The sequence below is a fragment of the Thermobia domestica genome, chromosome 14 (assembly GCF_964235325.1).
Source record: "Thermobia domestica chromosome 14, izTheDome1.hap1.1, whole genome shotgun sequence".
In the NCBI taxonomy this organism is placed as follows: domain Eukaryota; kingdom Metazoa; phylum Arthropoda; class Insecta; order Zygentoma; family Lepismatidae; genus Thermobia; species Thermobia domestica.
The window spans coordinates 29,079,759-29,151,847 of NC_137467.1; the positions used below are offsets into that span (position 1 = coordinate 29,079,759).

At 35.8% G+C, this 72,089-nt stretch overlaps 3 protein-coding genes across 4 annotated transcripts in view; 1 reads left to right on the plus strand and 2 right to left on the minus strand.

The window, feature by feature from the left end:
• The first annotated feature begins 290 nt into the window (after positions 1–290).
• LOC145669603 (WD repeat domain phosphoinositide-interacting protein 4-like) lies at positions 291–29,631 on the plus strand. The gene is made up of 8 exons (XM_081737827.1): positions 291–539; positions 4,464–4,538; positions 9,579–9,771; positions 14,421–14,601; positions 15,065–15,273; positions 19,266–19,367; positions 24,159–24,277; positions 28,882–29,631. The coding sequence occupies exons 1-8, from the start codon at positions 473–475 to the stop codon at positions 28,989–28,991; spliced, it is 1,056 nt and encodes a 351-aa protein (XP_081593953.1). The 5' UTR covers positions 291–472; the 3' UTR covers positions 28,992–29,631.
• A 5,074-nt stretch (positions 29,632–34,705) lies between these two features.
• LOC145669604 (small integral membrane protein 20) lies at positions 34,706–57,200 on the minus strand. Of its 2 annotated transcripts, none has more exons than XM_081737828.1 (3): positions 56,906–57,195; positions 44,306–44,362; positions 34,706–34,849 (listed from the first exon to the last, which is right to left on the minus strand). In XM_081737828.1, exons 1-3 carry the CDS (start codon positions 57,018–57,020, stop codon positions 34,809–34,811), a joined length of 213 nt encoding a protein of 70 aa, XP_081593954.1. In that variant the 5' UTR covers positions 57,021–57,195; the 3' UTR covers positions 34,706–34,808. The 2 variants fall into 2 exon arrangements, with proteins under 2 accessions (XP_081593954.1, XP_081593955.1); XM_081737829.1 differs by lacking the exon at positions 34,706–34,849 and adding an exon at positions 34,881–35,249 and having other exon boundaries at positions 56,906–57,200.
• Positions 57,201–70,329: 13,129 nt separating this feature from the next.
• Positions 70,330–72,089, minus strand: part of rdgA (retinal degeneration A) — a gene marked incomplete in the record, with an annotated part of 666,123 nt that continues 664,363 nt past the window's right edge. Inside the window, 1 exon segment of the mRNA XM_081737830.1 lies at positions 70,330–72,089. This exon segment is cut by the window's right edge and continues 20,840 nt beyond it.

The following is a 72,089-nucleotide window of genomic DNA, read 5'->3' on the forward strand; positions in this document are numbered from 1 at the left end:
ACTACGTCAAGAGTATGTAATGCATTGTCTTGTAAATTAAGATAAGATTTTTTTTTTTTAACTCTTTTAGTTTTGGTTCCATTGACTTCGTGATCACTTCGCAATACGCAATGCGTAATAATTATATGGGCTTTGTTTATTGAAATGACAGATGCAAGTCACTTCTAAGTTATTTTATATATTGCGTAGATTTGTTTAAAAAAATAATTTATTACACAAATGGGCTGTTAAAAACTATCTAAATTTAGCAGTTGAAATAATTGTTATGTTGTCTATCACTACTAATGCTTGTGAGTTGGTTTCTGAATTGATTCGGGTAGTGATCAGCTGTTACTTCTGCACGTCTGATTCGAGACTGAAGGTACTATTTACATTTTCGCAGTGTGTGTGAGAAAAAAGAATTAAGATGCCAGATGTACAACAAACCCAACTGCAAAAGGTAAAAATGATTAGCTAAAATACAGAAAAACTAATGAAGTCCCCTGAAGCGATGGCCAGCGGGAGAGGAGTGATTAGTTTGAGATTTAATCAAGACCAAGGTAAGTTGTATTTGGAAGTTGTGAACATTCGTTTAAACAAAGAACAGCGATGTTTTGAAATCATCACGTGTGTAAATAAAGTCAATCTAATACCTAAGCAATTTATACTGTACTGCAAGTAAATCGAAATGTTATTTGTTGAGGGAATTACGAAATTATTCTTTTCATGGATGTACTGTTATTTATGTCTGAAAAATGATGTTTATTAAACGTGTGATAGCATTCAAACTGACAAAAGATACATACGCAGTTTCTGGCCTTCAATAATATTATTTCGTTGCAAAATAAGTAAACAGGACATTCTGTTAGCTACGAGTGTTTTTATTCTGATGAAATTTAATTTCACTAATCATCAATGATGAATTTCAAACTAATAATACTTTCTAATATAGGATTTTTTTTTTTTTTAATGAGTGTTGGAAGAAAGTGTATCAGTACTAAAACATCTAAGCATGGCAGAGTATTCCTGAAAAATTTGTTATTTCCATCTATAACACTTCATGAACGTCTTATTGCATTGTAGTGATTGTTCTGCATCTGTGCGATTTTTTTTTCTTACATGATTCAAATTCTGGTTTTGCATTTTTACTTACGCGTCTCCGTATTTACAAAATTTAGCACTAATATGGTGATCAGATAGAGCAATTAAAAATATAGTACTACGATTATAGGTAGGTTGTTCCAGCAATTGGGCACATGTTTTAATTTCTTTAACATCTTTACTTGTTAATTTCTTTAACAAGTACAAAGGTGATTTTAAAACTTGCACTTCCAGTGTGTTGTAAGTTCAGACTGAGAATGGTGTCCTGCACGAAAAGTGAAACCTTGTGGTTGAAGTGTAATAGGAGCATATAAGTTCGATATTCTTGAAGTCTATAATTATACCTAAGAGTATATTAGGAACATAAATATAAAAAGGGCAATTAAGTAATCACCCATATTGGAGCAGTTACGTATATTACATACTACAACACGGTTCGTAATCTTTATTATTGTTTCGGGTCCTTTCTGAGTGACAGCTGATCGCAGACAGTACCATGAGAGTTATTTCCTTGTGCAAACATATCTAGTAAAAAAGAATGAATAAATACAACTTCTTACGATAATAGAAACTCTTTCTGCAGAAGAGTACGTATCATATGTAACTATAATATAAGCCCTGGACATATTTCGCACTTAATTAGTTAAACTTATCAATTATTGAGTCCTGTTGTAATTTTCGTAAAGGGTTTCGGCAGATTCCCGTACTATCCTGAGTAAGTTGGAGTCCTTTACTGGAAAATCTCTTCAATTAAATATAATTGTGGAATTTTTTATGTATAGAATTGAAGAAGGGTGAGGTTGCAAACCACAATATTCAGGCTTCTTCAAGTTCTTAGTTGGTCTTAGATTTAGCTGGTATTTTACAACACATCAGTTTTTGAAACATTTCATTCTTTGTGCAGATGGTTTGATTTTACAGCAGAATTTCTAAGATTTCCATGAAGTTGCTGTAGTTTGTAAACAACTGATATATATGTTTTAGCTAAGACTTCGTGCATTATTTAGTTTCTCCTCCAAATCACCTGGTAGTGATAATGGTTCGTTATTTGTACCTGTGATTAGTATAAATACAGTGTGGACATATGTCATAAAAACTGCTAGTGCATAAAACACGAACCAGCTTGTGCTAGGTGGCCACTAAAAAGTACGAATGTTTTCTGAGTCAGGGCACGAATGGAGCAAGGGGATCCGAGCGGTAGGGAGTGTGTGCGTCCATCGGGAGCAGACGCGTCAGCGATGGTGTGTATGCGCATAAACGAGGTCATTTTCAACGGCTCACTGTAAGTTACAGTACCGACTCCGCAGCCGTTGGTGGATTTGGAGGAGATACTAAATGCCATCCAAGACTTCTAACCTTACTTTTCTCCAGTCCTGTGTATACAAGTGTGCAAAGTAACATTTCGACATGGAAGATTATTTTCCAGTAAAGGACCTCAAACTACTGCGGGAAGCGCGAAGTCGTTTAGTAAAATCAGGGCACACTAAAGTTCATTAGTTCAACTAATTATTATTATCAACATGCATCGATTTTTATTGTTGCATGCACTTAATCTAATACACGACAAAAATACAGAACCAAGATCTCTTTTAAACTAAGCGTAATTTACACTCTTTATTTTTGTCCTATACTTTAGCAGTGCAAATTACCATAATAGGTCATTCAAAGAGCAGATTATTTGTTATTAGCCTTAATATATATATACCATTCTCGTCAAGGTACCCACAAGTGGGTTGTAGGGAGCAGGTTGCACCCATGAGACTATTTGGGAAACATAATTTTTCATTCAAAATTGTACAATAAAAGTGCAGAGTGGTAAATTTTGGGAGAGAATGGTAAATTTTCGAAGGAACATTGGTAAAATTAAGGTCAATACAAAATTACTTTTTTTAAAAAAAAGAGAACTTATTGAAATGCGACTTATGCAGTCAGTATCTATTCGTTCGTAAAAGTAAAATTTCCTGAAAGTTCCTATTTGAACCAACGTTAAAATGTATATTTAATCGGAATATTCTGTATTATTATTATTATTTAATGTTTCAGTAATAAGTAGCTGTCATGTGAACTCCACGTGTTGGAGTTTGGTTTGTATGGCGTGATGCTTTCTTAAATTGCTATTGAAACCGGAAGTGGTAATAAATTTCAACTACTTCCGGTTTTAGTAGAGAGATTAAGAGTGAAGGTGGAATATATTCTTGATCATTTAATTGATTATAGAGAATTTCTTCTCGTTGCCGGTATCTATAGCTGTTAGTCTATGTCGATTAACGTTAAAACCAGAAGTGGCTTGAATTGAGAGTTAAAGAGAGAAGAGCAAAGAAGGTACGTACTCTTAGAGCTCAAAATCTATTCCTAAAAACCGCTTCACCCTTTTCTTTTGTTGTTTGTGTTCTACGTAGATCAATATTATTGTAATGGAGTTCTCTTTCTTCCGGTTTTAATCGAGAGTTAAAAATAAAGTTAAAGGGCCTTATGCAGAGTCGTTCTGACGCGTAATTAGTGCCATATTAAAAGAGTTCCACTAATATATGTTTCCTGCAGTAGTCAGGCCTTTAGTATGACGCTAATTATACGTCAAAACAACTCTGCATAAGGGCTGATATGTTTTCCTGGGACACTTAATCGATTGCAGTAAATCGCTTCTCGCTATCTGTTACCATTGTTGCTTTTTAATTGATCAACGTAAAAACTGAGAATGGTTTATTTCTAGCACTTCTGGCATTAATATAACCTCTATCGGTCAGTTCTATTCCTAACTTTCGACCCTACGTCCTGACCGAAATTTATAAATTAGTTCTTGAGGTTACTAGTCTTTCGGGCGAAACACGGAAGAAATTTTGGTAAACCAAATCCCAAAGAATTTATCTTTCCAGCATAGATTAGTTTTTTTTTTTTTTTTTTTTTTTTTTAAATTCGAGAGTTATGTGGCTTGTGTAACAGCGATCGTTAATAGTGAATCGTGAAGCTAGAGTATATTAGGCACGGTAGCTCGGTAGTAGAGCTCTTAGCTCTCGTGGTGCGATGTGTGTCTGTTTCGAAGAGAAGCCGTGTGAGTTTCTGGTGGACAGCATCGTGTTCTTGAGTTTTCTGTAGGTTCCCCCGTTTCCTCCCACATTATCATCCACTTGCTTCTTTCATAATAATTTACTTCTTCCTTTAGCCTACAGGGTATAGCGATGGGATGTAAAACTGGAATATCTCATGCTCATGATACTAAAGAGTGGAAAATTCCGTTTCGTACGCTTTTTATTCAGTTTAGCCTATCAAAACCTTCAGTTTTGTGTGTTGTTTATGATGATAATTACGGGTAATAATCGTAACTGTATGCTATTTTCTGAACTTCTAATTTGGTGAAATCTAAATAATTGATTTTTTGTTTACAGGATGCTTCGCGTGTTGCATGGAAAGTGGTCTGCGGATATACAACTTGGACCCGTTGGTTGAAAAGGCCCATTATGGTAAGTAGTCTCATAACTTAGAGGTAAGTAATGTTGTGCATTGTTGAAATTTCGTAACAAGATTTCTTCAAAAATAAGACATAAAGGTAGAATGAAACTGTTGTCATAAACGGTAAGCTTAAACTTCATTGAGAACAACACATTTAGATCTATGTATAGTATATGTCTGCCGATGAAGAGTGAAGATTGTACTTGAAGATCTTATTTCAAGGAGAACATAAACCAAAATTTTCTTGTAACGAAATGGAATTCAATTCACTGTATTATAGAAAGAATGGAAATTGAAAACATGCCATTTATTCTGTGGACCGAGGTTTGTGTGACAGAACCAGAAAACATATAAGGTTTGTTCTTCAGGCAGTTTGCATTCAGTAAAGACAAATAAAACTAAGGCCTGCCTTACACTATAGGATAGATCCTGGGAAATCTCTTACGATTTGTCCTAGGGTCAAAATCTCAATGTGTATGGCATCAGATCACATGTCATTTCCTATGTTCTGAACAATCCTATTAGATTTGTGTAGAGCAGGCTCTATTTCGGAAAGAAAATTCGTAAGATTTTGATTTAAGCAATACTAGGTGAGAGAAAGTGGAAACAAATTTGTTTTTTCCCGCCAGCAAAGATGCAATTTACGCAATTATTAGTGCATACGAGGAACATACATTTTTTATATAATACAAAGTCAACGCTCTACCACAACTCCACAACAGACATGCAAGGCAGAAGGTACTGGAAAACATTGCTGGCCGAATATGCGTTGTGAGACCTGGCACCTCTTCGGAGGATGTGAAACAGAAAAAAATTTCACGTGTATAGTACAAAAGGGTAAGATTTTGTACGAGATATGTCGTAACATTTTTCGTTAAGATAAATCCTGGATTTGTCTCATAGTGTATAGCAGGCCTAACAGTAGTAACATTTTAGAATTAGTATTTAATTGCTAGTAATTTCGAGGGCTATTTTACTCTGGCTTCTTTTTAGGGGCACCTAATAAGAATGGGTTTTTAGGGAATTTTATGTGCTATATATGGGAGTAAGTATATATTTATTAAAAACTAAGTTCTGAACTGTAAACCTAATTGATGTCAAGTCTATATTAGGCCTTGTTTTTTTTTTTTTTCATTCAATTTTTTCCTAGTGTTGTGACATTATAAAGCTTTGAGCACTACTGTTGTTAAATTCAATTTTTTTCTTTCTCAAATGTTGGAACAATGTGAAGAGTTGCCAATCACGAATAATTTCAGACGCTGTATATAGGTCCTTCTTCCGTGTATGTAAGTATGTATGAAGCTTTTAGAGGACACTATTTTCCTACTTCATGAAATCATGGTCAGGTTTCCCACTTTTTGAAGTATTGACGTTTGTTGGAATTAATGTTCTTTTTCAATAGATGCCAACGGTGGCTCAGTCGTAGAACGCTCACCTCTGGTAAGATGAGTCCGTGGTTTAATCCCATGCCATGTGAGTTTGTGATGGACAGTTTTATTTCGTAGGTTTACTTGGATTCTCCCACATTCTCATTCGCCAGTTCTTTTATAAAATCATTCACTTTAACCGTCTGTCTCCTTTAGCCCACAGCGCATAACTGTGGGGCATAATATATGCACCATCCGGAAATTACGTAATAAAACTGATTTTATTGTGACCGAACATTTAAAGTACATCCATCCTGAGTCAATACAGCGAGTGACACGATCACGCAAGTAGTAGAACGACGTCTGCAACTCAAGTTTTTGGTACGTTCCCTAAGCCATCGTCACAGCTACTTGGATGTGTTTAACATTATCAAGAAATCGTCCTCTTAATGATAACTTCAGTTTAGGGAACAGAAAATAGCTGTAGGGGGACATATCTGAAGAATAGCGGGGGTCCTGCAGCACATATAATTGTTTTTGGTCAAATATTCCTGAACAAGTACTGCCTGGTGAGTGGTGCATTATCATGGATAAGGAACCAGCTTCCTGGGGCTTCGTATTCACGCCGAACACGACGAATTCTCTTCATGAAACGCTCCAAAATACTTAAACAAACCTGGGCATGTATCGTTTGAACTTTCTGGTACAAATGCATGATGAATGATACCCTTACTGTTGTAGAAACATAGTTTCTTCGTAGCCCCACATCCCCATACACTCTCCGCATCAGATCAACAATCCCTGTGCCACTTTTACCCAGTTTAATACAGAATTTGCTATTCGCTTTCTGCTCCATGTTGCTAGCGTGACGAGAACCTCTCAGTGACTGTTGGTAACGGCGTTATATTTCCCGTCATACTTCGCGTGCGACAATGCGGTGTTGCCAGATTGTGGAGGAGAGAGTATTCTTTCGAACGCACATATTAGTTTACGGATTGCATTCACTGTTTCGTTACAATAAAATTCGTCTCATTAGTTAATTGTCGGACGGAGTATTTAATTTTTCTCCTACAACAAAGGACTAATACTACTTATGAATAATGTAGTGTATCATAGAAAACTATTAAAATGGTTATTTTTCAACAATAACACAGGGATTTAAATTGTAAGAAATGTTTAATGTAAAATGTGTAATGTAATTTGGAAAGTGAGAAAGCTAGTCATTTCTTCAAGATGTAGGAATAATTTCAATGCCTGATAATTTCAATTGCACACCCAGAGAAGAAGACACAAATGTTCAGCTTTCCGAAGTTATTGGTGATTGATAAATATCAACATACTTGATTGAAAATTGGTTTCACTCATATAATTTGTAAAAGTTTGACAGCTGACTGCGTCAGATGCACTTTAATTGCGCTAAACTAGTTGAAACAGTTTAATGCAGTGAAGTCCCCCCCCCAACACACACATTAAAAATTTGTAATTTATTTATTTTTATTCAATTCCAAGCTGAACGGGAAGAGTGAAGCCGGGCATTATGATATACCTAAACCGTAATTTGACTTCTAGCTGTCAAAATATTTTCTTCAACTTTTTGGTTACCAAGCCTAGTCTAGAATGTGAAGCCGTAAATACTGGGCCGATTTTTAGGTAGTTTGGTTTACCAAAAAAAACTACTTTATCCGTGTACTCTGTCACGATCAGTTTCGACCAGGATGGAGAGGGTTAAAAGGTAGAAATAAAATTCGTTGATGCAGGTATTGTTCAAACTGCAAAGGGAAGAAATAATCTATTTCCGGTTTTAACATTGATCACTATAGAGCATGGTAATAGATAGCGAGAAATGATTTCCTGTAGTCGATTAAGCGTCCAAAAGGCACACGTCGTGTTCATCTTTAATTTCCCATTTCAATTGATCTACATAGTGCAAAAGCGAGAAGCGTTGTTTTCTTTAAATGATTTAGCGTTCGAAGAATAGACACTAGCTTCTCTCTTAACGCTATATTCAAACCGGAAGTCGCAGATATCCACTACTTCCTGTTGTAGCGTTCGCTGTAGAGTGAAAACAGTAATAGATAATGAGCAGCTGTTTTCTGCAACCAATAAAATGTCTCAAGAATGTATTCTATTTCCACCTGAATCTCTCTGTTAGAAGCGAAAGTGAAGAATCTACTACCACTTGTGATTTGAATATTAATTGAGAAATGTCACCCCATATAAACCGAATTCCTTCACGTAATATGCACGTGACATAGCTGCGTGTTATTATTTCGTTTTGATGGATGCCAGTGTGCATCTGCTGACCATTTAAGTCTACTAGTGTGCCGTAGCCCTTACCTTTGAGGACTGTGATGTCAAACAATTTAGTTTAGTCAAGTTCCCATGCTTTCTCATGGTGAGTGCGCGTAGAACCTCTTTCCTTATAGGTGGCGTAGAATTTTCAGTGTTATTCCATAATTAAAAATAATTCGACATGGGTATATATTGGGGCCGCGGTGGCTCAGTGGTAGAGCGTTCACCTCTGGTGCTTGGGGTCCCGGGTTCGATTCCAGCCCCCGCCAAGTGAACTTTGTGGTGGACAAACACCGTGTGCGTGGGTTTTCTCGGGGTTCTCCCGTTTCCTCCCACTTTCTTTATCCCATCATTTCATTCATTACTCATCATTACCGTCTCCTTTAGCCTAACCGGCATAACAGTGGGACGTAAAACTCAAAGATTTCATTTCATTTCATGGGTATATATTTTCAAACCTTTATAAAGCACAAAGAAAAGCAGGCAATATTTTATTTAAATATTAATCTATATTTTAACCAATCAGTGTTACGAGTGTCTTATTTGAGAAGCAACGATCCAGAAGACAAAGTATGACTTTGTCTTTCCATTGTACAGTAAGGTAATGCACAAAAGACATATGCGCTAGCCACTAGACACTTAGACTGCACGAGAAATTGGATTATAAAAATGTTTTTCTATTACAAAATAAGCCATCTGTTCTCCAGGAAGGAATCGACAAATTTGAAAGACGTAATTGTTCAACAGATCGCATAGTCGCACCAAAGTGTAAATTATAAATATGGATCTTCCATAGTGTCTGGTGAATCCAAGTCGTTTTGGAGAAACTGTCACAAGGTATTAGATCTGTAATAATGAATTGGTTTGCTTTGTTCAACGATTAGTTTATTTTTAATTATAATATATAATAAGCAAAGCTAGTCTAATTGAGGTTATTATTCAAGCATCACGAGGCAGTTTGTGTAGCCACTTGAATTAACAGTGTGGAATATCTGGCATTTCCCCCCTCTATTTATTCATATATACTTAATATATATGTCAATAAATTATTTTTGGCGAGCCCAAATTGTAGAGATGTATGAAGTTCGCAGCTCACAAAAAGTTACATGTTTTTCTTCATAGTCTCAATTTTGGTGATTCAAGAATGTGCCCCAGGTAAATTAATTATCAAGAATAAATATTTCAGCGGGAGAAAAGTTACTGATGAAGACCTTAGAGAAGGTAGAAATCATTTAATGATAAAAATATTCTTTTGGGATACAAAGTTAGTACTCAACTTTAATTAAGCATTTTTTATATCTCTCAACAGTTTTTGCGGTCGATGATGATAGCCAGAATCATTGTCGTGATTAGAAACTACCTTCTTGTTTATAATGTATGTTTGCTTTGTAGACCTGGATCAAATGGGGAGCGTTGGTTTGTGTGAAATGTTACATCGAACGAATCTGTTAGCGATAGTAGCAGGAGGATCACGGCCTAAGTTCGCAGAAAATACTGTTTTGGTGTATGATGACATCACAAAGAAATTCGTTCTGGAGTTCACATTTCCATTGCCAGTGAAAGCTGTTAGACTACGGCGAGATAAGTAAGTACAGAAGAATTATGATTTTACATTAGTGCCTGCTTACTTCTGTGAAATAGTGCTATAAAGTTGTTGTTTTTAAAATACGTAATAAAATAATACAGAATGTTTGAAAATGAATGTCGGGATTTTAAGGCTTTGTAGTTTTTATTACAATTAACTTAAATTTATAAATAATACATCAAATGAAAGAGCAACTCAAACAGTTTTGTATGCACGAATGTGCATGCACTGTTTCCTCAGTCTGCCGTTAGAAAGCGTTAGTACCAAAGATGGCGACTAGTGAGGAGAAAGGTTTTCGTGTTTACATTTCGCAAAGACTGAATCTGTAGTTACAATGCAACGTGCTTTCCGTATAAAGTTCAATTGTAATCCACCAAGTGGTAAGAACATCCGTAGATGGTATCATCAGTTTAAAAACCCGGGCTGTCTGTGCAAAGGGAAGAGTATGGAGCGACCAAGAGTGACTGAAGAATGTGTTGAACGAGTGAGAGTGTCTTGTACGCGCAGCCCCAAGAAATCAATTCGGAAGGCTAGTTGTGAATTAGAATTCCAGTGACATTTGTATGGAGAATTTTAAGTAGATTGAGGAATTTAAGAAAGAGGGTTGAAATAGTTGTTGCAACAATTACTCCAAACACACTGATCACAGTTTGGGAAGGACCCACCGCCTATCGACTCGATGTGTGTCGTGTGACGAATGATATTCACATTGAACACTTGTAACAAAAACTGTTTGAGTTGCTCTTTCATTTGATGTGTTAATTATAATTGTAGCTTAAATGTAATAAATACTACAAAACCTTCAAACCCCGAAGTTCATTTTGAAACACCCTGTATATGTGTTAAAGCGTATATTATCTACTGTCATTCTTTATTTGATGTCTCTTTTAAAAAATAGTACACGGCTAGTATATCCTATGCACGATCGACGGAATATCATCGTATGTTGACCAAATTGGCATGGAATAGACCGTGTCGAGGTTAGTGCACATATGAAATATTATGACGTACTGACCTTTGGTTCTTGAGTTATTGGCCATCTAAACTTCAGTGAAATGGAAAAGTTCCATGAAAATACAATTGACGAAATCCAGATTTTGATCAAAATTGGCTTAGAGGTAGGCTTGACGAGATTAATATGCATATGCAATATTATTGGTGTGCAGTCTTTAACTCCCGAGGTATTCGTCCATAAAACTTTAGGTTTGCACTTATAACTTGACTAAATCCAAATCTAGATCTCCTTCATGGCTGAGCGGTTAGCGTACGCGCCTTTTGAGTGAGAGATCTGGGTTCGATTTCCGGCGAGAACTTATGTAGTTCGGATTCTACGTTAATCAGTAGGTCCACGTCTCATATAGTCTCGCTGCAAAAGGGACGCTAACCTCAACTCAACAGCAACAACATAAATTCAGACTTGAAGGGGCCATGGTGGCTCAATAGTAGAGCGCTTAACTCTTCTCCGTGGGTCGCTGGTTCGATACCCGGCCAAGTAAGTTTGTGGTGGACAACATCGTGTCCGTGAGTTTTCTCGGGGTACTCCCGTTTCCTCCTACTTTTTATTCCACTAACTCTTCATCATTCACTTGCTTTAATCATCGTCTCCATTAGCCGAAAGGGCATTAAGTGTGGGGCGTTAAACTGAAAGATAAATCCAAACCTTAACTTCGATAGCCAATAAGTCCGGAATTGGAAACCTGCAAAACATATTCCATATGGTCACTATGTTCATTAAAAAGGTCTACCACCATTTCAGATATGGTCAGGTGGAGACCTGTAATTCTCGAGCTCGCTCTCTCCCTGTTGGTCCAATGACTAGACTAGCGCGTGCACCTGTAGTGCACGTGGTTCTGGGGTCGAGTCCCGGAGAGAGAGCACAAAAAATTACACAGTCATTCTCTTTCATTAATCATTCGTTTCCCTTAGCCACAAAGCAGATAACTGTGAGACGTTAAACTAAAAATTTAATTTCATTTTCAATTCTCGAGTTATTGGCATCAAAGTTAAGGTTTGGACTAGTCTTCTTATTCTGGAGGGACCGGGGGGTGGGGGGTAATTGGATACGATTGATGCAACTCGTTCAATATTGATTAAATATTCACACAACCTGAGTACGTATATGAAATATTGTGGTGTACAGATATTTGATTCCCGATTTATTTAGCATCAAATTTGGGATTAAGTGAAGTAAGTGCGGTGGGTACTTACAATCAGGCGTGCACCCAGAAATTTTTGTTGGGATGGCTCCAAGTTCTTTTTTTTTTTTGGGGGGGGGGAGAGGGTGCAGTACTACAAGTCTCTACAAGTACTATTAGTCTGCATTCGAAAACACAATCAGTAATTGTAAAATACTCCCACTTTATATTTTCAGAGGAAAATAATAGAACCAGCTTATTTTCGTAAGGGAAAGAGTACATATGAAGTGTAAGATCAAATTTTCAAGCTACATCAATCATTTCCCTGTTAAAACAAGTATAGTTTTATTGACAAAGTGTACAAATATATGTTGAGTTAGCAAGTGTTTTATATTTTGGGGGGAGGGGAGATCGTGGAGCCCCCTCCTTGGATGCTCCCCTGCTTACAATAAGAATTTTCTAAAAATCAATGAAGAAATATTTCCGTCCACTATAGGGAAACTTGTTTCTTCTTATTATTTATGATTATTAATATTTGCTTACATGGTTATACTGAATATTACAATTTTGAATTTGTGTACAATTGAGACTGGAGGGCATGAAAGTTATAGTAATGTGATAAATATTTGCACGTCCTTAAGTTTCAAAGCCTAAACTTAACCTGATCCAGAGGTTTACTTTCAGCATTTCACTAAAGCTTGACAGATAAGTATACACGCAAAGAAGGACAGGTTGCAAGAAATCTATCATCTTATAGCTCAGTTAGTATTTATTTCACAGTACAGGAACTAAGTATGATGATGATGGTGATGATGAAAGAAAAACACGACTGGACCGAGAATCGAATATGGGTCTGCGTCTTACCATGCCGATGAGCGTTGATCACTACGCTACCTAGACTGTCACTCTTGAGGTCGGTACTTAGTCACTCAGACCTCATGGACTGTACCACAACTCCTGCTATGCTTGTACTAGGTATAACTGTCGGTTGAATATTATATATTATGAGGGAAAGTTTAAAAAAATTGTAAGCAATTTCGCCATTTCTCTCTTTAGCTTGTGCGCATGCATATTGTAAGGTTGTACTGTTCTGATAATGCTACGAAAGTTTTATCTTAGTTGCTCCATTTTTCTTTCTTCTATTGCAACGAGAAGTTGGCCGCTGCGCTAACAGTGTGCACCAATGAAGAATAGGACAGTAATCATACGACAAGAATACTAGCTTGACAATAGATTTCGCCGTTAGGGCAAATTTGCTGGTTTCAGATTGTTGGGAAACAAATCACCGTTAACTTTGCACTCCTTTTCTAAGTAGTTTTCCAATATAGGCCCTTTTCAGTTACCAATACATGTTTAATGTCATATTTCCCGCAGAACTTTCAGCTTTGAAATTCTTTTCCGTTATTGATCCTGGGTATTTCCACTCTGTACATTCTCTCTGAATTCTGACTTATAATGAGAGATGCACATTTCATTCCCCGTAACTAGTCTGCTCAAAACTTCGTCATGTTGATTGTTGTAGCGGTCGCGTAAGTGGTGAAGATTGAATGTCCTGCTCTTTCTTCATGTGTCACGCTTGTCCGATCACTTTTAAACATTTCTGTTCACACGTACATCCACTACGGTCGTGTTGAGAATCTGCGATGAACTTCAGTCTTTGACACACCTTCAGACCAAATAAATCGGGTCATTGTCTTCTGTTGTTCCTTGGTGCACAATGCCAGTCGAGCGGCCGTGTTTTTTCCACAATAGAAGAAAGATAAATGGAACAATAAAGATTAAAGTTTCGTAGCATTATCACAACAGTATAACTTTATAACACTCGAGCGCTAAAAAAGTAAAATATATATGAGGTGCCTAGTATAAAAATCCGCCATATCCATTTCGCTTAGTTTCGAGTAATCTCGCAAAACGTGCAGTCAAGCTCCATATACACGCGTACAAAGTCCCATATTTGAACTAGTTTTTTTAGTATGAAATATTAAGCTTTTAAACAAAATTCTGTTTCCATGGAATTCCTTTAGATCAAACATATAACAGGCGATATATAACTCAATATCGGTTTAAAAAAAATAGCGGCTTTTGATACTAGTCGTCTCATATATACTTTTCCTTTGTATATGATAAGTTTAGGAAATAACCGGTTTTATCTCTTAGGGATTTCTCTGTAAATGCTAATTCAATGATACAGAAATAGTTTTAATAAAAATCAATGACTGGAACATAAATCGAATCGAATCCGGTCTTCGAGAACAATAGAATGGGGGAAGAGTTGAACGTTATCCTAGTCTTTCTTTCAAACCCTTTTATGGAGTGTGATATCTCTTCAGAGATTTCCATTTCCTTCAGAATACATTTTCCTAAACTTTAATTTATTCACGAAATTTTTATTTGCCGCCTTAAGAAATTTTTTGCTGCAGACAGAATTGTTGACTGCAACCCTAGAAATTAGCTTAATAAAATTGTTAGTACTTAGCTGTGTAATTGATTCATGTATGTTTCATTGCTTTACAGGCTAGTTGTGGCGTTGAGCCATCAAATTCATGTATTTTCGTTTCCAAGTCCAGCTCAACGGTTGTTTACCTTAGAAACCAGAGATAACCCTCTTGGTCTGTGTGAAGTTAGTCCTATTGCAACGTCAGAACGCCAGCTGCTTGTATTTCCTGGACACAAAATAGGAAGCATCCAGTTAGTGGTAAGTTTTGTAAATAAATAATCAATCTATTTAATAGGAAAACAGTGTTCCCCTGCCGACGATTGCATGGTACAAAATTTCAACGACTTTTGTCCATTAGTTTAAAAGTTACTAGGACGTATCAAGGTAAATGGTCCACCATGTATATATAAACGAAATAAATAATAAAAGAGAGGTGAAAGGAGGCTACGAAAATAATCATAAATTAGATAAATGAATTAGATAAATAATTCGTAGGTTTGCAATATAGAGCATAACCATATAAACAATGGAGAAAGCTTACAGTACACTTGAAATATACGTTGTTTACCATGAGTTATACTAAGAAGAATGATAGTGACAAAGTCAAGGAAAACCATAATTTAGTTACGGACTTCGGGTTCAAGGATCTTGTTACGGCTCTGAATGTAATGTATTAATTTGGCTATAAAAATGTATTATAACAATGTGCTTGTTTCTGTAGGATTTAGCGAATACGGAAGCAGGGATGTCGAGTGCTCCTGTAACAATCAATGCACATCAAGGAGAACTTGCATGTCTTGCCGTCAACCAGCAAGGAACGATGGTAGCCACAGCGTCAAGCAAAGGAACGCTTATACGTGTATGGGATACAAATAAAAGAGTGTTGCTTGTTGAATTGAGAAGAGGATCGGATCCGGCAACTCTATATTGGTAAAAATATTTAATTTAATTTAATTTAATTTGTATGTTTTAGGGTATGTCTATCTCTAAAAAATAAAATTTAATCCTTATTAGTTTAATTCTTAATAAAGGGACTAAGCAGAATTTGCAAGGACTAGGCTATTTAAACAGACGAGTGAGTTCGAAGCATTTACTTTTATTGCGTCACGAGAAGTTAATACTGAACTGTTTCGGTAGTTCTTGCTACTATCATTGTCAACAGTCTTCGGTTATCCACGGGCTTCTAATCACTTTTTTGTAAAATTTAATTATTTATTTTCCCTCGTACTTTCCTGACAGTCATAGAGTTACAGTTATAGACTTTAGTGCAAGACCGTGAAACACCTCATCGAGTGCAGTGTAAGGGTAAAGATATACCAATGATACCTCGCGATTGAGGTCGAGGTTTAAGTCGCGGTCGCTACCTCGATGTCTAGGTCTAGATGGGTGAAAGGTTTCGAGGTGGAAGGGGTATTAACTTCACCAAATGAAGTTTCGTCATTGCAATTCCATTATTAGATGTTGCATCCTTATGGATACGTGCCTGTCTTTACAGGTATTTCTGTACCTTATATCAGTAACGAATTTCCGTTTTAATTTCGGAATTGGGAGGGGGAGGGGGCGTGAAGTTTTTAAGCATAGATATGACGAACACTAGCTTCTTTTTTCTTTAGAAATTCCGGAATTTAGGGACTTTAGCCCGAAAGCCCCCTCCCTGTAACCACCACTGCCTTTATATAATAATAAGCTACAGTATAATTCTCAAATAAATATCCCATTTGAGTTGCTATTTTCTTCCAATCTCTATTTAAAACGTGCCTATTATGATGTTTGTGCCTCTTATCCGATATTGTTGGAACGTTCCTCGTTAGTTCTACTAATATATCTGTCATATTTAAATTTAAATGCGGCGAAACCTCTTGAGAACAGATACACAGAATCCTCTGCAGACGAAATTCTGAACAAATGAAGATTTTATTCCGTACAGCGCTTCAGGGAGAACCATTGAGAACACGAGCCACAGCGATGCTTCCACTGAACATCGATATAAAAACAAATTCGGTTGTTTATAATCGCGACCACTAATTCACCATCGCTGTCGACCTCTAGGTCGCGGTCGTACATCTTCGGCATGCGCTTATCCATTTGAATCTGTGTGTTTGTGCCAGTATCGAGGTAGCGACGGCGACTTAAACCTCGACCTCGACCGCGAGGTATCTTTGGTATGTCTTTACTCTAAGAACTGTAATTAACCGACTTCAACGTGTGCATGTTCATGCATCTTGGACATAGGTGCACCGCTCTTATATGTTTCCTGCAGTAGAAATTTTCTTTATGAAGCACTAGAAATAAACTTCTTAGGCCGGCCTATGTTGACCAGAGAACAGGACAGCCAAGCCGAGGTTTAGTACTGTGAGCAGTGTAACAAAGCCTCGTACCGCATACACGTATACAGTCGAGCACGTGCTACACAAAGGATTCTCCAACGTTGTGACTAAGACACACAGTCAATGCTCTTATACTTGTCTCCGCATGTCTAAGTTCCTCTGGTCAGTTCAATATTCGGCCGGCCTTATGTTGAGGAAATACATCTTGACATCAGCTTCTGGTATCCGATATAATTTTCTAATGCCCCACTTATTCTTGTATTATTGAACTTTGATGCAAATATTTTAAAATGTTATATATATTCCCCAAGATAGGGTAGAGTGAGGACAACTGGGACAATTTTCCGTTCATTTTTTTAACCTCTACAATCTTGCTTCAATCGAGAAACCAAAGGTGGCATATGAAAGCTTGATCCTTTGGGAACAGTCCACATTTTTTGGAGGTCAATAGAAAAATATTCCATTAAAAATTTGTTGTAGTTACTTCGTCAGTGCATGTGTCCCATTTGTCCACATTGGCAGGTCAACTGAGACACTTATTGGGGTCAACTGGGACAAAGTAATATATATGTAAATAATGGGGAGTTTGCATTAAATGATCAACATTACACGGCAAACGAGTATCAGTTTTAAATATATGACTATATAAACAAGAAATATTATACTCTGGACCTATTTTAATTGCTACTCTTAGTGGTCAAAATTGTAAAAGTAACCTTTAGACCTATGAGCAAAAATTACGAGAAAAATGTTGAGAATGCTTCTAACTTTTATTGTTATTAGTTCTAATTTGAACACTGTGAACATGAAGTATCTAATAAGTAGTAAGTAGGTTGATGAAACTACTCACAAGACGATGAACATAAAGCATGGTAATGTGAAGTAGATTATTAATGGAAAACAATGCCTATAATAGAGTCCTTACGATTAACTGCCATTAGGTTTACAAAAAACAGAATATATATTAAGCTATTTACACTATTAGAAACACTACATACAAAAAATATATCCAGTGGGGACAACCGGGACATTCGGTCCCAGTTGACCCCATTCGAAAATTCCAGTTGACTACACACGACCGTTGACTCGCACTCCATCTCCTTATTCAAACCCGCTTATCCTAACGCATGGAATCGGCTTTCTGTGTTGGAGCTCTAAAGAACGTGTTGAACATAGATATTCGCCTTAAGAATACGTAAGTGTTGTAAGGGGGAAATTGCATTCATAATACGATACAAAGAATTTACTTTTAGCTGTCAAAAATGTTCTTGTTGCTTTCTTCTTCTTTGTGCTTGTTAGATTGTATGACTCTCACGCCATAAACAACAACCGTTTAACGCGCCATAGACGCACGCACTTGCATGGCCAACATGTATGAAAGTTTTCTTTCATCATGCATCTTGAAAGAATTTTTTGCCCACACACGTACCAACATGCTGTCCAACTTACTGAAAGTAGTTTGAGAAATGTGGAGGACTAGGTAACGCGTGCTTTTTCTTTCTGCAACTGCACGACCTTGGCATGCGACGGAGGAGAGAGTCACGTGATTTCTTCCGCTGTCGTGATTGGCGGACCTAAATATAAAACAGCCACCTTACATGAACGAGCCCATACACGGTAAACATGCATGCAGAACGGCAAAAACATCAAGCATGTTTTCAGAAGATTTTGAAAACTTTCAACATGAATGAACGAGGCCATACACGATCAACTTGTCTGTGGTTTTATCATTTTTCATGCAAGTCGGGCTGTTTCTTCAGGCATGTGTTTAGTGTATGGGCCCCATTTGACACTGCATCCACAGTACTACAAAGTTTTCGTTACTCCCAACAGATGGTACCAGCAATCAATGTCTCAGTTGATCTGCCGTCCCAGTTGTCCCCACTATACCCTATGTGCACTTTGTACATTATTGGCATAATGAGTAGTTCAGTTTGACGTGTAAATTTTATTTGTGGTTGTATAAATCGCTCAGTCAGTGTGAATTGTATGTGGTTCTAACATTGTAATATGAATGTATTTACTGAGATTCGCATCTTTCTCATAATTGAACTTTTCTTTTATCAATTCAATATAATTTTAATGTACAGGGTGTTAAAAAGGGGACTGTTCAAAAATGCTAAGAGAATAATTCGGTATTTTCAAAGTCAGTCAATAGATGGCACCATATACTTTGGATCAACGGTTTAATCGTCGGACAGTACTAAAAATGCCACAACAGCCTGGTCATGGTATTGATCATGTTTTGTGTTGTTTCCTGTTTGGAAAAAATGCTCAGCGAACTGTTTCCGGTTTGTTGGTTCAATTATCGTACTGTTGGATGATGAAAATTCGTTGCTTCAAAGTATATGGCGCCACTTATTAGTTTACTTCGAGAATGTCGGCATGCACGGCTGAAATTTAATACTTGATACGGCTGACCATGAAATTTGGTGCCTTTACCTGCAAAGTGAAGAGAAATATAAGGCTTTGGTTTTGGATAGTGTTGTAATAACACCATGTAGAACATAATTAAAGTAATCCTTTTGTACTCATGAAACCATTTGTTTTCCTGTCTTTGAAGAAGGCTGATGTTCGCTTATTTCCTTTTTACAGCATAAACTTTAGCAGGGATTCGGAGTTCCTGTGTTGTTCTAGTGATAAAGGGACAATTCACATTTTTGCCCTGAAAGATACCCATTTAAATCGTAGATCTACGTAAGTATCAATTATTATATCCATTTCGTCGTATATATATATATATATATATATATATATATATATATATATACCCTCCATTCCAAAAGAAACCGAACTTTTGAAAACAAATAGTACCACTAGTGCCATCTGTTGTAATATTTTACCGGTAGATGGCATAGTCCCTCATTGACAACTGGTATAAATGTCATGACATTTGGATGCACGGCAACAAAGTTATTGCGTTTCAACTGTCAGTGTGTTGTGTACATCGGTCGGAAAATGAGTTTCAAACAACGAGCTGCAATTGAGTTTTGTGTTAAACTGGGTAAAACTTATAGTGAAACGCACCAAATGCTACAAAATGCATATGGTGATGAGTGTCTATCCCGTACGCAAGTTTACGAGTGGTTCAGGCGATTCAAATCGGGTAGAGAGACGCTGGATGATGACGAAAGATCAGGCCGTCCCAGAACCGGATTATCGGAAGAAAACATCGAGAAAGTGCGTGAATTCATCAAACATAACAAAAAATCGTCGGTGAAAGTTATTGAAATGGAATTAGGCATTCCTCAAACAACCGCATACCGCATTTTGACCGAAGTTTTGGGCCTTAAGAAGGTTAATTCGCGGTTTGTACCACACAAACTCACCGAAGACCAAAAAGTTGATCGATTTGCGCATTGCAAAGACATCGTTAAAAGTGCTCGGCAGGATCGAAACTTCTTGAAATCGATTGTAACTGGTGACGAGACGTGGTGTTTTGAATATGAGCCCGAAACAAAGCGGCAAAGTGCTGAATGGAGAGCGCCGGATGAAGGAATACCCAAAAAAAGTCGCTTGGTGAAGTCAGAAGTTAAGGTGATGCTGATTTGTTTTTACGATTCAAAAGGAATTATCCACAAAGAATTTGTTCAGCCCGGCCAGACAGTCACTGGAGAGTTTTACTTGGGCGTCATGAAGCGTTTGCTGGCAAGAATTCGTCGTATTCGGCCCGAATATCGCGAAATCGGCAGTTGGACTCTTTTGGACGATAATGCACCATCACATCGTTCGCGACTTGTAACTGAATTTTTGGTCAAAAATCACATTATTCGGTTGCATCATCCGCCCTATTCACCAGATCTCGCTCCGTGCGATTTCTATCTGTTCCCGAAACTGCATTTGGCGATGAAAGGAAAGTGGCACGCATCGATTGATGCCATTGAGAAGGCGACGACCGCCGTCCTAAAGACCATTCCAATAAAGGACATGGAGAAGTCGTTTGACAACTTGTTGGAGCGTGCAAATATGTGTATCGATGCAGAAGGGGAATACATTGATTAATAAAAATGATTTGTTCCAAAATGTACATTGCTTTTTTGTTTTTTTTAAACGTTCGGTTTCTTTTGGAATGGAGGGTGTATATATATATATATCAGCAGGTTCTTTTTTTCCAATTTACATTGCGAAACAAATTTCAATTTGTATCGTAATTCGTAAATTTTGCATCACATTTTCTGTACTATAATGAGTAGTTACAGATGCGTAAAAGAAGTTAATAAATATAAAGGAGAAAAACAACATTGACATTGTCCTTTCTTGAGACACACACAAAGATAGAGGGAGTCCCTTTTGGTCGGGATGCTTTTTGAGTTGTGTTCGTAGCGTCCCGCGAGGAGAAATCTTGCAAATACTGTACATGTATTTTTGGTTTATACAAGGGGGACGTAAATGGGCATCCGATATCTCAGTAATTCAAATGAAAAGCGAAAAGAAGAAAGACAAGGATATTTTTCTATATTTTCGGCGCTAAAGAATACCGGTGCTATTTCACTGATCTACTGTACGTACTTCTGCATTTTACTTCATACTGGAATGCAATAAACACTTTACCTTGTTCAGGAATTAAGTGATGTGAGTTTCCGAATTGAAAAGTTAATTTCAGACATACTTTCTATTTAGAGGTCTGCTCGGATGCAGATATCCGCATCATTATAGTTTTCTATGGATATATTTCTAGTTCTTGTGCGGATACTTGTGGAAAGACAAAAATTTTAGTGATCGTTCTTTTGAACACTATTAACCCTGCAATAGGCGCGTGGACTTTTGTGACATGGATAGTCGCGCGGGCTACCACTGAAGCCCATTTATTTTTATTTTACTATATTGGCTAGTTTGCTAATATTTTTATCTTTCTTGTAGAGAAATGTATTTATAAACTGTTTTAAGGGTCTTATACCCAATTTGAGAAATATTTTTATTTTGAAAGCTATGTATATACAAAGAAGATCAACGCCATTCATTTTTCAAAAGTAATACACGAATAGGACTGTAACAGTTATTTGTATTGAGGAATAAATGCGGTGCATTTCGAACTTTTTTCATCGTAAACATATATGTCGGAATTCTTTAAAAAATACGCATTATTTTACAAAAAATTTAAAAACAAATCTTAAAGATAAACGTATTATCGATAAAAAACATACTTTTTCAGCGAAATATTTTTTTATGATTTCTTGCTATCAAAATTTTGATTCCGAATCTGCATAATTATACATATGCTATTTACTCTCATATATATTTTTCTTTTTCTGTTTTCCTATTCAAGTTCCTCGAAGCATGTTCTGCACACAAGCGATTGAGTGGTCAATGCACACTTTCCTTCAAGCATTGACCACTCATCAAAAGTATCAAAATGCCAATAAAGGCACGTATTTCAGTCTCATCTCTAAGTTTTGCATCACGGTCACGTAAAAATCTCTTTCTAATACTGTCAATATAAATATTGGTACAATCAACTATAAATCTCAAAATGTTTGCATCTAAAAGCAGTTCTAGACATTCAAATTGCGACAACGCAGACCTGGCCTCACCTTTAGGTCCAGGAAAACGAACCAAAATATTATGAGCCCGAGTACAAATATTACGAGTAGGAGCTTTTTTTCTATCTGAAATTGTCTTTTGATACATAATAATTTACTTTACAACTGTCTTTACTACCACTATCATCAACATTTATCAGTGATTCCTGCCACCTGGAATTTTCAGTCACTTCTTCTGAATTTTCACTATTTCTGTGTCCGAAAAATGCAGTTCTTCCGTCTTAAAATATTCTTCACCATCACTATCGCAATCTAGAGTACATTCCTCATCAAAACTGGCAATTTGCAAACTCACTGACCATCTGATCAACACTCAAACTATGATGAAAAAACTTTCGACGTTTTGGAATACTTATGACAGCAATAGTCGCGCGGGCTACAGATGTAGCCCATGAAACTTTCAATTAAAATAACAATGAGCTCGTTACGATTTTACATTCGACCACACATTAAACACGCAGAATGATAGTAGATAGAAAGGTACACAGACACCTCTTGTGTTAGCATCTCAAACTACTTTGTGGCAAGGAAAACAAAAACACTGGTTTACAATAGTAGCCCGCGCGCGTATTGCAGGGTTAAGTATTTACATTTGATGATAAAGGTGTGTGATTACCTTTTATGGCAATTTGCGAGTGGCTTATTTTCTTTCTATAAGGTCTTTTACCTTCGTTTTACCTTTGCGTTCCGGATATTAGAAAAAAATGGATATCCTCTAAAATTAATTGACAGATATACTATTAGCAGGTTGACATTTTCTTGTCAGTAATCTGCATTTCAGGTGATTTGAAGTAAGTATATTTTCCATTAATTTCATATTTCTTTTTGCTTGAATTTCAGTATATTTTGTTTAGCATAATTGACTTACAAGTGGAAGATATAGTATTGGATGTTTAGCTTGAATTTTACTGATATTACATGGCTTGTTCAATTTATAAGTTTTTCTAAGCTGTAAAGTATTATTTTTTAAAGATATATTTGTATATTTGTAAACTATACTTCCATGTGTAAGTGGGTCCTTCCTAACCTTTCCACATAATCCCCATTGAAATTCAGGCATTTGTCTCACTGTTGTACCAATTTGCCCAAACCTTTTGAAAAAAAAAAAAAAATCAGGGCTTTGGCTATTTAACACTCCTTACATTCCGCTTCACTTCATCTGTTTCGAAACGTTCACATTGCATTGGAGACTTTAACACCGGAAAAAGCCGGAAATAACTCGGCGCCAAATTAAGGCTATATGGAGAGTGGGACAGCTGTTCCAACCCTAATTCTCCAATTTCGTGTCCTGTTTGCGTGCTGAGTGGGAGTGGGTGTTATTGTCAAGAAGAGAACAGGTCGCTTATGTTGAATTGCGTTTCTCTGAAGGAGAGTTCAGGTTCGACATAAGCTACCTGGTCTCGTGTCAACTGGTGACAAAGAAGTAAAACGGAATGTGAGATCGAGTGCTAAATAGCCAGAGCCCTGTTTTTTTTTTTTTTTTCTTCTTCAAAGGGTTTGGACAAATTGGTACAATGGTGAGACAAATAGCTGAATCTCAATGAGGATTATGTAGAGAGGTGAGGAAAGACCCACATACACATGTTTGTATACTTTACAAATGTATCTTTTTGTAAGTTTAGGGAAACTTATAATATTGAACGACCCACGTATATCATAGCATTCAAGAAACTATACAGGAGGTATTTATAACTTTTATAGTAGGAACTATTTCGAAATCTTAATTATTATTATCTGCGGGTGCGAATCGATAATGTTGCGGATGCAGTATGGATACGATTTTTTATATCCGCACAGACCTCTATTAATATTTTCCCCCTAGTATATCCTATATCTTACTTGTATTCTTCCCGAATCATTTAGATTATTATATATGTGTTTATTTAATAGGACTATATATTGCATTCTAAGCAAGGTTAATTTACACACAACTTATTTTCTTTTTAAGGTTTTCCAAAATGGCTTTTCTGGGCAATTATGTTGAATCTCAGTGGGCTCTTGCAAACTTTACAGTGCCTCCAGAATGTGCCTGTGTTTGTGCTTTCGGCTCAAGAAGTTCAGTGATTGGTGAGTAATAGTGTTTTGTGTATATATATATATATATATATATATATATATATATATATATATATATATATATATAAATGTTAGCCAGTGCTGTAAAACAATTTGCAGAAACGAAGGTTAAATTTAGAACTAGTGAATAGAGGGAATGATGAGCGGCAAATAGTAATGGTTATTGATAATAATACTTTTCTTGGTAAACGGTGTAATCATGGAACATTAAATCAAAAAAATATTTTATTTTTTAACCCTTTTAAAACGATAAAAAATTTTATACGATAGGGTAGTATCGTCATTATTCGATTAAAAAAGTTCCAATAAAGCTTTATTTTTCCGTTTTTTTTTTTTTTCTTTCTTCAAGCCTGGAGCATTGTAGAACACGCTACGTATGGGTCACCCCTTTCTGCGTCCAGCCATGGGTGTGATGACTTTATAACTTAAAAAAACTAATTTTTTGTTAGGCCCGTTTTTATTACTTTTCGCGGGCTTTTGTACTGCTAGAAGATTGAAATTTTGCACACATTCAATGTACCCCTTAGTATTTTTCAGATTTGTTTCAGAGCTCCGCGTTAACAGAGGGGAGGGGGTCCAGAGGGACAAAAAGGTTGAAAAAAAAGATATATTTTTTTAAAATTTCCTTTTTTCTCGATTTTCCCGTTTGATACATGATGGATACATGTGAATGATACCGCTTGAAAATCTGTTCTATTCTGAAGAGAATGAGGCACGAACCATGACCCTAGGATAAAGAGGGATTATGCTGTAGCTGCTTGATTGAAAGTCTATAATTTACCTAAAAAATAGTATAAATTTAAAAGGGTTGAAAACATTTTATTTTGTTTTCTTTTCTCCTTTTTTAAATAAAGTTACTTTGTGAGTTACATCTCGAAATGATTCCGAACCACAAAAAAATTTCGTTATGATTAGTTCTCAGTGAGTTCAAACCTTGATTGGGTAAAGCATTTTACGAAATATATGGATGTTTCAAAAAGAAAGAGTAGATTTCAAGAATGTTTTTCGTATAAAGTGTATAAGACAGAAATCCATTCCGTGCATCACTGGAAATACCGACGTTTAGTCTAATCCGTTAGATTTTATTATATCAACTTCACCATCCCCTTATAGTGCGACAAACATAAAAATAATAGCTCATTTCTTGCCACACACGGGTTAACTGATTCCTAGTTACTAAATTCACGGCTTCCACATTTAGATTTCGGTTGAATTAATACAACCTAACGGATCATAGATCAAACTTTGGACTTTCCTGTTTCCAGTGATGTGGGAATGTATTGTACAGTTTGTATAAAATAAATTCTTGAAAATAGCTCTTTTAGAAGCACGGTGCATATATCGGACTCCTCGCTTTTTTGTGAGAATTTCATTACAAATCAGCGTTTAAAAAAAGCCTGTGACTTTTTTCTTTTTCGTTTTAAATGAATAATAAATCTGTTCGAATTTCTGACATAAAAACTGTAAAAATATGCATGCATTTATGCCCTAAAAAATGAAGAAATATAACTTAAAACCACGGAACTTCACATTCTAAACCATTTGTCTTTAGGCATGTGAAATTATGTCAAGTACACTAAAAATATGACAGTGGAAGATTATCATATGGCTTGTAATGTTGTTTCACTGAAATTAGTCAACGAGAGCATGGCGGAAAACATAAACTGCGTGTATAGGTAGAGAACCTAGGATGTGCAGAAGTGTCAGATTGTTCAGTAAATTCCGGTTGGGAGGTTGAGTCAGTCTGTATCAAACAGTGGAAGAACTGGCCACAAAACTCCATTAAACGCATTAATCTGTTCATTGGCATTTGAAGGACCTGATTACATGTCCAAACTGAGATTATGGATATCCCGTGAGTTGACACCGCAGAAGCAGCAGCAATGTGTAGACATGTTCAGTTTCCTGCTCTCCTGCCATTGAAGGGAGCCATTTCTGGTCAGGATGGTGACGGGAAATAAAGAGTAGATCCTTTGCCACAACATTATTAACGTTAACGTCAGCGGATGCAGAAAGAGATAGTCGTAGGAGTAGTGGCGAAGCAGGATCTCCACCTCCCAAAGTGATGTTATGTTTTTGACAAGATTGTTTTGACATTTTGAAGTTTTGTCACCGATCCAAACACGACAGAGGTCTGTTGTGAGCTGCTGAAACTGCTACAGGCTGCATTGCTGGAAAAATGTCTTCCACTTGTCAATCATCCACAGAAACAACGCCCGCCCAAGAATAACTTGTGCTGAGCTCGTGGAATTTGGATGAGAGAAACTTACCCATGCACCGTATTTACGGATGATGCAAGATTTTAATGTTTCGCAGTCTTCAGAACCATCTTGATAAAGGGACATTGGGTGACACACAGTTTCGAGTTCCTTTGACCTTTATTAGGAGGAAATTCAACACCTGGTTGACAGGCGTTGGAGGTTGTAGAAATAAGGGGGACTATTATCACTGACAATTGCATTCATGACATTTTTAACGGTATTTGTTTCATGCTGACAGAAAACTACATTATTTATGGGACAAGCCGATCTATAAGCAGCGAAGAAATATAAGTTTTTCTTTATTGGGGTATAGCAGTAACTACCCAATATTTTTTGGTGTGTTCCGTACGATTGGTTCCAAAAGACGTTTATTATACATATTTTTATCAAACTAATTCTTTGTGTTTGTTAATATACAGGATGAACTATAAATTACTTGCATTATGAGTTTAAAATAAATTATTTCAAGTTATACCATGATATTAAATTAAGCTACCAACATCAAGTGTTCATAGTATCCTGCTTCATTTTCAATGCACAAATTACATCTCTTAACCTTAGAAGAACATATTACATCATTAATCTTGTTGGATGATAATTTATCAAATTCAGAAGTAATATGCTCTTCTAAATGCTTTAGATCCGTAATTATTTCACAAGAAAATCTTTCATTATTCCCATCATCATCATAGATCATTGCTCCCATCATCATCATAGGTATTCTGCCATTATTGGCAGGTCACTTGTCCCATCTGAGAAGCTTCCATGCTCCACAGTCTTCCCTTAACCTTTTCGTCTTTACATACATTTTTTCTATTTTGATATCGTCCATTAATTGTAGTCTCCTTTGCCCCCTCCCTCTCTTTTCTGTCACCATACCCTCTAGCACGTTCCTCATGATACAGTTCCTTCTTACCCAATGTCCCAACGAGTTTCTCTTCCTCTTCTTCTGAATATCTGAAATCGTTCTCCCCACCATTTCTAACACCCCTCATTAGTTTTCCGCTCGACCCCAGTTAATTCTCTCCATTCTTCTCCACACCCACATTTCGAAAGCTTCCAGTCATTTTTAACCATTTTTGCGTAATGTTCATGTTTCTGCCCCATACAGTACAGTACTCTACACACGAATCATTTTATGAGCCTTTTTCTCAACTCTTTATTCAAGGTCTTAAAAAAATAGATTTTTCTTCGTCCTAAAGGCTTCTTTCGTTATTCCTATCCTTGCTTTTATTTCACGTTTACATTTCATATCATCACTAATAATACTACCCAGGTATCGAAAACTAGACACTTATTCTATATTCTCCCCTTTTCCCATAGACAGAAGAAAATACCTAGAACTGAGCTCCGGTGAACGCACTGTCCGATGTAACCACCACTTTCAAAGTACGAACACACCTTCATCCTTGATAACCTTCTGTTCATTGTAAACTTAAATAAAATCACTTCTCACAACGTACGAGGCGCATCCAGAAAGTAAGTTTCCCACGCGTCCCATAGCTAGGAAACGGTATGTTGCGCGAAGCAACTACGTGTACGTGAGAGAGTAAGGTCCTAGCATGGCACATGCACTAGCGGAACTTCCCTAGTGCTCTCAGTAGCGTCGTGGCAGTGGTTGAAGATGGACGTTCCTATTCCAGCTCCCGCCGCTTGTGAAGCGCGAGCAGTGATAAAGTTTTTGAATGCACAGGGTATAGCACGAATCGAAATACATCGTTAGCTGTGCCAAGTCCATGGGCCTAACGGCATGAGCAAGCAGTTCCTGCAGATTTTCCGCTCCTTATTGCACACCACTGTCTCGGAGTGCCTATTGATCAAGAATTTTTGTTTTGAAGCAACTGATCCTGAATCACAAAGCAAGGCGCACAGGGTCAGCGTTGACATTTTTGCAACGATACAGCTGACGATGGATTTCAATCGGTGCTATGCCCTGTGCATTGAAAAAATTTGTCACTGCTCGCATTTCACACGCGGCGGGAGCTGGAATAGGAACGCCAATCTTCAATCACTGCTACGACGCTACTGAGAGAATTAGGGAAGTTCTACTGGCGCATGCGCCATGTTAGGACCTTACTCTCTCACGTACACGCAGTCGCTTCGCGCAACATACGGTTTCCTAGCTATGGGACGCGTGGGAAACTTACTTTCTGGATGCGCCTCGTATTATCCACGAACCACATCATAACGTATTTTATGTACTTCCATTTTATTTAGTATGTACTAAAACTGATACAGCGTTTAGTGTCAAGCGACTTATGGCTCACGCTGCATAAGCAGTGAGTAACTGGTCTGTTGGCTTTTCTTAAACTAAATATATGTTTTTCTTTTCAGCCATTTGTTTAGATGGCACCTTCCATAAATATGTCTTCAACGCAGATGGAAATTGCAATCGTGAGGCATTTGATGTGTATCTAGATGTTTGTGATGATGATGAGTACTAGTGCGTGATCTCACCTGTTTATTTGGTGAGATAATCGTGTCCAAGTTTTTTGGTTCAGTGTTTATGTGATCGTGTACATAATAATAATAATAATAATGTGTGAGTGAGGTTAGTTATTTTTTTCTGCGCTCAATTTGCCACGTAGAGAGCACATGAAAATTTTAGAAAAGAAAGTGTGTTCAAATCAGTGCAATTGACTGAATCTTAATAATTTTAAAAAAATGTAAGAACGTTTATCTTTTTTTTAAGGTTCTGTATGAACTGTGAAATAGTCTTAGATTTAAAAAAAATAGTGACGATTTATCAATTAAAGAAAAAATGTCTTCTACGAAGGGAGAATTGTTAATACCTATGCATGTTTTGTACAGGTATATATATATTTTGCACTTTTTATGTTTTAAATGTGTGAATATGTAAATGTTGTTGAGAGCAGAAATGATGATATGAAAAAATAAGCATTTTAATTATTATTATTATTATTATTAAAAGACTAATTGTATAACTTTTTTACACTACAAAAAATCCTTTTTTGAACAAAAAATCAAATTGTGCATCTCCCAGTGTAAATAATGATTATAGCCAAGAGATCTCTCTGTACGCCAAATACAATTTGCAAACAAATGATTTTGAATTTTTACTTACGTTTTGTTAGTTATTTTTATAGAGTTTAAAAGTGAAACTAACTTTAATTTCACAATGTAAAAATAAATGGAGCAAACTGTATTCTCTTTGTTCCATATTATATATATATTGTTATTTAAATTATATGCATTATGTAAGTCCAGACAAATTTGCGAGTTTTAATTATCTATTTAGAAAACGACTTTATTTATGGGATGATCCGATCTATAGGCAGTAAAGAAATACAAGTTTTACTTCATTGGGATATCACAGTCAATATCCAGTAATATTTATGAACGTTTTTTTCGTATTTTGGTGCGCGCAGACTGAAAGTATTTGAAAATAAAATCCTGATGCGAATATTCGGACCTAAGAGAAATGGAGAGTGGCGGAAACTTCGTAACGAGGAACTGCATAATTCATAGCGTTTACCAAACATTGTTAGGGTCATCAAGTTTAGGAGACTCAGGTGGATAGGTCATGTAGTCAGATTGGAAGTAGAAACGCTTTCTAAATTTAAACTGGAAACCCATTAGGAAGACCTAAGCACAAATGGAATTACAATTTTAAGATTGATTTTGCAGAAATAGGAATACAAAGAAGAAACCAGAAACAGCTGGCTAAGGACAGAAGTCAGTCAAGAGCTTTTGTGAAGGCAGCATTGAACTTCCGGATTCCATAGACCATAGAGTTAATCATTAACATCCTACATATAAAACCTACACTTAGAATGTGCAATTCACATAGAATATATATATAGGGGTTGGACAAAAAAACTAAAACGTTTGCAAAAGTGTGAAAATCATACCTAGTATGGTGTGGGATCTCCTTTTGCGTCCAAAACCGCTTGGATCCGACGTGGAATGGACGTATACAGCTCCTGAATCGTGATGTGTGGAATTTTGTACCATTGTTCCTCCAAAACATGCTCCAGTTCCTTAAGGGATGCTGGTGGACGGTAATGAGACCGAACACGCCTTTCTAACTCAGACCACAATGGCTCTATGATGTTCAGATCTGGTGATTGTGGGACCCAGGGAACGTGTGATAGCTCCTGGTCATGCTCCTCAAACCATGATTTCACAGTTTTTGCAGCGTGACAGGGTGCCAAATCATCTTGGTAGATGCCATCACCATCAGGGAACATATTTGGGCCATGGGTAGAACCTGGTCCCACAAAATGGCCTCATACGCCTTAGCATTCACCATTCCATGCAGGGATATGATGGGGCCTGCAGAAAACTACGATATCACTGCCCATACTGTAACCGAACCACCCCCATGCTTTACAGTTGGGAGCAGACAGTCTGTATCATAGGCATGCGACGGTGTTCTCCGTACGTAAACACGACCGGTTGTTGGAAACAAGGTGAAAGTCGATTCATCGGACCACATTACGTGTTCCCACTGCTCATGAGTCCACGCCTTGTGATCCTTGCACCACTGGATACGCCTCTTCGCATTTACTGCTGTGACCAGGGGTTTGGCGATAGCGGCCCTGCCATGAATTTTCATTTTATGAAGTTCCCGTCGCACTGTTTTCGATGAAACCGGGTTCTGTAGGCCGGAATTGAGTTCAGACGTAATTTTCACTGCAGTGGTCTTCTTTTTAGCTGCTACAATCCGTTTTAATGCCCTCCGGTCCCTATCTGACAGGATTGTCAGGTCGCCTATTTTCCCCCACCACTTTCACAACACGACACTCACAAGTGAACTGGTTACTGCTGACGGAAGAGGAAGGTCCACATGGCACATTGAAAACAAAAACGATCGGCAACCGCAACACATGTTGTACAGTGGAGGGCCAAATTTACATGTCCTGTATGAAGTGTTTTTAGATTTTTTTTTTGTCTACCCCTGTATATAGGGTGTATATATATTCTATGCTCTTGACTGAATTGTGTATACCTATTATATATATATATATATATATATACAATATAATATGGTTAGAACTAGAAAGCCACATCATAGACCATGAAAATCAAAAATGAAGGGTTTTTTCATAGCATTTCTTTCAATCCAGAAAAGAAAGAAAAAAATAAGTCTTCAAACATATTGCTTCCAGTTTGAATGATTTTTTTCTGTCAATAAATTTATGTTCAAACCAAGGGTTTTTCTGTGTATTGGTGAGTGATACGTAAGTTGTGTAACAAGATATATTAACAACCGGTAATTTTTTGTGTGTCCTATGAATCCTTATCAGATGGTTACTGTCCTATGATAACGTGATTGGTTGTCAACACCTTTTCAGAAAAAAGGAAAAAAAGTTAATAGTTGTTAATAATAAAAGAAAGTGCCAGATTTTATCTGTGATAAAGATTACGTAGAAGTATACTCATGTCCAAAATGATTGTCGGATATCTATAACTGTATTCTTCTAAGAATATAATTTGATAATGATTTTGCAGGGTACTTTTAATACTGATACTATGTCTATAATCGGGAAATGTATATTTGTCGTAAATTTCATAGAAAAAGAATTATAAATACGAAAATTAGAATGAGTAAAACAAAATGTTGCTAAATGGATAAGAAAGATTTATTTATTTTCGTTTTATTCTTATTTACTGCTCTTTTGATATGAAATTTCCCACATACATATCTTTGCCGATTATACACATACTAACATTATAAATACCGGGCGAATTCGTTATCAAATTATATTCCTCCAACAACACACTTATAGATATGCAACAATCCACAACATTTACTGTAGTTAAGAGGGCAAACTACTAAAAATGATACAAAAGCTAACCATTTTTCGTAAGTGAAAAAGAGAGAATGAAATGTAACTTACCACAGTAATAGACATTATTATTCTACACCCGAAAATACGAATCGGAAGAATTTTCAGTATTGCCATTCATAGAATTACAGTGTGGTCAGAATATGAATTACCCAAAAACCTAAGTTAAGGCAACGACTAGTAAAATGAAAACTATCAAGTTGACTATCTAATTGATTGACTTATCAAGTTGTCTTGGTTCCTTGTTAACTACTTTTTAAATAAAATTTGTATGTATTTTGTAATAAACAGAAAGTTAACTTTAATAAATTTCTGGTTATTGCAAAATAAATACAAATAATAATTTTAGTAGTCCAACCAACAAGTCAGAAAGGCAATAAAAAGTGCCACCACCTACTGTATTTTTAGAGAAGTTACTTTAATGAACATTTTTTTCCTCTTTCTTTCTTCGGTTTACTAACCTAAAACTTAAATATAAAATATATTCTGAAAGAGTTATATATATATATATATATATATATATATATATATATATATATATATAGTATACAAATAACGTAGCTTAAATGTGGCCCAAGTTCCAAGACAGAGAATGGCCAAATTAATAGGTTTAAACCGTATATTGTCGTGTATGTATGTATAAGCTAAATTATCTGCTAAAGATATAATTCGAGAAAGCCAAAATCATACTTCTGCCAATCTAGCAGGAATTGTTTCGAGTTCGACTTCAAGAAACGAGAACAAATATATAAAAAGGAGGGAAGATAATGCTCCCACTTATTTTATTTCTAGAAGTATATATAAAACTACATGAACTGGCATAAAAGGGTACTTCCGGTTGACATAGAAAGTTGAAATTTGGCATGATTGTAGCTTTCTGGGACTAACCGACAGAAAAATTGCCAAAAAAATATTTTTAATATTTAGGAGGCCTAAAGGGGAGATAAAGAAACTCCCCATGTTATTTAAATGTTTTTTTTCCTATAATCTCATATTTTAGGTACTTGGCATTGGAAAACAAACGTGAAATTCAATATGCTTGTACGTTTTTGTTATCGTTACCGAAGTAAATCAGTAAAAATAAAAAAAAAAAAAAATCCAACTTTAGAGTGGTTTTATGGGGAAGTGAAAAATCTTTCCCATGTTATTTATATGGGATGTCTTCTACACCTCAAAATGTTTAGGCACTTCCGGCAGGATTAGAATGATAGAATTTGGCATGATTGTAGCCTTCCGAGACCAACCTACAGGAAAATTGCCAAAAGTGAATATTTTTAATTTTTAAGGGGGATGAAGAAAACCACGTGTTATTTAAATAGGCGTTTTCTTGGAATACAAAATCTTCTCTTTTAGATAGTCGAAATAGCAACAAAACTTGAAAATCGGTAGAATTCTGGGTTTAAGAGGTGCGAGCAAAAGGAGGATGTGGGGGGCGAAGCCCCAGCTGGGCAAATTCAGGAAATATGAAGAGCAAATGCACGAAATTCACTGTTGATGTAAATGCTGATACATAAGTGATGCGAGGCTGAGCAAAGGCGGGAGCCCCCAGCTAGCCAAAGGCTAGTTTATTTATAAAATTATTTTAGTAAAACAAACAGCACAGCTTAAGATATATGACGGACAAAGTGCCCAGCCTAATTTACCATTTACCTGTTCATAAAATCTAACCACTAAATCTTTCACCTGCATTTTAATGTACGTTAATTGTTATATTTTAACAATTAGGCTTGTTACAATAATGATCAAAAAGATATACATCTTGATCTCACACATGCATTTATGTATGACAGTATAGGACTTTCCAAGAACAAATTAATGTGTTTAACCCTAGGAAGTGCAAGTGGGGGCTTCTCGAACCCACTCGTTTGTATTTCCTGAAAAAAAAACCGTCGTAAGTCTTGATTAAAATATTGAGAATTTTATTTATTGTCTATTATTACTACTTTGATAAATCCACATCATTAATGTGCATTTTTATTAGTAACTTGTAAGTTAAAATTTATTTCAAAGTAGTGGGCTCATCGAACACCCTCCTTGGACTTCCATGTAACATATTTTCTACAAGTATATTTCCCGAAGTTAGATTTTTTTCGTTTGTATTTAACAAGGATTGTGTTCTTATGTTGGGAAACAGCATATCGGCCACGAGTAAGTTCTGAATGCTTATTCTGTATTCCTTTCTTGTTAGATGGCGTTATGAGAGTTATAGTATGTTATACTGTGGGTTCGAGGAGCCCCCCTTCCCCCTTGGACCTACTTGAGACAAAAAAATTCTTGGACTTCCTAGGATTGAACCTGATAGCAATTATATTAAAAGGGGTGTGTATTTAATCCACAACACGAGCTTCTAACCAGATTTACTTTATTTACATTTCTTATATACATACTTATTCCATATAAAATGTCTATAAACTAACTAACTATTCGAACGTAACAGAAACACCATCTTCACTTTTTCCTTCCAAAAGGGTCAGACCAGACTCTCATATCTGCAACAATAAAAGAAAATAGTTTGAATTAACATCATACAATGCGATTAGAAAAATAATTAGTTGATTAGAGCTTTTCTATTTCAAGCAGGGTTGGCAAAAACCATGGTTTTTATTAAAAAAACCAAATAAACCGGTTTTTTTGGTTTAAATCAGGTTTTTATGGTTTAAATAATTTGCTCTATATATTCGTATCATATATGGACAGAAATAAGTTTGTTTCGCCTTGATGTTATTATGCAACAACCGGGTTATGCTGGAAGGGGTCACATAAGCTTAAAGCGGAATAAAAACCGCTTCTCGAGTTACATCCGAGAGAAATTGTCCTCCATTTGAACTTGGAACCAGGACTAATTGGCCACAAATGCGATACGTCTGCCGACTCACTCATGAAGGAATCCTGATAAAAAAAAAAAAAAAAAAATACGTTGTACTGATCTTTACATGCTTCTTAATATAACTGTCAAGAGTCAATTCAGAAGGACAAAAAGATAAACAGTTGCACAAGTGAAACCATTACACAGAATTACATATGAACAATTTCAAAGTACTACGGAGTACAGAAGAACTAATTTAGTTCAAGTTAGTTAACAACGACTTTTATTGGTCCAAATTAAAGAAATACACCGACTTAATCTGCATATCAATAAGAAAAGTGAGTAAAGATACGAATTATTATTTGAAAATTATTTGGCTCAGACTCATTTATACATAAATAGATACCAAAGATACTTATTTCACTAAATGCCTCTCGTGGGGTCTGTATGACCCTCCCCCCCCCCACACACAAAAAGTACGGCATTTTCGATTTTTTTAAATCAATAGTAAACATTGAAACGCAACAACATTTAGAATTTTTCTTCGATTGCAATTACATAACAATAATAACAACTACAAAAAATCACAAAATAAACATTTATAAACTTATAAAAAAAAGTTGCTTTTCTAGTATAATCTTTTGGAGTAATGAATGGGGAATTTAGGTCTGAATATAATACGAATAATATACGGGAGTGAAACGTGATAACCCACAAATGTGTGTTCATCAAGATTTTACAAACACACTTTTACGAACATTTTTTTTTGTTGTTTGGTTTAAACCAGTTGGTTTTTTTGAAAAAACCAGCTGGTTTAAACCACCTTGGTTTAAACCAGCCAACCCTGATTTCAAGTGTGCCCGTGCTGGCGCTGCTGTCGATATGTGTTTCCCCGTATCTCCCTCGAAAGAGGAGGGACAAGTTGCTATGGCCCCTTCAATAATTGGATATGGACAGGGCTGCCAAATTGAATTATTTCACGGGCTTCGCTGTGCTCTGTATTGTTAGCCATTCTAAATAGCCTACGATCTTCACTTGCCAAGATCAAACGACTGAATGACAAATTGGCAATACAGCAGAGCTTATTCACTTCTTTCCCCAAAGCAATGGGAGTTCCCTGCGACTGAAGGATGTTTCACACATTTTCCGCGGGCACACTTGAAAAAAAAAAAGGCTCTAGTTTGGACTTTGCTGTCCGTTTCTAGATCGAAGGTATTTGAGACGTGAACTTACAGTGTACAGTAAGTATAAAGACTGGATATCATCAACAGAGGGCACCACATTTTCCCTATCTTTTCAATGTATTTTTCTTGGAGACAAGAGAGACAATATTCAAAACAAGAGGAACGTGCCATTATCAACGGAACGAATTGTATAATCGCTTTTTTCTCATAACTCTTTCTTAGTAAAACGCTCTTCCCATCCTGGAAGCATCGTCACACAAACTATTTCCAACTGCTCTTATACGGAAAGGTCCCACAAGTTGTCGCTCAAATCTGACTGCCACATAGCACATCTGATAGAGCATCATGAGAAATGAAAATGAACAAAATTTAAGGTGCTACGGGGCTTCAAAATTTGAATATCCAAAGAATATCATGGAATTTTGTATGTTTAAAGTAAAGATTTTGAAAATCGCTAAAGCAAACGAAACAACAGTTACACAATATAATGAGAACAAAATGCCCTATCGAAAACCACAAACAGTGTTGCTATAGATAAAGCAGTGTTGCCAACTCAGTATAAAATATTTTGTTTGAAACACCACCATATACAAGTGTGCACAGATTTAAAATACACTATTATCACTAAACGTAAGAGTCCCACGATTATGCCAGCTAGGTGATGATGAGAAATGAATGAAATGGTGGAATGAAGAAAGTGGGAGAACCCCGAGGAGACCCACGCATACGGTATTTGTCCACCACAGTTCACTTGGCGCGAGCTGGGATCGAACCCGGGACCCCATGCACCAGAGGTGAGCGCTCTACCACTGAGCCACCGCGGCCCCTCACTAAACACGAGAATGAAATGTAGTGGTACAGTATTGCACACTGTAGTAGCTACATATGTTGAAAATGTTCAATGGAGAAGTTTGATAGGTGGCGATAGAAGGTAATAAAGGAATGCATTAGAAAAAAAATAGGATTTTGCATTATACTTCTGTAGGCCTGGTGAATAAGCAGACAACTCGCAAAAATAAAGTGATAAACACGAGTAAAGGAACACGTGTTTTCTAATTTTGTAAATTGGTTCTCCAGATTATCTTATTAGTAGTTGGAAAAGTACTTTCTTGGTTTATGTCTTTCGTATTAAGTGGGATATTCTTTTACTTCCTCTCCTACATACCATATGATTATGTTTGTACGCCTACCATATTCACATTGGAAATATAATTATTTTATTACTACCTCATTTCCTTTTTATTCAGCCTGGATAGCCGTGTGGTCTAGAAGCTAGACAACCGACATATTAGGGATCGCGGGTTCCAATCCCGCCTCGAACATGCTTTTGTTGTACTTTTCACCTTACATTTCATTGTTATCTTTCCCTTTCATAGTGGTTCGGGTCTCACTTTACACTATGGGGGTCCCGTCGCATATAGCTTCGGAGCTGACAGGACGAAAAAATGGCATCACTCAATTTCGTTTTTCTACTGCATCAATATTTTGTGACACGGTTGACATTTTGCTATGTAATGCACTTGAACTAAATTCATAGTATGAGACCCAGATTCCTTTATTACCATTTGTTGTCACATATCAGACTTCTCCATTGAACATTTTCAGCACACGTGGCTCCAACAGTGTGCAATTGTACCGCTATACGTCACTGTTACGTTTAGTGATAATAGTGCATTTTAAATCTGTGCTCACTCACTTGTATATGGTGCTATTTCAAACAAAATACTTTTTATACTGAGTTGGCAACATTGCTTCACCTATGGCAACAATGTTTGTGGTTTTCGATACGGCATTTTGTTCTCATTATATTGTGCAACTTTTGTTTTGATTACTTTAACGGTTTTCAAAATATTTACTTTAAACATACATAATTCCATGATATAATTCTTTGGATATTCAAATTTTGAAGTCCCGTAGCTCCTATTCTTCTGGTCCATAGCACCTTAAATTTAGCTCATTTTCATTTCTCGTGATGATCTATCAGATGTGTTATGTGGCAGTCAGATTTGAGCGACAACTTGTGGGACCTTCCCTGGAAAATCTCTTGATCTCATACTCAGCCGTGGGTTTTTAATACTTATTAGGAAGCAGCCTTGAGCTAAGACCTCTACTACACTTTATTTTTTGTAAGTTGATATAGATGTTAGATACTCTTGAATGACGATCTATTCATATTTTGAAATCTCTTATGTCCAGTAAAATCCTTGGAATAAGTTGATTAAGAAGCACCGGCATTACTTTATGTCAATAATAACGTATGAATTGTCAATTAGTTGTTACTAAATTTCTGACAAATAATAGTTGAACTTGCACTTGAGGGATTTTCACTCAATTATCTCTTCATAAATAACCATTTTTTGTTGCCATCATAACGATAGAAACAATACATTTAAAGGCTGGAAGACAGTCAAAGTTAGCAACAATAGGAAGTGTTAGAAATTTTTACGTACAATAATGCACATAATATGATAATTTGAATTCTCAACACGTAATCCAACCTACCTACGATATTTCAACCAATCTGAATTTCGTATAACAGACCAACATGAATTACGAGCACTAAGAGGAGCTAATTGTTATAATTCGCTCCTTTAAATAGATGAATATTCAAGCTTTGTCTAAAGATGAGATGAATAAATAATCAGAGAATAATACGTCATTTTTAAATATTGTTGAGAGAGTTTCATTATTGGAAATAGTTTCAGAAGAGTAAAAATAAAGTACTCTTCCTTCACACAATCAATAAAACTCAATAATTTTTTTAAAAAAGACATGAATCATCCTCTGATTAATTATTCAATTTATGCTTGAATATTGACTGAATTGTTCCGGAAGATAAAGCCAGGTTCCTTGCTGCCTTATCTCCTGAAGCAGGTGTATGGCTGATTGCGATACCTTCCCCGCCTTCAGGCCTTTATTTGTCAAATGAAAACCTTTCGAATTGCTTTTGCGTTATGTTTAAGTTCAGCTATTTGTGAGCCTCATCGCTGTCCAGCTTGTGGAGACCAGGTTAACCAACGTGGCCTGAATGGCCTTTCATGCATGAAGAACACTGGTAGATACTCCCGACGCTACTTCGTTAATCATATAATATTACGAGCCCTTAGCACTGCTGGAATTCCTTCAATACGGGAACCTTCTGGTTGCTGTCGTTCGGATGGAAAGCGGCCTTATAGCATGACATTTGTTCCCTGAATGAGAGGTAAATGCTTATTATGGGACTTTACATGCGCTCATACATACGCTTATGCAAATCTCCCTCTATCTGTAATGAACGCTGGAGCTGTTGTTAATCGCAGAGAAGCTGAAAGAAAATACAACCATCTTAAAAATTTTGTTTTCACTCCGATTGCGATTGAGACTAGTGGCGCTTAGAGTGCAAGAAGTCTTGAATTTATTAGAGTAATAGGGAGACGCATTTCTTGTGTTTCCGGCGACGTTCGATCTACATTTTTTTTTTTTTTTTAATACAGTCTGTTTCTCTCCAACGTGGTAACGTCTCGTCGGTCCTTGGCACTTTACCATCTGGAAAGCAACTGGATGAGGTTTTTGTACTCTAATAAGAATAGTTTATATATATTAATATTACTCCCTGGACAAATTTTTCTTTTAGATCATTCCCAGGTAATATGAAATTTGTTCTGATGATCTCCTCTTGTATAGGTAGGGAAATGAATTATATATTTGATATTTTAAACTTTTGCATATTTGTTTAAATTTTATATATTTCGATGTTTTGATAATTATATGTATTCTCTCAATCTTTTAAACAGTGGCGTGTACTAGTCTGACGGTATGAGCTACCACTGACCTTGTGTATTATCATTATTATTAATTACTACTAATAATAATATACAAAATATTCATAACAATGAACAAATAATACTTGGTGTGTTTTGTTTGAACTAATTAATGTTTGAAACCATGAATGTTTTCCACCGTAAATGAAATGTCATCAAATCTTTGCGCAATTAACTTCTTGTGGATTACATTCATAAAATGTTAATTTTTTATCACTCTCTCTTCCCTCAAGAGTCGCCTCTCTTACTGATGTTGATTGTCATTCCGTACCAGTCTTCGTAAAAAAAAAAAAAAAAAAAAAAAAAAAAAAAAAAAAAAACCGGAGTGCAGCAACGCAAAGCAAAAAATGCAGACAGTCATTATAACTATTATGTCGATTATCGTTACCTAAATCTCAGGTTTTGCGTTGTATTAACGCAAACGATTACGGAATATGCTCAATTATCCCATACAATATTTTTCGTTCATCAATTTGCATCAGGAAATATGTAACGCGATTATGCTATTTGACCATAAATCCATTATTGTACTGATTGTAGCTTACAAACAAACGTTCTACAATCAATTTACTTTATAACAAAAATTTTAAAAAAATGATAATTTTCTTGGCAGCATTCCATTATCCCGCTAGAATTAACTCACAACACTTATGAGAATAAATAGAAGTTAACATATTCTCCAATCTACAGTACTGTCTGCGGGCTTCATTTCGTAACGGTCGGTGCAAAATATGAGGTTTTTAACTCAAGCAGATAACGCAATAAGTACTAATAACTACAATAACAACAATCGTAAAGTAAAACACAACTTTTGTATTGTGTTGACGCAAAGCGCTACGTAATGATGCCCCGAAATTCTCAGATAGACCCAAAATGGCTGCTATGTCATTGCTCTTAACTTCCACTTACTCGCTCCGTCTACGGAAACCGATACACACGAGTGGCATCCTGCTTGGTTGCCAGCCCGTAGCTCGCTAGCACATTGTTATGGCGAACCTACGTGGGCGCGCAAGCAGTTATACGTTTCTTTCTGCTGACAGTAAACAGTGGTTGCCAGAGAATTGCCACACCATCAGTCTCCAAGAAAGCGAAAGAGATTGCTTTCTAAGCGTTAACGGCTGTGTCTTAGTATATATTCACGTTTGAAAAATAAATATAGAGAAACTAGTACCATGAAATGAAGATAATGAACAACTTATTATTTTTAATTAGTTTATACGTGCTCTATTAATTTTATTAATGTTAAAGGTCTACCGCCACCGCTGGTAGTCTCGGTTGCCCATAAAATACGGTACTCCTTTTAAATTGTTGCGTCTAACAATACATTGTTCGATATAAATTCAAATCAAATAATTTGAATGTCGAACGTTAGAAAAATAATGTAATGTTGAAATATCTGAATTGATTAAATTATTTTGAATATTGTCGCTCCCTATTAAATTCTGTTAGATAAGGAAAACGTGCTACCATCTATGACGATAGTTGAACATTTATATTTACCTTAACGTGAGATGAGCTTCCACTGGGAATCGAGACCGAGTCATGTTAACCATACAGCTACGAGTATTTACATTACAAAAGAAAAGTAAATAATTTGTTTATGGGTAATTGTATAGTACGTTGGATTTTCTATTCTGGCTTAGTGTGAAGATGTTACTGTAAACTGACCTGCCGGAACATCCCCAAAAAGTCTTTTAGTATAGAACTTCATTATCTAAACTGTATTTCAATTACTCTTTACAAGACAGCAATTTCAACGAACGTAAAATAATATGTACCCTAACAGCACAATTACATAGCAGGCATATGACTATCATGTTCCCTCAGGTACATGGGAATGTGTCCAGTATGTGTCTTATGTACTGTACCTCTGAGAGAGAAATCTCATGGATGACAAGTGATAGTCACAGTCTATGTCCGCCCCTAGGGACATGCCTGACATGTACCTGGGGAACGTGCCTAGCATGTTCTAGATATGTTCCCCATGCCGTAAGCGTCTATGAATCACAAAATTACTCCCCAAAAATATGTTAAATCGCCTATATGCGTAATGTGTTTACATTAAGGTGAATCTAAAAAGCACTTTAAACGAGTAAAAAATGTACCCCAGGGTGGGCGCGAACCGCCGACCTTTGAATAACTAGCCGCGTACTGTACCGACTTGCCCACGGAGGCGATGAAGAGAACGTCGTTTGTAGAGGGATAAATTTTTGAGGTCTTTTGAATTTGGTTAATCAGAGTGCTCCTTTAACCGCGTATATTCTACAATAACCGTTTGGGATCAGATAAAATCTGCTCGCCATGTAATTTTATAACAAAATGACAAGTGTCTATTTACGTTATTTTATGGTTCTTCCATATTTACTTTCAAATGATCGGCGACAGTTGTTATCTAATAAAAGTTGATGCGTTTGTCGCTTCTAGTACACAATCGCTTAGAAAAAGAAGCAACAAATGCATCAAGTGTGGGAGATATATTTAGAATCCTAAATGGCGCATGCCTAGCACATCTTGCGCTGTTAGGGCATCTGAAACAGTATGTACCTAAAGGATGTACCTAGAACATGACAGATATATGTCCCAAGTGACGACATAAAAACAAATGACTGTTAGAGTGCGAAACTGAGCCAGGTATATAAATGCTATATATGTGGCTCATAATTGCAAATATCGATTAGGTGTAACAAATACCTAAAACTGTAGGTAGCTGAAGTACATACTTAGTACATGAATATCATATGTACCAAGTGTTTGGTACCTAAAAAGTATCTGGGACACCTAAATGGCACATGCCTAGCACATCTTGTGCTGTTAAGGTAAGAGGAAGTAACATTGTAAAAACAAGAATGTTTCACATTACATGTATGCTATATAATCAGGAAATATAAGATTGGAATGAAAAACAGGTATGCAAGTGATCGTACAAAATAAACTAAAATATCCTCTTTCCGCTGGTTTAGGGGCATATGCACCGTTTTTGGTACACAGGATCCTGAGTTTCATTCCCGGCGAGAGAGCATTGAATTTAAATGCATTACAGTGATTTGAATTCCATTTTAAAGCTGTAAGTGCACGTCTAATATAGCCTTGGTTCTGAAAGTGACAGTATCTCCTATCCAACGATGCACTGAGAATATACCGTTCGAGATAAATTTTCTATGAATAATGTCTATGCGTTTATACTTTGATCTACTAACCCATAAAGATCATAATGCCGTTCACGGCAACAATTTCATATTTCAAACCGTTCGGGAGGAATATTGATCACATCATCTTGTACTAAGGTGCAAGTACATATGTACGTTTGAATCATTAGTTACCACGTTAGAGTTATATGAATTCATAAGATGAATTTAATACTCACCTACTTATTTTAAGTATGTCCATGTCTGGACAGTTCTCTTTGGTTCCCGTCTACATTTGATAAAAGCTAATACATAGATCATTTTTTTTATGCTCTCTCACCGGGAATGGAACCCGGGATTGCGTGTAAGAAAAGCAAACGCAGACCAGCGGGATTGCGTGTAAGAAAAGCAAACGCAGACCAGCGGACAGGGTTAATATATCAAAGTGCTGTAAATGACATGATTTTTTTTTTTTTTTTGGGGGGGGGTCTATTGAAAGCCATATAAGTTCTTACATATGATACTTATCTAAGCACTGTTTCGAAAAAGAGTTTTAAAAAAGCCAAATTTTGAATACCATGTAACTGATACCAATAACTCTGATTCTGTTTATTTCAAATCCGTCATATAATGGCCATAATATCTGATACTAAAGTTACTCTGGACGTGTATTTTCCGTTCCCCTCAGTTGCATTAGTACTGCTGTAGAGGTCTCCAAACTTTGGACTTTGTGGTACTGTTGCATCTTTAGCTTGCACCAATAATAATACATTGTGAGTTTTCGTTTAACATGTAGATTTGAAACATGTAGCAATCTGACGTAATTCCATTCGAGAAAAATCAACTTTATGTTGAGTTGGGAACACTGCTAAATTAGTAGTACTGCATAGTAAGTAAAATGATTTCCCTATCTTGATATTTGCTTCGTACAAAATTTCTGCGTCTTCTATCAATTAGTTCGGAAATCACTTTAAGTGATCCCTCCTTGTATACAAAAGAAAAACTTACAAATTCTCTTGCAACTACTTACTTCCAGGTTGAATTTCTTCCTGATTTATCTTGGCTCGTGTTACTTCCTGAATCTTCTCTGAAATAGAAAAATGAAATTAAATTAAAACAAAGAAAAGAACATAAAATGGAATATGATTCTAAACTTAAAAAGACAAATAAACAATCTTTTAACTTTTACTTTTTTTTAATTTTTACTTACTTTTGTCAACGTGAGGATTGTTTTACATCTACATGTATGAGACTCCTTTGATGTGCGAAATTCCTGACATTTCCACACAGTTTACGAAACTAAACAGTCTCCTGGTTACTTTGAACGGATGGGACTGCAGTGTACTTTTAGAATTAAAAGAAGATCCCAATGGGGTTTGAATTATTCTGAATTATTCCCATGGGACATCTGTATCTCGTTGGCAGTCAAAGGATTAATCACAATTACTTATATATCGCTATTTTTAAAAAGTGATTTCACGCTAATTTCGCGATTTATTTGTAAAGAAACACTATTAAACTAGAGATTAATTTCTATGTTACTGCAAAAATATGTTGTTATATAAAAGACAGCAAATATCGTTACCAATGTGGCAGGCACGTAGTCAGGATTTCGTGAAGGGGAGGGGGGGGGGGGGGTCCGTGACATGAAATACTGTGATCATCACACCAGGGGCTCGATCATTCTAAACTATTTTACTGGAACATATGTTGGTTCGTTTAGCCAGGATTTCGTAACGAGGAGGGGTGATATGAAATTCTGAAGGCTCAGGAGCTTGATCAATGTAAACTACTTTACTATCAACATATTTTGGTTTGTAAGGACAATAAAATATGTTGGTAAGTACTTTAATAACAAACTATGAAGAAATCTCGAATAATAAAAGAATAAAAAAAGCATTGAAAAAGATTTTACAATATTTACGTTCCTTTCTTTGTTCATTCAAATATAACAATTTTCCTTTCATTATGATCTCAACTATTATGAAAAGTACATATTCACTATTATAAAAAGTACATACTCAATAATGTCTTGTAAAATATTTTACAATATCTGCGTTCCTTTTTCTGTTGAAACAAATGCTAATAGAACTCGTTTTCCATATAATTTTTTGTTTTTATTATTCCATCAACTAATGTCGGTTCCAAATGACAGGTTAACACGTTGGCCGCCATGTGCATACTTCTGATGCTTAAAGGAGCAGAGAAAATTGTATTTGAAATAAATAACATGTTTGATTCTGCAAGGATGCGATGACGAAAAAAAATTTCCACATTGTTACTCAACGGCACTATGCTTTCGGAAGCTTGAAATCTCCCTGACTCTTCCAGGATATCTCGATCACCTCGCCACCATGTATTGCAAGTAATACAAATCTCCTCATAAGAAAGAGTAACCGAAAGCTTCCTGTAGTTTTTTTTTTCTTTCTTTAAACGCTGATCCTTCTTTTTCTCATTTCATTTTGTTTCATCCTTCCTTAATTTTTTTATTTCTGGTCTCGAAATGTGTGTGTGAAGGGGGGGGGGGGTCCGGACCCCCCTTGGCTACGTGCCTGAATATAGTGAGCTTTGCGGTATTATTTTTATACGATATTTCGCAAACCTCACTGTTTGCTTATTTAGGTAGTCCAAATCTCTGAATTACTGTTTGAACCGCGTAATTCCGTTTCTTATCTTGCGTTCGGCAAAAATGAACTTGAAAATAACAATAATATTAATTTTCTGGATATGACCATTAGCAAACAGGACAAGAAATTTCATACGAAGATTTACAGAAAACCAAATGCACGTAATGTCTAAATAAATAAATATATAATAATAATAATAATAATAATAATAATAATAATAATAATAAAAAGACACATTCCATAAAAGTTTAAGTCCAATGTTTATATCAACTTCCTCCTGAGAGTTTACGAATTAGTATAAAGAAATCAGAATATTGACAGCCAACTAGACTTTGTCTATAAAATTGATCTCCAAAATGATTAGATTTTTAGATAAATGAAAACTTTCTTATAGAATGCACAAAAATACGTTCTTAGGATGGCTTCCAAAGCACCAAAAAATACTGCAAATTTTTAACTCCGTGCAAAAGTTATTATGCAGACGCAACAGTAAATTTTGGCATTTACTTACGATGAAACCTATATAGATACGACGAAGACAAACATTGAAACGGGAATAAGACATATTAAGAGACTCAAGCTGTTTCATAATTACACATAAGTGAACACATAAGTGAATCTAAGCACTCCATAAAATATACCAACACTTTGCACTTATTTTTTTATTTAATTTATTTATTTATTTATTTATTTGGGGAGGTGTTTATAGAGAAGCAGTATATGATTCTTTCTTCAACAGGACCATAGACTCTAAATTAAACCTGAATAAAAGCAGTCTAGACAAACACTGGGAACAATAAAATCTTATATGTACTGTTATTATATCGAAATTTCCACAACATTCGAGTCAGAACACTTATAAAAACATTTCTCTAGTACAATGTTAGTGGATATGAAAACACTGTTGTTTGAAAATGGTGGGCAGTTCATGTTTATCATAAATTGTTTATGTACAGTTATCAATAGACATTTCCTTTGTAACCAAAAGTTTTAATATAATAATTTCAACGTTACAGCAAGAGAAACAAACTGTTTTGGCGTGACGTCACATATCGGGTACTCCTCTCTCTGAGTCGTATTGAAAGCTTCAGAAAATGCTTTTATATTACTGTTTCTTATTCTACACTACAAATACATTTAGTGGAATAGTGAACAGAAAGTGACAAAATAAGTAAAATACCTTTTTTTAATATAAAAATAACGTGTAATTAAGACCTAATCTTCTCGTTTAAAATTCACTAAAAGCTATCTGACTGTAGTTATATATCAGGAGGATTATTTATTATTGTATTAAACCAGAAACATTTCGAGTGTAACTACTATATCAACGCAAATTAAAACACGCGCAGATTAAGAATACCCAGGATACCATATTGTAGCTACTAATATACCTTTACTTTATTTTTCCAGTGCTTCGACAGTTCATGTTTTATTGGAGCTATACCTTTCTCAGACTCTTAACTGTACATATTGAAAATGTGTAGGCATACATAAATGTAGTGAATCTCCATACTATTATACTATGGTTGCAAATATATATATATATCAGTTTCTGGACAAAAAATGTATCCATGTTTTTTTTAAAAATTTTCGTGTCCTTTGCTATAGTTATCAGCAATTGGTCAGGGGGGGGCTCAGTGGTAGAGCGTTCATCTCCGGTGCTTGGGGTCCCTGGTTCGATCCTAGCTCGCGCCGTGTGGACCTTACGGTGGACAAACACCGTGCTCGTCCGGTTCTCCCGTTTACTCCCACTTTCTTCTTTCCACATTTTATCCATTTCTCATAATCACCGTCTCCTTTAGCCTACCTGGGATAATCGTGGAACGTAAAACAAAGATTTATTTTTTTCAGCAATTGGTACTACACCATTGCTATAAATATGGTTGTGTTTTGGGAATATTTGTATTTTAATGCTATAAGAACTTGCATTATATAGCGTCTTCACTATTTTACTATATTTCTACAAGGAGAATACTTTGGTGATCACCGAGGTGATTTGTAGCTGAAGAAACCGATAGCAAACAAAGGCAGACTAGTAGTTGCCGAAAGAACATCATGAACAAGAACAGTGCTCGAAATTTTTTATTCTGACCTACGCGTTAGATCCAAAATTGATACCTTAATAATACAAAAACAATTTTATACATGGGCCTTTACATCTTGGATTTAAATTATCCAGGTTACAGACTAGTATTTTCAGTCGCCATGGCTTCCTGGCGCCCAGGGTTGTTCGAACCTGAACAAGAGGCATATCAAAAGAAATTCATTATGTATTACTAGAGACCGGATGTTAGGCAAAATGCCTATTCTTTAATACTAAAGATATGATCAAAAATGTTTGAAAGTTTACATGGGGGGTTATAGTTTCAATTTAAGCCACTTTTATTTTGCCTATTTCGTCCCTTACTGCCTAAATAATTGCTTTAGTGCCTAATGTTACCTATTTTATGCATTTTCTTCAAAAAAGCCTTCTTTGGGAAAATATATAACTTATATAATATTGAGTTGAGTTGATTTTGAGTTTAACGTTCCTTTCAACAGCAAGGCTATATGAGACGGGACCTATTGGTTAACGTGGAATCCGAACCACACGAGCTCTCGCTGGGAATCGAAATGAAATGAAATGAAATCTTTGAGTTTTACGTCCCACGGTTATGCCGGTTAGGCTAAAGGAGACGGTGATGATGAGTGATGAATGAAATGGTGGAATGAAGAAAGTGGGAGGAAACGGGAGAACCCCGAGAAAACCCACGCACACGGTGTTTGTCCACCACAAAGTTCACTTGGCGGGGGCTGGGATCGAACCCGGGACCCCAAGCACCAGAGGTGAACGCTCTACCACTGAGCCACCGCGGCCCCTCGCTGGGAATCGAATCCGGATCTCCCACGCCAAAGGCGAATTAAATATAAATAACACACACTCATATATATATAAAGGGCGGATCCAAGGGGGGGCTATAGCCCTCCCTTGACCCTCAGGTATACACTGGATAAAATGGACTTCAATCCTGTTATACACTGGATAAAGCGGCAAACTATGGTTTAGCCCCTCCCTTGATCATATCCTGAATCCGCCACTGTATATATATATGGAATGCATATCAAGCTTCGTTTTTATATATACTGTAAAAGAAGATATTAACAAACAGGTATGCTTCTATATTCTTTGAACATTATCTATGACCTGAATCTACTTTTCAATAGTATTGAGTATTTATCTTCATTATTTCGAATTACATTTTAGTGCCTAGTTTACTGCCTATTTTTGAAATTTTAAGTGCTTATTTACCAGGTTTTTAATGCCTAAACATCCGGTCTCTATGTATTACACATGAGCATTCCACCAATTCTCTTATAATCATTCATTGTCATTAATCATCCGTTTCTCCCTTAGCCTACAGGGCATGAACGTGGGACATGAAACTAAAAATTTCATTTCATTCAGTAATCAGCCAATTGGAACTAGTTTGTTATCATTACTGTCCTACCATATTTGTTTAATTGTTGATTTAAATGTTAACTCATGTGTTCAGTCGTTCTATACATTTTCACATGGACCACTACTTACCAAACTGTTTCAACTACATTTAGCTACGGTATATACATTTCATGGACTACTATAAACAATTTACGAATATGTTCTATTGGCTAAAGAAAACAATGGTAAGCACGGAAAAAAATGTGAAATAATATTAAAATTATATCTTTCAGTTTAACGTTCTATGACTATGCTCTTTTAAGCTAAGGGAGACCAGGATTAAGGCAAATGGATGAATTAGTGGAATGAGAAAGTTGGAGGAAATGGGAGAACCCGGGAAAACCCACGGACACGATCTTACCACCACAAATTACCTGGCCGGGGATGGAACCAGGGACACCACGCACCAGAGGTGAGCGCTCTACCACTGAGCTCCCTGCTCCTCGTGAAATAATGTTGTAGAGTAGTTCGGTAATAATTCTGGAGAATTCCCAGAAAGCTCATGGATGTGATTATAATTTTACGTTTGTGCCCTAGTATTGAATTCAGTAGAGAATTTAGATTTTTTTTTACTTGAAATGTATCTCCTGAGTAAAGTACCTTGGGGTCCTCCCTGAATGCATTCCTTATCGAATCTACAACGCACATGCATACCAGAAATCACCACTCTACTATCAAGTCACCGTACTTTTATATTGTGGTGAACTTTTTCTTAAGTATGAATAAGATCTCCTTCGTACGGACTGTTGGTGACCCAAACATGAAGACGTTAATTAGTGCATTAACTCAGGCTGCAAAGAACACTCATTTACGCAAAGGTATCAAATAAAAATTCTATCGCAAGTGACTTCGTGTGTTTACACACGTAGCATACATTACAGCTTTTAAAAGAATTGCAAAACTTGCATGAGTATGTACGTTCATAGGTACTGATTGTGTTGTACTACTACGGAAAATACCACAAGTTATATACAGTAAAACCTATCAACTTGGCCACTTCTCTAAGTTGGCCACCTGCTTATCTTGGCCTGGTTCGTCTTGAACTTGCATTTTCCCATAAGACATTCGTTACTTATTACTCTGTAAGTTGGCCACCTGTCTATCTTGGAAGTTGGCCGCACTGAAGAAGTATTTACTCTATGATGATAATGATATATTTACCTGCGTATCTTGGCCACGCAAAATACTGTTTTGTATTTTTCTTAACTCTTTCGTATTCCCATATGAGAAGCAGATGTTCTGTATTTGGGATTGGAAACAAAACAGCATGGGTTTCCACGACTTGTTCTTGGAGGTCAGTGACCAGAGCACTACCCTGATCAAGGGGTGGTGAAGGAAAATGTGAATAAGAAAAAGCACGTACATGAATTCAGGAAATAGTTGTACGTACCTGTATTTGTTTACCCTTATCTGCTTTAGTAAAACCATTAGCTATATCGGCTCCTTTCATCAGTTGGGAGCTCCGGAAAATTCTCAAGGTTAAAGCTAACCATTTCAACTATTGGCACCTTACAGCTTGTCGAAAGGAAACCGAAGTTTTGAAATGAATTCTCTTAAGATTTTCTCAAAACATCTTTTGCGCTACAAACAGGGAAACGCTTGTAGCTCAATTACAAGAGGTAGTTAACTACAAAATTAGGATGTGCATATGTGCCAAAAAGAATAAAAGAAATGTCTAGAATAAACCACCATGAATAAGTTTGTTATTAACTGATTCGCTATCTTTCGAAAAAAAAAAGTCATAAACTGCATATAAATTGTACAATTTATAATTTTGCTTTTCTTGTTTTCAATCTGAATAACTCAGTGTGCTAGAATATCAATTTAAATAAACTGCGTACATATGTTTCTATTTTATGGATGTTTGTGCTATTTTGCTTCAATTCCGAATAGTTTTCACGAAGAGGAAGCTACATATAATGTATGTAGGATTTCTAGTACTGTATATTTTTATGATTACCGTATATACATTATTTAAAAGTAGCTGTCGTGCCATTCCATATTAAAATTTTACAATCAAGTAATACTAGAAATCCTACATACATTAATTAGAAATTATGTTCTAAAAATACACCAATTACACTTATTTTCTGTAAATTGGCCAACTGTCTAAGTTGGCCACTTTTCAATGGAACCGATGGTGGCCAACATATACAGGTTTCACTGTATTTAAGTGGTTTAATAAATGTAATGCACTGAATTTATTATCGAGTAATAATTCAGTACTATACGTTAGATACTTTATTGTATTACCTTATAAATAGTACACTATAATCTTCTCCTTAGATATTCGAGCGTATTCAATTAATTGATAATAAATAAATAGTTCACTTTTCAAAGAAGCCGTAAGTTGTGTTACTTTTTTAATGTTTCGTTTAATTTGCGACATCGAGATACTTGAAACACATGCATCGTATCTTTCTCTGCGCCGTTTCGCTACTGAGTGGCGCAGGGAATGTTTCCCTAAATTTACTGATGACGTACAAACATGATTATCATCGCCTTCGGCGCAAGAGTAACAGACCAAAATGTCGACCAGTTAAAATCAAAGCATTAAGAAAAGGAAGTGTTTTCCGTATTTAGCTAACTCTAAAGTATCTTATAGCTCAATAAAAAGAATTCAATGGAAATGTCCATTCCAAGAAGAGGAAGGGGAAAAAAAAAAGACATACAAATATGCAAATTTTCTTACTAAAGTGCTGAAGCTATCCTTTTTTGCTGAACGCAAGAGAAGAAACTGCGAGGTTTACGAAATATCGTAAATAAATAAATAAAATTCCAACGCGCAACATAAAGGTAACAATATTTGTTCTATTTTATATAAATTGGTGCATTAAGCTACATACTTTGATGTAACATGTTGTTATTTGAAACTTGAAATACATTGTATTAGAATCATTGATGGAGTAAGACAAAGATTTACAACATAATTTTGGTTAATGTATGTGATAAAACAGTAAATAAATTAAATTCACGACTTCCAAATATTTAACACAACCACAATGTCTTATATGCCCGGGGAATCTTAATAATGTGATTAGTTCTAGTAACCAGTCCTGTTGCCATCGACTGTCAGATACTAAATGAAGATCTTCGGCTTCACAAAGACTTCTACATCCTTAGTATTACCAGCAAAAGCATATCAGCCTATGAGTAATGTTAATATGCAGACTTCAAAACATCTGAGAGTTTACGGTTGTATAAACACCAAGGCGAAAATACTTAGATTTTCCTAATCTTTATTATAATAGCACGACGCCTCACAGTCAGTGTCTGTTACGTTAATTTCCAATAGTTCACAGACAAGCTAATAATTGCCGCTAGCTGCACTGCCTCCTACTTGATGCCAAGCTATGTCGATAGTGTGCAGGCAATTTGTAGACGACAAGCCGAAGCATTGTGGGGAACAACTAGTGTTATTTAACTTACTCCTTTTTTTTTTTCAAAGAAAATACTTAAAATCAGCAATATATATATATATATATATATATATATATATATATATATATATATATATAACTGTTGATAATCATCTACATATTGAGTAGCTTAAAAGTAGGCGGTACCAAATTATATAAATCCGCATTTATTTACATACCCACAGACAAATCTCTTATGTAATCCACATACAAAAATCTCATTCAGATAGCCTCTGTACAAAACCTTAAAAATCGTACTACCTATACAATATAACGTCACTGGGGTTGGTCTTAACTAATAGGCCTCAATAAAAACGGAGCTTCTCAATTCGATCCGTTTATATATGGTGTTTAAAAATGGAGCCCACAGACTACAGAACACTATTCTAAAGGTCAAAATGAAGTGAAAAATATATATAATCGTATACCTTTTGGGTCTTCCTACGGAGACATGATTGCACTATGTGTCAAATAGTTACATCGATTGTTCCCATATAGATGTTAAAGTCGATATACGTTGACACTAGCATCAGCTATTAGGTTAACAATGCTTGGTTGATTCGTAAAGCAATGCTAATGGCTCCAAGCTTACTTGCGACGTTGCTACATACTGAAATTTTGATTCCCTATAGCGGCTGAAGGAGTCCCTGGACGATATGCCATTATATATGATTTTCGCTTTATTTTGACCTGAATAGAGCCATTTTTAGGATACCCGATACGTAGTGTTTATGTTCACGCATTGACATAGATGCATCCATTGCCATTATTTTTGTTTGAAAAAGTATTCTTTCCCAGTGGTCCCATATAAACTTCACAAGAATTTAAAAATATTCTTCGGAGTTACAGCCATGAAACTCTTCAATGGCTGACAGTGTTTATACCATAATTGTAAGAATAATCACGCATAACTTTAACGTAGGTGTACCAATTTTGATCACTTACTTTTTGCTTGAAACCTTTTTCGATGGTTTCAAATAAATTCCATAAGCATCCGGTATCACTAGCATCTTCAGAGCTAGACAATAAAACTTTTCAACCGCTGACTATATAAAGTGGACTGTCTAAGTGACTACATATGACATTAATTTCCACCGGCAGAGTACTTCTCCACAGTGGAAGGAACGGTGTATTCTATAGTTATAGAAGTAGGGTTACTAGTGTGAAACCTTTACAAGTGCTATACCATGTCGGATACCAGTTGATAACTGTGACTATTTACAATAAATTGTTTTACTGTTACAAGAGTTATTTTCTTTCTGATACCCGTTGAAAAATTGCGAAAACCACACGAAGGTATTTGTTAATACAACATACAAATACGATTAGACTGCTGCCTGTACTTGCCAGCTAGCACAAGTCAGTACGCTTTTGAATGAATAATCGCATTTCCGTATACCCACCGTCGCTTCGCGCCTTCTCATTATAGACTAATCCCGTGCACGGGCCCACCACCTTTGCCCTGCTCTGACCTGAAATAGATACAATTGTCGCTTATAGTGGTAACCATGCACAGATTGGTGTGATGTTGGCATGAATAAACACCTTCTTAGTGAAGTTTCCGGCAAGTCTTTACTTAGACTCAAACAGTGACTTTAATCGGTTCTTACAGGTTCAGTCACTTGTTGGAACTGTTCGTGCCTTTGGTGTGACGTCCTTGGTTGAAAAATTGGTGGTAGTTCATATTTTTCCCATTAGGTGTCTCCGTACAGTCATATGGTAGTTTGCTACTGTGATATCACATATTCTGTCTGCTTGTAGTAAGTGTCTGTGCTGGTGAAATGTGGGAAGCGCGTAATCGAATTTTCCTATATAGAGTTAGCAAATGCGATTGAGAAACCGTTTAATGAATGTGATACAAAGAATTTAAACTTGTCGTTTTTAAATACCTTTGTATTAGATTCGGATATTGTTATCGCTTTGCACCATTATGTGGTTTATTTCAGTAATCTGAACTTGAGTACTGGGTAAGTGTTCTTGTTATATTTTTTCGTGTGAGGAATTAGTGATTTTGAGTTTATTATTGATGAGTGTTCTGGTATGGCGAAAACGTTAAAGAAACTCTAATTAAAGAATCAGGTGGTTTAATAGGTGAGGGCGGTTCCATGTAGAGGTCGACGATCATGCTGGATCTCTATAACATTAGCGGTGAGTGTTTTTTATTTGTTAGTTGATATTCTTTTCATTCTTGATCTGTTTTACATTTGCGCATTAAAAAAAAAAAGTTTCGAAAGTATAGCGTTTAGGCCTATGTTTAGCAGAAGGGGTCTTTTCTATAAAAAATGTTACAATTTTGGTAATTTCTGTTCGCATTAGGTTAGTTTAGGCTAGTTTAGGTTATGTTAGGTTAGTTTAGCTTGCGTTATATCAGTGTAGCGGTCCCGCATAATTTTCCAAAAAAAAAAAAAAAAAAAAAAAAAAAAAAAAAAAAAAAAGATAGAATTTCGCTTACTTCTACTAATATTAGATTAGTTTATGTTAGTTCATGTTAGCTTAGGTTAGTTTACGTTGGGTTATGTTAGATTTGGTTACTTATGTTACGTCTAAGTACTTGCATTATTCATTTCTCCTGTAAATTTTGTGTTTTTACGTGCTTCTGGACCTCTTGTACTAACCATACTCCGTGGTTTATTTTATCTACCTATTTATTAGGGGGGTTTGGGGGGCGGCATCCCCCCATGTACTCCTGAATACAAGCTGTCCACATTTTACATTTTTTCTCCTTGAAATTTTAGCTGAGAATTAAATATGGTAGTTGAAGATTATGGACAGTTTGAATTAGATTAGTTTAAGAACTGGTTTTCATTTCAGTTAAAGTATGCTAGTTTTATTTGTGACTGTTTTTGATCCACATTTGAAGGACTTGCGTATTGCGGTTGTTTAGAAATCGATTTATGTGAACCGGTGGCACGGCAAGATTTTACTTTGTATAGAACAATATGTATAATGTTAAGAATTATACTATAATCTTATGTACAAGGGGCACATCAGCTTGTTTTAGAAATAGTAAATTAATTACAAGAGGAATGGTGTTTAGTAACATTTTGGCCCTTGTACTTATAGTATAATTCTTAACATTGTACATTATTTTGACTCGAACAGTGACAGTAACCGGATCAGATTAATCGGTTGCAGTCACTGTTTGAGTCAAAGTAAAGACTTGCCAAGTTTCCTTTCGTTCTGAAGTGTCTGTACTTTGTCAATAGTATTTCGAGATATGAATTGTTCTCCCTCTTCCCCATGGGATCTACATTTTGCTTTGGAAAGGTTACAACTTTAAACTTGGTCCTCTCCTGCAAATAAATTACAACGCATCAAATGTTATCGCGTGTTCAAACTATAAGCGTTCATGTTTAGGTGAAAATAAGGATGACATTTATTATCTCCCGCAAATCCATCGACGGCTCCGAAGCCGGTACTGTGACTTATTATGAGCCTTTGTATATAACGACGTTTATGCGTATACTCACGTCGCTAACGCACTCCCTACTGTGCTCCTGCCCTGACTCGATTAGATAGCATTCGTGCTTTATATTGATCAAAGAGCACAATTTGGCTCGTGACGTATTCTTTGCCATACGTCCACAGTTATTTATACTCATGAATTAATCAGTTACAAACAACGATCCGTAAACAGTACCAAGTGAGCAATACCAGTGAACAGTACCGGTACTAACAGTCACTACGAAGGATTTGAGGGAGAAATTAAGGCCTATGTTTAGCAGAAGGGGTCCAGCTCTTTTCTCTAAAAAAAATGTTACAATTTTGGTAATTTCTGTTCACATTCGGTTAGTTTAGGATAGTTTAGTTTGTGTTATATTAGTGTAGAGGTCGGGTATAATTTAAAAAAAAAGATAGAATTTCGCTTATTTCTACTAATATTAGGTTAGTTCAGGTTAGCTTAGGTTAGTTTATGTTAGGTTAGGTTTGGTTACGTTGTGTTACGTCTAAGTACTTGAATCATTCATTTCTCCTGTAAATTTTGTGTTTTTACGTGCTTCTGGACCCCTTGTACTAAACATACTCCGAAATTAAATAATACCCAAAAACAGTACAACAGAAACATGACTTTAACTCACATTCCAGAGAAAAAAAAAATAACTTACTATATTCCTCAATATTTAACATCGGGTAAATTATAATTGGATAAAGAGCTGCTCCAACAAAGCCTACTATTCCACTAATAAATGCTGCGTACTTCCAACCATGAAGCATAGGCATATCGATAATTTTCTTTCGCAAAGTAAATAAAATTACTATCGACTTATTATCATTATTTTCTCAAGTTTACTTTTTCCACCTATTTGAACCAAAATAGATGAACATTAACCGCTTTTCGAACTTCAGTTATTTTCGCACTATTTCCAATGTTGCCAGATACATTTCTTCAATATTATATCATCATCATAGACTTTTGGAAATTTCATGACGGCCTTAGGGTGAGGTCTAGAAACTTGACCTATTACCCTTCTCCGCCCATTACATGGTAGTGAAACAGATATTTTTTCCGAAATCCGATGTTGCCAACAAATTCGAACTCCATGACAGCTCTCAGCTAAAATAGGAGGGGGTGAGTAAAAGCTGATCTCCGTTACTTGAGTAAGGAATGGAATGTTTTAAATGTTTTGGCGAAGAAAAAAGTAGCCTGGAAGCTGCGAGTCCTTCGTGTTGCTTTGTTATTTGACACTTCAACAGAATATCTTTCTTCTTCCGTTAAGAAGGAGCGAACCATATGTGCAGGCCAATTGGTCAATGTTTGTTTATCTCCCTGTTCTCTATATAGAAAGAATGAAATAAACAAAGAAGGCAAGAAACACATTTTGGACTGTGCATTTTTTTAAAAGATAAACATGAATGCATCTATTGAAAAAAAAAAAAACGCGAGGAAGATTTTAATCTATATAAAAGTATCTTCAATTCTAGTCGAATAATAATATCTGAAATGCATGATGAAGAAGTAACTTTCTCATTTACATAATAGATAAGGCAACTAGATATCAAAAATTGACAAACAGTGTATTTCAATTATATTTTACATTTTATTAAATTACATTATTTTTAATTATTTTATTACATAATTACACTATATTTTACATCGATTATTTTTATAGAATTCTTCACTAGAGCATAGGCCGTCTAAATTAATTTTCTTTTACTGAGTTTTCCTCATGGCACCGGAAGAACATAGGCATAATATTAAATTTTCTTCTTTCTCTTCGTTATTTGATAGTGTTATGTATAGGCCACGGGGTTTAGATCGAGTTACCCAGGATGACGATGAGGCTGGATACCAGGATGATGATGATGATGATTTATTCAGAACATATCCGGCACTTCGGAATTTCGTTTGACAACTCTGTTCTGTGTCATCATCATCATCATAGGTATTCTGCCTAAATTGGCAGGTCACTTGCCGCAGCTGAGAAGCTTCCATGCTCCACGGTCATCCGCTAACCTTTTCGTCTTCGCGTATGATGTTTCTGTTTTAATATCATCCATTAATTGTATTCTCCTTCACCCCTTCCCTCTCTTTCCCGCCACCATGCCCTCAAGGACGTCCCTCATGATACAATCTCTTCTTAGGCAATGTCCCAACCAGTTTCTCTTCCTCTGCCTAATAATATCTAAAAGTGTTCTTTTCTCACCCACCATTTCTAACACTCTCTCATTCGTTTTCCGCTCGACCCAACTAATTCTTTCCATTCTTCTCCACACCCACATTTCGAAGGCTTCCAGTCGATTTTCGTCACCTTTACAGAATGTCCACGTTTCCGCCCCATACAGTACAACACTCCACACGAAGCATTTTATGAGTCTTTTTTCTTTCACAAAGTCGTTTTTGTTTGTGGGCCTCAACCCATTTATATAAAAGTTATATATAAACTAATTATTTGCTGAGCAAAACTACATGTTTTTTCATTAAAATTCAACACGTGTTACATTTTCGCCAACTAACTCTTTGGCTTCATCAGACACTATGTGAGACAGGAAACTGTAACACGTGTTGAATTTTAATGAAAAAATATATAGTTTTGTTCAGCAAATAATTAGTTTATATTTAATTATAACAAAGCAAAACTTCTATTTATATAAAAGCCACCCCAACTTCTGCGGCAAACCTAAGCTGTGCTATCTAATAAAAAGTAATAAACACATAAAAAAAACATGGAAAGTATTACTTTTGAAATAATAGATATCAAGAAGCTACGGTGCTTAGGCGATATTTATCTCAATGGTCTGGCTGTCTTCCGTGTTTAGGTCATGCTTTTAAACAGAGGCGCCGGAACCGGGGGGAAAGGAGGGCAGCTGCCCCCCTTGAAATATTCATGAAGGGCAAGATATTCAGACTGAAAAAAAAAACATCATACAAGAGCGATTATATGCATGTTTCTTATGATAAGTGAAGAAAATTATCTGTTCCAGATTCAGCTTTCTCTTTGAAACAAGGGACCGGGCGCTTTTTCTGACCTCATGTTAGAAAGAAAGATTTAGGAAAAAGAATTGAACAAATCTATGTTCATTGGTGTACATTTTCAAAACAGTGCAATTTTTTTTTTTTAGAATTGTTATTTAAGTAATCGTAGGTCTGAAATATGAAACGAGTTGTTGAGCGAGATTTTAAAGTTTAAAAAAGATATAGTTTAAATGCGTAACAGGATATTCAAATATATTTTTATAAATTTAAATTATTATTACAAACAATATGCAGAGTGCAGTAAGTTTTATCGGTGCGGGCGAGTATTTAATATTTTCATACCGAAAGCAAGTAAGTGATTTCTATTGTGGGAAGTGGACTAGTAGCTTTTCCTCTTGGGCTAGTTTTTTTTTTTTTTTTTGCTTATTTGCATCCCTGATTTAGGACGTTCTTGCTTGAAGAAGAGACAGGGCGGGGACAGGACTAGCTCGGGAGAGTAATGCTCCCGGAAGTAGAAACGGGAAACACAGTTCTGATTGGTTGGCGTTATCCACTTCTTGCCACGTTGCATTAAAATAGCAGAAATCAAACGCTTGCTGCTGTCGGCCTTCGTGTCCGAATGGGCTAGCGCTATATGCTAGTAATAAAAGTATCTTTTGGCGCGAGTTCAAACCCGGCCTGAGGAAAGTTTTTTTTTTTTACATTTTTATAACACTTATTAAATAATATGAAAATAATAGACCTACTTAAAGAATGATTTATTTATTTTTGTGCAGATAAGTAGTTGTAGTACTTATGCCCTTGTACTCCATGATATAGGGCTCGCTTTGTTCCCCTTGTACTTCATGATATAAATTTTGTGACCAACTTAAAACAATTGGCTAGGATAGCGCGTAAAAAAAGCTGGCTAGAGTAGAGCGCGGAAAACGTACTTCCGGGAGTATTACTCTCCCGAGCGGGTCGTGCGGGGACACGTTCACAAACGTCAGCAAGGATACTTACGACAGGAATGTATACAGGGCTGGGTCTTACGACGAGGACCTCCCCAGAAATCCCGACTTTTCTGTATATTTAATTAATATAATCAACCCTCGTGTTGGATTTTGACCATAGAAAACATTTGGACCCCTTCCGAAATCAATTCCTGCCTACAAGAGAATTTACAGCAAAAAAGCATTTTCGTGAGCGTGGTTTCGCGTGTTCCAAGTCCCGTTCTTCTGTGAAAACATTTACTGTGAACATTAAATTACTATGAACATAGAATTGCCATATTACCCGATTTTAGCGGGTACCACCCGATTTTCAGGTCCTATATTCATACCTCGCTTAATCATATCTTAATCACGAAAAACCACCAGCTTTTATGGATTGGAAAAAAACCTAAGACGACTTTGTTGATAAAGTGTTGTTATATTCAACGTAAACCGCTACACATATGTCAATCTCAATCTCGATTGAGTTAAATTTGGACTCGCGCTCAGGCTCAGGTTGTAATCAATTTGCCCAGAGCGCGCGCGCAGAGCCGTTTGCTAATAAGAAATTTTCTCTAATGCACAGTGGTTTTCTTTTGTGTAGTTCATGTGTTTTAATGTAATGTACTGGAGGGTCTATATGAATGAATATTCGTTTGTGAATGTGACAAACATACCTGAAATATTCATGACTTTATAAAATACAAGAATGCCAAGGGACAATTTGTTACGTACTATGTTTTACCTTTCTCATGATTAAGATTTAGAAATTATTTTGTGTTTCTTAGAGAGAAAACCCTATGAACGAAATCTGCCATATATCGCTTGCTTTTGTTTTGGAAAACTTGATTTACAGATACCCTTACAATTGTAGAGCGTTTTTTTTTTTCAAAATTCGATAGAGCACATTTGTTTTTTACAGGAGTTGCATTTTTGTTATTATTGTACATAACCTCTATGTATGCTATACATACGGCAGATCGAGATTTGCCAATTCTGAATTCACAGCTCAATTGGTAGCATAAAAAACATACCTATCCCATATGTACCTCCGTTTCTCGAAATTTGTGCTCTATCGAGTTTTGAAAAAACGCTCCTCAATTACAGATATCTTTCTGTAATACTTACTTAATACTTATTTTACAATTCGAGACTCACATTGGTTGAACTTAATAAAACATTAAAAGCAAAAACTATTTTTTTAACTTTAGTTTCGTTAGAAAAGTACATTAGAAGTATCATTTAACAACAAAAATCACTAAAGAAATGGTTCGAAGGATCAAAAGTCAGTATTTGTAATATACAAGATCACATCAGTACTTACAGTTTAGAACTCCCACTTTTCTAATTTTAAAATGTGGCAACTCTATGTCAACATCTTAATATTCGTAATGATGTTTTCTGAATAATTATTAAATATTTTTTTTAATTAAAAGTACATGCATAACGTGAAACTTAGGCCTATGATATATGACTTTTGGAGAAAGGAAGAGTTAAATAAAAATACAGAACTGGATGCAATTATTTTCAGAAAAATGAGTAACCTATGTTCATTCTTAGGAAAGTAGCAACAGTCTATTGTAACGTTTGTGCAAAGGATTGTACTTAACCAGTAATTGTTATCTCTATGAACTAATTATGTACGAGTAGTATGTGAAAATATCAGAATCAATATTTTTCATTACCATTGGGTAACGCTAATGGAATAATTGCAATAGTTATACCAGTACTATACTCGAGAGTACTATATATTTAGTAGAACTCTATAGCATTCTTGAATAAAAAGAAACCATGGGTGACAATCAGAAATTGCCACTGCATAAGTATATAAACAGTGCAGATGTTTCTAAAAGAATATCGTAACATTTAGAAGTTATATAGTACACTCGTTCGTAGTTGAGTTAGTGCACCAACCGCGTAGGTTTAATAATGCTGTTTGTTTTGGTGTCCCTCTTTTATGAATTCTGTTTTCCCCACGTTTGTTTGCCTTTTTTTTTTTTAAATGCAAATACGGTATAATGTTTTGAGGCACAGAATGCCATGTATCTTACAATCAATATATTTTCTTTATATTACACAAGATACACTAAATCAACAACACTTTTTTAACAGTTGCGACAGCGTTTCTAAATTTTAAAGCACGGTAGAAACATCCCTTCATTTTTAATTTCTTGGATTAAAAATGAAAATATAGGTATTTCTCTAATTAATTTTCTGTTTGCTGTGAATCCACTGATTTGTAATTATAGAATATTGCAAGCATTATTATTATTATTATTATTATTATTTGTTATAACTTTACATAAGTTATTACAAAATAAATACAAATATTATTTAAAAAGTAGTTAACAAGGAACCAAGACAACATGATAAGTAATCAATTACCGTTGAGTTCATTTTTCTAGTAGCTGCGTTAACGTAGATTTTTGGATAATTCAAATTCTGGTCACACTGTATTTTCTATGGATGGCAACACTGAAAATTCTTCCGATTTGTATTTTCGAGTGTAGAATAACATAATCTAGTATTGTGGTAAGTTACATTTCATTCTCTCTTTTCACTTAGGAAAAACGGCCAAAAGAAAAATTGTTAGATTGTGAAAAATATTTAGTAGTCTGCCCCCTTAAAATATCTGAATTACCATTATCTTTTTTTTTTTTTTTTTTTTTTTTTTACAAAAAAAATAACACCAACATAATCTGAATTTCTTGAATTTCGTTGATTTGTCGTTCCGGCGCCCCCTCTGGTCGCGGCACTCGGGGCAATTGCCCCGTACGCCCCGCCCACGCGACGCCCCTCTGTGTGTCGGTGTGTGTGTGTGTGTGAGAGAGAGAGAGAGAGAGAGAGAGAGAGAGATGTAAGGGAATTGGCTGTAGTAGCTTATAATAACCAATCAGGAGTCAGGAATTTTTTCGCTCACTCTTACATTAAATCTTTCACTACCTGTGTATTCATAGTGTCTGATGAAGCCAAACTGAATAGTTAGCGAAAGTGTTATACGTTAATATTGTAATATGACTAAAGCATTTTGGTGAAGGGCGATTAATATTTTATTGATTTTGGCTTCAATATTTTGTAAACCTTGTTATATTAAATGTAAATAAAATTCTATTCCCAGTCTGGTGCTGTAGGTCATTCACATATGCAAAGAAATTAAGGAAGTCTCATAATAATTTAAAACTATGTCTAGTTAAAACATTCTTTTAAATAGGAAATATAAAAATATGTTACGTAGCAATGTATCAAGGAAATAATAACATTTTCTACTTCACGTTACGAAGTAAGTCTAAAAATGTAATGATAAGCGGAAGAAAGGACGCTACCAAAACTAGGAAGAAAAGGTAGGTGGACGAAAAAGAGTAGGGAACTAGAGAGAGTTCTGAAGTGCCCGTCTGACTAGAAGGATCGACATCTCTAAAATCTTCACTCGTCAAAGTCTGGGTGAGTACAATGCGATTACTATTTGATATCACACTTTATTATTCGACCTTGTCTCAAAATTCGTTTAATTCTTATCCTGTCTTCAAAATTCATTATGACAGCTATTATAAATTTTAACGTAAGGCCACAGCACCAGATTTGGGTAATATTCTGATCTGATATCTCTACCTTTATTTCTACAATTAAAACCATCCATCTTAACTAATTATTTGCTCTACCTAAAATTAAATGGTTAAGTTTATTATAAGAAAACTTTTCAAATTGCCCCATGCTAATATGGTTATTAATACATTGAGTTATGTGTGGATAAAATTGTATATGTCAACGTCCGGATTTCGGTCCAATATGTTGGCATATGTTAATATTATATATATATATATATATATATATATATATATATATATATATATATATATATATATTGTTTTACTCAGCGAGTAGTTTAAGTTAAATTTAAATCTATAGAAAGCAAAGCTTGTACAATTGAAAGCATGTTTTTTCTGTGTTTTGAAATGTAGGGAAAAAATCTCTCAACACGTGGCCGTTTATCTGTTACTTGTCGAAAACGACGATTTGAACTATTTTTTGTTAGATCGTTTATTTCTATGTATGTAATGGTCACTATATTTTTCAAATAATAGGTAGTCAGTGTTGGGAAGTAACGTAACACAAGTAACGCGTTACTTTTTAAGTAACGTTTCCTAGTAACGCGTTACATTTTTTCCAAAGTAACTGTAACGGTAACGCGTTACAAATTTTTAAGTAACGTACCTAGTTTGCGTTACTTTTTTCGCGTTACATTTCGGATGAGTAACTACAATATATGTATATATTTTTTCGGAAACAAATGTTTCTTTCCTGTAAGTGAATTTCTCAGAATGAAACAATCGAGCATGAACTACATATGTCAGTGACCAACAGTCACAGAGAAACAGATAAATTTGTAGTGCCACTTGCTGTTTTTTTGAAGATGAGGACAGCCTTTGGGAAATCACGTGTACTGATTGCAAGCACCTGGAAGATTTTGTCGTAGATTTTGACAGCTCCATATTAATGCATTCAGTGAGTGAACTAGGAGTGCAATGATACCGGTAGTCTATTTTACTTTAATTGGTGTTGTTTTTATAAAGATGGAGAACGAAAATATTTTACTGTTCGAACATTTGAAAGAATACTTTTTTCTTAAGAGCTGAGAATGATGGTAGACATAATTTAAAAGTAAAGTGTCTGAAGTGCCCCGGCGGAAAATATTTATCAACAACTAGGGTGCCATAATTAACGATTTACAGTAAGGGGTTAATATGAATAAACTGTTTTGATGAGCAGACCTACTTTATTACTAGACAATAGTTTGCTGATGATATGTAATATTGGAGTTCTTTCAAATCAGTTTGCTTACCCTAGAGTCCCGTTGATTATAGAGTAGTGTAATGTTTTTCTATATTCTTTATTTTTAATTTTACATAACAACATTGTTATTATTATGTAATTAGTTTAACAGACTAATTATAAGCAACCATTTTTCTTACTCATAGGGATGAGCACGAGTCAAGCTAAAATTCGACTCGACTCGAATTCGAGTTTCGAGTCAAGTGTAGGGTAATATCCTCGAGTCGAATTCCGAGCCGATTCAGTTTTTTTGCGTCGAGTTTCGAGTCCAGTCAAGTTTGATAAATGGCTCCTTCGTTTTAAGTCGTCTTGAAATCATGGCCTGATTACACTGGAAAACGAAAGCCATGAGAAATGTAACCTAAACAGTAATATGGAATACTTTTAGTGTTGCTCACGAGATGGGACACTACTTGCATCTCGTCTCGTCTCGATAACGAGACCACAAGAGATTTTTTATAACAAGCTCAGCTCGGCTCGGCTCAACTGAGAAGATGACTCGAGCTGGCTCGGCTTGGTAGGGATGAGCCATTTGCTCGGTTTGGCTCAATGAGCCGAGGGCTCTAGCCGAGTCGGTTGGGTGAGCTGTTGGCTCGGCTTACTTCTCGGTTCTGGTCGATAGTGAATGAGCTGTGAGCCGAGCTGCTCGAGTCGTTGACAATTCTAAACCCGGGCCGAGCAGTTTTGAAGATATTTGGCCAGTGCCCTATAACTTTTAAGTGTTCGGCTCGAGCCCGAATACTCAACCTAGACCCTCAACCCAAATTCAGAAGCTCGTGAACAATGTCCTTGACTCCTAGACTTCACGACTACCGAGGTCGGCAATCAACTATCTTTTTAGTATTCAAATACAAACCGCCTACCTTGCTTTTTATATACAGTGTTATTATAATTAATAATAATAATAATAATAATAATAATAATAATAATAATAATAATAATAATAATAATAATAGCGGTAGTAATACGGAAAATTGAAGTCAATTTTTTTCACATTTTTTAAGTGTCGGACCTAAAAGTAACGCGTTACTAACGCGTTACTTTCGAAGTAAAGTAACAGTTACTTTTTGGGGGCAAGTAACGCGTTACTAACGCGTTACATTTTAAGAGAAAGTAAAGTAACTTGTAACGCGTTACATTTTTACAAGTAACTTACCCAACACTGTAGGTAGTGTATGCTAAAGTAAGACGAATTACCACAGTAAGCAGAAAGCCGAGTAGATGCTATAGAAATGAGTGGGAAACGAACCCGAAGCCGGCCAAATTAAATTTGTCAAAGCTATACTCTTGTGGGAGAGGCAATGACAGTCTGGAAAACATTACGTAAGAGAGCAGAAGTTGCAAATACAAATAATGCATAGTGTACATAAGTGACAACATAAGAGAAACACGAGAGAATCTATTAAAGAAAGAAAAATATCCTAGAAGATTCGAAGGGAGGACAGAATTCAATTGCTGTAAAGACATCAGTGACGATACATTCAGGGTAAAGTGGTGATAGTCTAATAGTTCAAAAAGCAGAGTACGAACTACGAATGACTACGAATCTGAATGACTCTAGTTCGAACCCACTCCAAGTGTTCTTTGATTTTTTCGATTCTTTATAGGCCAAACGTTTTAATGTTTTACTCTAAAGTAAGGTAGACATTCCATTCTCATTTATATATAGTTTTGACGATAAAACTAAGTTTATAGATCATGAAGACTTTTTTCTTTTAAGTTAGGGAATGAAAGTAAGGGGTTATACAATTATTGCCGAAAAGTTTATGCAGTTACGTCTTGCATGTTTACAGCATATTGTCCAAAACATTCATTTTGACAAGCAAGGTCACATAGCATCCCTCGTCCACATGATCGTCAAGAGTTGACAGTAACTCGATAATTAAATTGCGGATCGTCATCTGAAATCGCCAGGGCGATTGGCTCTGACCGACGAACTGTTCGAAAATGTTTAGGTCGACACCAGGATGATGGAATTAAATGGGCCAAATCTTCGCCCAGATCAGGTAGATCTAGGGCAACAACTGCAATTCAGGATGCACTGAAAAAAGACGTCAGGAACAAACAATTGAATATCCCATAGACTCATCATTGGGACAAGGCCGCAGAGTACGGCTGAAACCGTACGGCAGATTAAAGGCAGTCTGCCCGAGGAACTGTCGTCCTGCCACAAATATCTTTCTTACAGAGGCTTTCTCAAGGCGAAAATATTAGAATGGGTATAGCTAAATATTGAACTCCCAGTGGCATAATGGGATCTAACAATATGGAGTGAAGATATTCCTGCCAGACCAACGAAGAATACAGCCTCTATAGATCTCGAGGGACAAGGTATATACAAGTACGGTATTTCGGACGGCTTGTGGCACATTTCTGGGGATATATGACACCTGCTGATCCAGAAAAATTAATTGCAGTGCCGGAGCGAATGACCAGTCAGGTTTATATTGATGTCCTGGATAGCACCTTTATACCACCCCTTCCTGCAAATTTTCCAGCCAAGAGTAGTTTGTGTTCATGCACGACAGCAGTGCTGTGCATGCGTCCCGACATTCCAAGGCGTGGTTACAAGAACACCCAAAACTCATCTGCATAGACTGGTCTACACGATATCCTGACGCAAAGTTTCTGAAAAACTGGTTAATCTTCAGTTAGTCAGGTTCTTGGAAGGAATTCCTTACTCTCGACTTCCGATGTAGATTCCGTCAATTTCGTTCGACTACTGATCATCTTGTCCATCTTAAAACTGTCATTCAGGATGCTCTTCGTCATGGGAAATATTTAGTGGCTGTCGTTTCAGATCTCAAACACGCTTATACTGCCTGGCGCCTTGGAATACCGCAACAGCTTCCTTTTTGGAGAAAACGTGCCCATATGGCCTTGTTTTTATAACAGTTTTTAGGTTCCCGATATTTTAGAGTACGAGTTGGCTCTACCCTTTCTGATTGCTTCCTTTAGGAAAATGGTGTCCCTCAAGGTAATATTTTGAGTGTGACCTTGTTTGTTGTGGTTGTGAACAGAGCCAGATCTAGGTTTGATGAGGCCCTAAGCTATTGAAACTAATCGGGTCAATTATATGTCCAGCTGTTCTTTATCAACTGATTTTAGAGAGAAGGCTAGCAAAAGGGGCTCCATTACTTACATCATAGAAGACCATTGTTGCTGTATGTAAATTTTATTTTCTTTATTTTTATCTTACTTTTGGAGATGTATATACATTTTTTTCTTTTATTCCCCCCCTCCCTCAAGACGATGAGGCCTAAGCTATAGCTTGTTTAGCTTATACGTAAATCCGGCACTGGCTTACTTCTGTTCATGGTCTCCTTTATGTGGATGATCTTACCATCTATTGTCGTTCTCGAGATCTTCACACATCTACCCAACAACTCCAGTTTACTCTGAATCGTTCATGCATCTGGGCAACTAAGACTGGATTCCGTTTTCCTGTCGACAAAACTAAATGTGTTCATTCTTGTCGGTTACGTTCAAGGATCTTATAAAATAGCGGATGTGCCCTTACAACAAAATCTTGAAGCTATACGTCACAGTTTCGCCACCCCTACCCTGCCCACTCCACCCAATAGGATTGCAATGTTTTGAGCCAACAATCATGGCGGAAACGAAAGTAGCCAATCAGACTATGGTGGAAACGAGAGTAGCCAATCAGACGTGCCGATGCTCGGTTGTTTTTTGGCTTCATCGATTTAATGGGCAGATCCTCTATTTATAACATCCTTGGTTACGTTCCTGTGTTACCAATCCTGGTCTTTATTTTAGTGACACACGCCTATCGTTTGTTGATAGTGTTCGATTTTCGATCTTGCAATTTGATACCAAATATACTTGGCTTCAACATCTACGTAATTTGAAATATACTTGCGTCAGAGCGCTAAATCTCTTCGACAGTTTTTTTTTTTTTTTTTTTTTTTTTATCGTTCCTGAGCTGGGGTGCGGATCGTACAGTGCTCTTACGTCTTTACCGTACTCTCATACGCACTAAACTCGATTATCGTTGTGTGGTTTACTCTTCTGCTAGGCCGTCTCTTTTACGCCAGCTGGATACGATTCATCATCATGCGATTTAAGATGTTTTAAGCGCTAAATAATTTTGAATTGAGATTCAATATATTTTATTCCTTTTCCAGTCATTTAAATAATTCAAAGACCATTAATGCACTTGCACTTTGTTGACTTCTCAGAGGACTATGTTGAAAAGTAACACTATCCATAAACGCTCCGCTCCTCTGTTCTTAAGTAGGCTTTGAACTTTTGTAACTTTTATATATCCACGAGAGCTGTCCAGAAAGTAAAGAACGATTACGCATCGTGCTGGGCGCTGACCTCCCACATTGTGATCGTGTGCACGTCAGTTAGCTCACTCTTTTATCTCAGGGTGAGCCGAGTTTCAATGCTGTGCGGTCACACTAATTGTTGCAGCGATTCAAAATAGCAGCACCAACCGAAAATCCTGCCAAATGTCAAGTTAGTCTAGTAGGAGTGTCATTCGTTTTCTGAACACGCGAAAAGTTAGGTCTATTGAAATTTATAGGCAAATAAAGAATGTTTATGGTGATACTGCAATGAACGAATCATCAGTGAGAAAATTGTGCATTATGTTTAATCAAGGAAGGACCAGCGTACATGATGAAGATCAGAGTGGGGGGTCATCACTTGTTACAGAAGAACTGAAGGAAAAAGTCGAAAAAAAAAATCAGGAAAACGAACGTTTCACTTTGAGCACGTTACATGAATCTTTTCCCAAAACATAAGAATTTTTGAGTGGAAAACAGTTCGCAAACGATGCGGCACTCAAGCAAGCAGTGTCAGCCTGGCTCAAATCTTTGCCGGCAGATGGGTATAACATCGTCATTGAAAAACTGGTCCCACGCTATAACAAGTATTTTGACAACTATGGCGATTACACAGAAAAGTAGAGTAAGGTCTTGTGGCTTTCTAAATAAAGTTTCGTGCTGAAATTTAACGTTTTTTTTTACTTTGTGGACAACCCTCGTATATTATATATATATATATATATATATATTGGCGGATCCAGGATATGATCAAGGGAGGGGCTAAACCATATTTTGTCGTTTTATCCAGTGTAAAGCAGGATTCAAGCTCATTTTATCCAATGTACATCTGAGCTTCAAGGGGAAGGCTATAGTCCCTATAGCCCCCCTTGGATCCGCCCTATATATATATATTAATGTAACGACGTTTGATTTAGAACTTTTGTAATCACCCTCGTACATAGTTCTAGCAATAACACAGATACTAGTTGTAATAAAATGAGAGAGGAACAAAAAGTACAGACTCATGGTAAAATACAAGAGAATTTATTACTTTGAATAATAGTAATAATAACTTACAAGGGAAGGAGAGGAAATATATACAAGTTTTGAGCACTACAGATTTTTTTTCTCTTTCTTCTATTATTACAAAATAGCTTTCGAGATTGTTCACCTTCAATAACAAACGCTTATTAACACCGAAGTATTTCTGTTCTTAGGTTATTTGATACACTACGAGCCGCTTTCAAAATGGTGGCAATTTTTATTTATTTATTTATTTTTTTACATAGGCAGTACTAAAGAACTCTCTTCGCGCAAAATTTGCACAAATCCTTAGTACAAGACTTTTTTATTTATTTATTTATTTATTTATTTATTTTGCCTTCAATCTGTAAACTTTCAAGCAGCTGTTTATACATTACTATACAACAAGGAATCTAAAAAAGAAAATAATAATAATGTTAATCCTTGTACTAATACTTTGTGCAAACTTAGCCCCGAATGAATGATAGTGTAGTACACAGATGGAAGCAATAGTGATAGTGAGAGAGAACACGTCTTGAGGAGGTACAGTAGTCCAGTCCAAACAGCTATATTGCAGCAGTCAATATAAACCTTTATATTCACACATCCCTTCATCCAAATTTTACCACAACTGCCTACATATACTACATAATCTATTGTTTTTTGTTTTTGTTTTTGTTTTTCTTTAATGTACACTACATTTTGTTTTAAAAATTCTAGATCTCGTTATGATATTTCTATAAACACATTTATAGAAAAGATACAATGCAATCAGCATAACCAGCATTCACTACTTCTGGGAATTTGTACATTAAAAACCTAAAGCAAAACTTCAAAATAAACGTCAGCACAGGAAATTAGATGGAATATATATAGCAGAAAACGATACGACAATGAAAATAAAAACAAAGTGGAGAAAATAATGAAGTATCATAAACATACGAAAAAAAAAAAAAAATGAAGCTATGATGAATGCATTGTTTCTGTGAAAATTTTTCATAGTTGGAAAGTATAGTTCAGTGATCTTTTAAAAAGAATACCAGCACGGAAACTGGTTTTGTTAAATGAATAAGTGTACTAAAGAAGACGAAAAGAATTGAATAATAAAAATTATAACTTATTAATAAAAGTAGATCACACAAAACTCCAGATCAGAACATTTACTTCATTTTTCTTACATGAATGTTATAAGAAATACAATTTTATCAACACGTTTAGTGTGGGACAACGCTTTTATCTTTCATGGGGAATGTAAACAATGTCAAATACTACTACTACTACTACCAATAATAATAATAATAATAATAATAATAATAATAATAATAATAATAAATCTCTTGAAATTTGAGGATCTAAATTTAGATATTTCTCTAGCCTACATTGCTACTAATAAAATCAAAGATGTTTGTATATAATTGTTGTATCCATCCAACAATTTTATCAGCAAGAAATATGCTGTAAATACTAGGAATACATTTTCATCATAAGCGATTATGCTAGTATTGTGCCAACTAGTGAAGCAGGTTTGTTATACTAGGCAGCACATGAACTAGAATTCATATAAATTTAGAAACTTAATCTTTTATTTGAACTGTGTGGCTTAAAATACTTTTCGTCTGATCATACGAACTCTTTAACACAAATGTCAACAAAATAAAATATATATTTTTCATTTCAAATTCTCAAACAGTACACGTAGAATTTTTGGAGTCATTAAAATGACAAAGCAAATGTAAGTTTAGTTACAGTTTTTTTTTTT

Coding starts and splice junctions, on each gene's coding strand:
- LOC145669604 (XM_081737828.1), bottom strand. CDS start 57,020: ATGCCTATGCTTCATGGTTGGAAGTACGCAGCATTTATTAGTGGAATA. Junction 44,363..56,905: donor GTTAAATATTGAGGAATATA/GTAAGTTATTTT, acceptor TTTCTATTTCAG/AGAAGATTCAGGAAGTAACA. Junction 34,850..44,305: donor GGAAGAAATTCAACCTGGAA/GTAAGTAGTTGC, acceptor TTATTGTTGCAG/ATATGAGAGTCTGGTCTGAC.
- LOC145669603 (XM_081737827.1), top strand. CDS start 473: ATGAAGTCCCCTGAAGCGATGGCCAGCGGGAGAGGAGTGATTAGTTTG. Junction 540..4,463: donor GAGATTTAATCAAGACCAAG/GTAAGTTGTATT, acceptor TTTTGTTTACAG/GATGCTTCGCGTGTTGCATG. Junction 9,772..14,420: donor GTTAGACTACGGCGAGATAA/GTAAGTACAGAA, acceptor ATTGCTTTACAG/GCTAGTTGTGGCGTTGAGCC.